At 37.9% G+C, this 72,089-nt stretch overlaps 1 pseudogene and 1 gene segment (V, D, J or C); both read right to left on the bottom strand.

The window, feature by feature from the left end:
* Positions 1–34,272: 34,272 nt before the first annotated feature.
* LOC130882773 (immunoglobulin heavy variable 3-7-like) lies at positions 34,273–39,771 on the bottom strand (annotated as a pseudogene).
* A 13,237-nt stretch (positions 39,772–53,008) lies between these two features.
* On the bottom strand, positions 53,009–59,098 carry LOC130882772 (Ig heavy chain V region 3-6-like). The segment is given in 3 exon segments: positions 53,009–53,081; positions 58,606–58,906; positions 59,028–59,098. Coding segments are annotated over 3 exon segments (417 nt in total).
* Positions 59,099–72,089: the final 12,991 nt, after the last annotated feature.

Below are 72,089 nucleotides of genomic sequence, written 5' to 3'. Positions count from 1 at the left end.
AAGGATTTGCCTACAATAAGTGTGGCTTTGTCTTGGAACTTCTGTTCATAAAGAATACTGCCATTTCCAAGATGAACTCTTCCAATTTACTTCAAGCTCTGCCCCGGTCACTGATTCACACAGTGCATATAATAGTTAAGTATTGCTAGAAGTCTTGCAGGACAAATTTTCTGAGGTCTCAAGTCTCACAAGCTCAGCCCCAAATCACTGCAGATGGACCTGGGAGTGGAAACCTATGAAGACAAAGGCTGAGTGGAGTCACTTTTAACTAAGTGTGTGGACCCTTTTCAAGTCTGGAACTAGGAAACCACTTACCTGTAGCTGTTGCCATGAGAAAGAAAATAATCCAAATCCATTCCATCGTGAAGGAATGTGTACTCAGTGATTCTGGAGAAGACACTGATAAAAAGTTGTTGTGGTATGTGGGCATCCCTGTATTGATCAACATAGACCCACATAATTTAATATCCATGAGGCATGGATATTATTTCTTACATAAATATCTAGTCCAGATGGGGAAGAAGGTGGTAGATAAGACCTGTATCAGGCAACAGAATGCTGAGTCCGAATCCTCACCCTGTCTAAGGAAGTATATATTCTGGAGACCTCTGCAGACCCTGTGGACATAACAACAAGGCCTAATCTCTTAATTTAAAAACAGAATCACAACCTGAGACATTTGGTCTTCTTGGTGACAACACTAATTTACAGGTGATGGTAGTGATGAGAATAATGTGACTGGAAACTCCCAAAACCCCTAAATTAGTAGAATTTCTAATTGTTTTTCATGTATAAGAAATTAATATTTTCTTTTCTAAAAGGTTTTAGATATTAGTATCTGGTGACACTTTTTCTTTTAGTCTATTGTTTGCTTTCTATATTGAGAAACAACGATTGTGGAATTTAGTGATAGAAACATGGTAATGTTCTAAGAGGAGCTGGGCATGGAATTTGTTCATAATATAATTTTTTAAAAAAAAACTTGTAAATATTCAAAAAATAAATAAGTCTTAATTAAATAAATGAGAAAACATCAGTGCAATATTTAACAATGAATTTTTACTGGGTTTGAAAATTTGAGACATCACGTATCAATTGTAGCATGTGTTGTTCAGCTAATAGACTTTAAGGAGTGAGTTCACAGAGTCTGTGGAATCCCCTCCATTCCTCATTTCTGTCTTGTTGATTGTTGACTCCATTGTGCCCTCTGCTGGTCTTGAGCACCCTTCAGGTTGCCATGTCATTGAACTTAACATTACCAATACACTTTTAATATTCTTGTTTTTTTTTTTTTTTTTTTGTCCTGCCATTTGGAAGAATGATTTATTAGGACGAATTTCATGACAAATCATATAAAATAACCATTTTCTGAAAGACATCCACAAGACCACCTGAGAACAATGTACAGAGATACCTTCAAGAAGCCAGGCAATTAGGATACCAACGCCAGGTCGAAGGCTGGAGGGACGAAGGAACTAAATGTGAGGAGGAACACCAATTTGTGCATTAAAAATAAAATTGTACAGTGATGACCAGGGGTGGGAGGCAGGACAGCCATTTACTATGGGAGCAGGCTATAGGCAATGTGTGGGACATGCGGGGGAGCAGCCAACAGGCTGGGCTGGCACCTCCTCCAGACAAACGGCAGGCTGTAAAACACACACTTATCATTCTAAAAAGAATGTAAAAATTCAGATTGTTAGCAATAAACTTGTCACACCTTCAGTCTTGCTGTGGCTGCTTCCTACTGTGGTTAAAATTCAGTATTCACTGACCATACTCAGGAAACCCTGGCTTGGTAAATATGCAGTGGCAGTTACAAGGATTGTATCAAATGTAGTAATCTCATTGTTGAAGAATTATTTTCCCAAATACTAGTCAAAATATCTCATTTTACATTCATTAAACGTGGATCATATATCAATATACATTTTCTTCAGTGTACATGGAAGATATGAAGAAGTAATTCCATGGACTCCTGAAATCCAGAGTGTGCCCAACATTCAGGTTCACTGTGGTCATCATAGGTCACTGGCACCAATGTGGGCTGCTGGTTTTCTTGTCATTTGGCAACAGACTGTGGATTCCTTGGATTTCACCTTACACGGTGTTGTTCGTTGAGCTGTTTTTCTTCATCTCAGAAATCCCATATTCTATAGACTCTTTGTTCTCCAAAATTTCTTAATACAAGTCTGAGATCACTATAATACAATCCAGAGAAGGTTCAGGCCTGGACCAGGAGAGTCTTTTTTCCTTTTCCAAATTCCTAAAACATGTAATTCTTAACACTGGACCAACACCAAAATTCACTTCTCCAGTAATGCTAATCTAACTCAGACGTAAAACATTCAAGCTTTTCTATATTCAGCAGCAATAAAGAGTTCCACTTCAGCAGTCATACAGGAAATGTTTACAAAAAACACTAGCAAAAAGCAGAAAAGTGTGACAAGGAACTCTGTTGCCATATCATTTAGTATGTGCACATTGGTCACTCAGACTTTTCAACAAGATGGGGATACAAGAAACACTTCCAGTGGAATCATTATATGAGAAATTGGATTGTAAATTTATCTTTAGAAGGATGATAATTTTAAATATGCATTGTGTGAAAATGTTAATTATGTCTACCTTGTTAGAGCATCAACACACTGGAATCTGGAAAGAAAAGACAAGATATATTCACACGTACATGGAAGATCTGAAGTTTACTCACCATGAGAGGAAATAAATAGAATGATTTACAGATTATTTAAATTCCCAAGTAGTTTTCAACTAAAACTAACATAACCAAGTCTTAAAATTATAGATATTGTAGAAAACATGAAAAGAGATTCTATGTTCATTAAATCTGATAACAAATAATAAATGGTTGTCTTAGGTGTTCCATTTGGAAATAATGATATGTTTGTTAGACATTAATCAAATCGGAATTGTCATAGAATAAAACAAACCAAATGTACTCTTGATTTTTTGAACAGGAAGAGAAAAACACATATTCTAAAATGTAAACAGACATGTGCTTGTTTATAATGAATCACATGATAGAAATTAAAAATTGCCTATAATATTAGTGGTACTTGTTCATTTCAAGTAACTTTAGTAGTTCTTAAAGGTCTCTACTGTTTCTGAGCTCCTGCCTATGAAGGTTTGTGTCTGAGTTCACACTAAAGTCTCCTCCCATGGTTCTGGCACAGTAAGACATGGCACATGGTTCAGATTTAAGAAAGCTTAGCTATAGGAGTTATTCCTACTGAGAATGATGCTGGAGTTGAAGTCCCAATTACAAACTGTGTCTCCAAAAGTCCATATTAGGGTACCAGCATATTCTAACAGTTGCTTCATAAAAATTGTATATGCTTCTGTACAAAATTAATGGGCTGTAAGAAATAATCTATAAATACAGGGAGAGGGAAACAAAATATTTGAAACTTCTACTCCACCTATATTGTGCAATATGCATATATCGTTCTATGGGTACATTTACCACTTAGTTGTCAATGTCTTGAGAAGATATACATTTATTATATTAATATTCTTCAGTTACTAACAGTATTTACTTCATCTTTTATTGAAGATCAGTGGAAATTTTTATAAAAACAATATTGAAATGTGTTTTTCTTTCCGCAATATCTTACGCCTGTTCTCTGCTTACTTCTATTTACATGACACTTCTCTGAGACCAGTTTTTGCACATTCCCCATATATGTGCTGACTTAGGAAATGTCTCCTGGTGACCTTCTCCCTAGATTTGCAATTAACTCTACTTTTTCACAGAGGTTTCATGATACAGTCATAACATGTTATATACTGTTGGGTGCCTCACATTGAATATTTAATAATACTTGACTTATGAGCAATACTACTCTCAGTTTCACCAGTGTGACAATGCTTTTACAGAGAAATTTCATGGAAAGGATATAGATAATGGAAATATTTCCTTGTCACTACAAGCAAGGAAGAACATAAACATAGCAACCTAATTGGAAATGGTTGGACATATAAACATCCCAATAATGTGAAAAATGGGATAAAACTGCTTATGGGAAGGCTTGGTAAGAGAAGATGGACTTGTTGCAGACTCCAGTTGGACATGTGCTCACTCACTGACTTTAATTTTTCAGATTGTGGATGTTAGAAGTCAAATTGAAAGCCATGTGTTCTGCTTTACAATCAAAATAATGTTAGATAAGCATATAAGTAAAAGCTGTATTTTTACTGAATATGGATTCTATACAGTCACAATCAGAATGGCAGTCATTAAGAAAATAAATGAGTCATTACATATCATGTCTGACAATATGGGTCTGGGTTGCCTGCTCAGGATCCTTTAAGAATTCTCTCCATTTGTCTGCAAATTTCATGTTTTCTCCTCTTTTTTCAGTTGAGTAATACCCCATTGTATAAATATATCATAATTTCTCTATCCATTCTTTGGTTGAGGGACATCTAGGTTGTTTCTCATAACTGCCTATCTTGTTATGGGCATGAATGGGAACACAAATGATCAGGTCAGGGTGAGAAAGACGACAGAGAAATATGACTGGAATTTGTGGACATTTAGGGTATGATGTGGAAAGACTGGAGTGAAAATTTCCTGTAATGTATGAGGGTGATGCTAGTGAAGAATCCCAGTAATGGAGGATATGAAGCCAGAAATTGCCATCTTCTTTATCCAGACAAGGCTACCAGTGGTTAGACTGGGAAACTATTCTCACAAAACCTCCAACAGAGATGTGTCCTGCCTGCACGATGTGCTAGGGTAATGGTGGTTCAGAGATTAAGGGAGTGACCAATGGCTGGTCTAACTTGAGGCACAAGCACAAGAGGAAGATCATGCAGGACAATGCCTGGACTGCAAGGAACTGGAAGAAGGATGAATCAAAGAATCTATGTTAGGACGAAATATGAGTGAGAAAAATGTCAGTGAAATGATTTCTAGTCATATTCCGATGTCCTCATAGATTTGTATGTAACCCAGTCATCACCACAGAGGCTTTCCCTATTAGCTGATGTGAGCAGATGTAGAGACCCATGGCAAAACATTAGGCAAAATTTAGAGACAAAGCAAAAGAAAGAACTGTATGAATCAAAGATTTCTAGGATTTCAGCAGATCATTGCCCATTGTATCAATGTAGTAGGGAGCATAAGGTTCGCAGAGACTGAGGAGACATCCATGAAGCATGCATGGGACTGCACTAGGTGCTACACATACATTCCATGGTGAACTTGGTGTTTCTGTGAGACTCCTAACAGAGAGAACAGGAATATCTCTGACTCTTTCATCTGCTCTTGGAATCTTTTTTCTCCTACTTCAATGCCTCATTCAGCTTTGATATGAGGTTTTGTGCCTAGTCTTATTGAATCATGTTATAACCTTTTCAGTTGAAATCACCAGGAGGCCTGCTCTTTTCTGAAAAAAGGAATATGGAGGAAGCTAAAAGGAGTGATCTGAAAGAAATCCAGAGAGAGAAGGCTGTGGTTGGTATGTATTTTATGAAAAAAATTAAATAAAAAGAAAAAAGAAGAAAACAAATGACAGGTTTTGGAAGTTATACAGAGAAGTGGTATCATTTTTATAATGTGTATGAGAATTTAAATTGCTCTATGCACAGACACACACAGATAAGAAACTATAGATTCTAAATCATAAATACAGGTTTTACACGCGACCTGGTTATTAAATCTTTGTATTTTACCATTAGACTTTGAAGTTAATGTATCACTGAAATATGTTTTGTAAATCATTTTTATTTTGCAAACAGTGGGTGTATTTCATATTTTAATTTTATACCTGTAAGTTGAACATGAACGTCCATGTGAATTTTACCTCAATATACTAAATCATAAATGTATGCCATATACATGTATGAAAATGTCATAAAGAAAGATATTGATTGTAGAAATAATATAGGATAATATTAATATGAAAATACAGCAAAATAACTCATAAATATGGGTGTAAATTTCCTCAGAATGTTCTAGAAAATTTTATGAATTACATCAAGTATTTTAATTCCCACAATTCAAAGAGAACCACTTGAGGTTTGCTAACATGTTTAAATATGGAATTGAACAATGTGATTGAACACAAAGGTAAAATATATATTTCAAAGAATATAGAACATATAATTCATAAAATTAAATACTTTCAGTATAAAAACAACAAACACATTAGGAATAAAGAAAGAAAATGCATTAATGTATTTTACACTGTGGGAAACAGGTAGCTGTAATAGCTGTGCAAGTGTGAGGTCCTAAATTAAGTTCTCCAGAAACTTAGTAAGACTTTAGTAGTGTCTCTGTTTTTATTAAAAATTTCCGCCTCCTCCAGGCCTCCCTTTTCACTCCCCATCCTTCCACTCCCCACTCCCCTCCCCCTCCCTCTCCAGTCCAAAGAGCAGTCAGGGTTCCTTGCCCTGTGGGTAGACCAAGGTCCTCCCCACTCCATCCAGGTCTAGGAAGGTGAGCATCCAAACTGGCTAGGCTCCCACAAATCCAGTACATGCAGTAGGATCAAAGCCCAGTGCCATTGTCCTTGGCTTCTCATCAGCCCTCATTGTCCACCATGTTCAGAGAGTCCGGTTTTATCCCATGCTTATTCAGTCCCAGTCCAGCTGTGCTTGGTGAGCTGCCAATAGATCAGCCCCACCGTCTCAGTGGGTGGGTGCCCACCTCATGGTCTTGACTTCCTTGCTCATGTTCTCCCTCCTTCTGTTCCTCATTTGGACCTTGGGAGCTCAGTCCACTGCTCCAATGTGGGTCTCTGTCTCTATCTCCATCCATCGCCAGATGAAGGTTCTATGGTGATATGCAAGATTAGTTGGCTATAGGATCGGGCCATTTCAGGCTTTCTCTCCTCAGCTGCCCAAGGACCTACTTGGAGACATCTCTCTGGACCCCTGGGAACCCCTCTAAAGGCAAGTCTCTCACCGACCCTAAAATACAGCTCCTCTAATTAAGATATATACTTCCCTGCTCCCATATCCATCCTTCCATTATACCAACCATCCCACTCCCTCAAGCTCTCCCCATCCTCCCCTTCTGACTTGTCTCTCCCCATCTCTCCTTTCCCATCCCACCACACCCCACAATTCCCAATTTTTGCCCAACAATCTTGTCTACTTCCAATATCCAGGAGGATAACTATATGTTTTTCTTTGGATTCACCTTCTTATTTAGCTTTTCTAGGATCTTGAATTATACAATCAATGTCCTATATTTATGGCTAAAAACCAATTATGAGTGAATACATCCCATGTTCATCTTTTTGGGTCTGGTATACCTCACTCAGGATAGTGTTTTCTATTTACATCCATTTGAATGCAAAATTCAAGAAGTCATTGTTTTTTACCGCTGTGCAGTATTCTAATATGTATATATTCCACACTTTCTTCATCCATTCTTCCATGGAAGTGCATCTAGGTTGTTTCCAGGTTCTGGCTATTACAAATAATGCTTCTATGAACATACAAATATGCTTTCGTCGTATGATAGAGCATCTCTTGGGTAAATATATATATATATATATGATCTTTTCATTAGATGCAGAAAAAGCATTTGACAAAATTCAACATCCATTTATGATAATGGTCTTGGAGAGATTAGGGATACAAGGGTCATACCTAAATGTAATAAAAGCTATTTACAACAAGCCGACAGCTATCATCAAATTAAATGGAGAGAAAATCAAAGCCATCCCACTAAAATCAGGAACACAGCAAGGCTGTCTACTCTCTTCATACCTCTTCAATACAGTACTTGAAGTTCCAGCAATAGCATTAAGACAACATAAGGGGATTAAGGGGATTCGAATTGAAAAGGAAGAAGTTAAACATTCGTTATTTGCAGATGATATGATAGTATATATAAGCAACCCCAAAAACTCTACCAAAGAACTCCTACAGCTGATAAACACCTTTAGTAATGTGACAGGATATAAGATCAACTCCCAAATATTAGTTGCCCTCCTATACACCAAGGATAAGAATGCAGAGAGGGAAATCAGAGAAGCATCACCTTTCATGATGGCCACAAATAGCATAAAATATGACCAAAGAAGTGAAGGATCTATGTGACAAGAACTTTAAGTCTTTAAAGGAAGAAATTGAAGAGGATACCAGAAAATGGAAGGATCTCCCTTGCTCTTGGATTGGGACGATCAACATAGTAAAAACGGCAATTCTACCAAAAGCAATCTATAGATTCAATGCAATCCCCATTAAATTCCCATCAAAATTCTTCACAGACCTTGAGAGAACAATAATCAACTTTATATGGAAAAAGAAAAAACCCAGGATAGCCAAAACAATCTTATACAATAAAGGAACGTCTTGAGGCATTACCATCCCTGACTTCAAACTATTACTGAGCTACAGTATTGAAAACAGCTTGGTATTGGCATAAAAACAGAGAAGTCGATCAATGGAATCAAGTAGAAGACCCAGATTTTAATCCACAAACCTATGATCACCTGATTTTTGATAAAGGAGCTAAAAGTATTCGATGGAAGAAAGAGAGCAATTCAACAAATGGTGCTGGCAAAACTGGTTGTCAACCTGTAGAAGAATGAAAATAGATCCATATCTATCACCATGCACAAAACTCAAGTCCAAATGGATTAGTAGTGTCTTTTATCTGAAACACTACCACTCCTATTTTGAAATGACAGGTCAAGTGAAGAGAATCTTGATATTCATCACTTACCTATCTAGTGATAGACAACTAGTGACCATGTATCAAAGAAGGTAGAAAGTCTTCTAACCTCAATGTACAGTATATACTGGTATATATATTTCGCCCCTCATCTCTTTCTCTCTCTCCCCCCTCTCTATGACACAAACACAGACACACACAAATAAATATGACTAAAATACCTTCAGAGAGAAATGATAAAAGGGTATAAAAATACTATAATCATAATGATCAAGAAATACCTAAAAGAATCTGTCTCTTTCTTGTCTCAACTGTGTCCACTTCAATCAAATAGCCTGATCCTCATTTATGTAACAGAATAGTAATCCAAACTATAAAAGTTTTCAGAGATGACATGAGTTTGTCACATAGATGAATTGTATTTTTAAATAAAAATGTCATTCACAGATAAAAAATTATTTAATAAAAGTACATGTTATCTGTTGATCATTGGAGGATAGGGAAGAAATGATTATTTTCTTTTCCACAAGAATGAATGTGGGCTTTATGAGATCAGTATTCGGGTGTAGGGGTTGGTAGACCAAGGGCTCTGGGACAGAAGAATATTTGAATTGATTGAAAATGTGTATTATAAGTTCAGTCATTTGATCTTGGTCTCAGATGATGGTTTGTTGTAGGTGGGTCTTCTTTCTATGTGTTGCTTTCATTGGTTAATTAATAAAGAAACTGTTTGTCTTGATAGGTCAGAACAGAGGTGGGTGGAGTAGACAGAACAGAATGCTGGGAAAAAGGGAACTGAGCCAGACAACATGATTCTCCAACCTGAGATGAATGTAGGCTAGAATCTTTCTTGGTAAGCCAACACTTCCTGGTGCTACACAGATTATTAGAAATAGGTTTAGCAAGATACGAGTGTTAGCCAAGAAGAGGATAGATATAATGGGCCAGGCAGTGTTTAAATGAATACTGTTTGTGGGTTGTTATTTCCGGGCCTAAGCTAGCTGTGCAGAAGCCAGGTGGAATGAAAAACAGACCTTCATGCCTCCTCACTACAATGGTTTTTTTGTAAAGATTTGGGAGGGTTGACTTTCCTGAAGAAACAGCATCATTAATGGTGGGCTTTGAGAGTTCCTACCCTCATCCAACTTCTCTCTGCCTTCTGCTTGTGATCTCTCAGACTTCTGTCCACTATTTGATACTATGGTTTCTCCATGCTCCTTTGAATTCTATCTCTGAAGTAATGAGGCAAAACAAAATTTCTTCTCTTAAATTGTCTTTGGCCACATAGTTCTATGAAAGGAAATGAAAAGTAATAAATAAAAACATACACCTTGTTCAGGCCTCTACACCAACAGAATTCAGTTATAAATTGCTAGTGATCACAAAGGGACATGACATCACCACTCAAATATATCTTCATTCTTACACACACACACACAGACATTTACTTGAAAATGTACTGAGTCAGCTTACTTAGGGCTAATATTTGTGTATGTATCACCTATCATGATAATTTTAGTTTGGAGAATATTTATCCTTCACTCAACAACAACTAATTGTTTGTAACTTGATGTGGGATTTTCCTCTGAATGCTGTGAATATAGTTTATCACCAATGGTTGGTAAGAAAACTGCTTTTGCCTATGGGAATGCAGAGTATAATCAGATGGAAAATCCAAACACAAATATAAATAGAGAGAGAGTAGGTGGAGTCAAAGAGACACTATGTAGCTGCCAAAGGAGAAAGACACCAGAATCATACTGGTAAGCCACAGCTACGTGTTCATACATAGATTAATAGAAATGGGTTAATTTAAGTGGTAAGAGCTAACTAGGAATATGTCATCAGTATTGACTAAACTGTGTTCAAATTAATAGTTTCTCTGTGACAATTTGGGTCTGAGTAGTCAGAAAACCAAAGCAGGTTCTCTGCTTACATAATATCACCTAGTGTTTGGCAATGTAATCCACATAAAGCCTAAGAAAACTTAAATAAAAGGACTTCTAGAACCCCTCCAAATGGAGTCAATTGGAGTGTCTAGGTAGTCACAGTTTTCCAAATAAGCTCTATTTGCTGGCCACAAGCAGAGGCATAACTTCTTTAAGAGATAGCTTCCTGGTTTTTTATGACAGCCTTTCAGAAAGTCCTGCTACAGAGCACTTAAATGGGGTTTGTGAGCAGAGAGCTACAAGTTGCTTAATGGCAACATAGATCTACTGCATCCCTGGAAGTAGGAAATTAGCATGACTCATAGAGCTGGCAGTAAACATACTTCTACCATCTTTAGTGAGGCAAAGTCAAAAAGCAGTGCCACAGTGTTATCCTAGTCACACTGTTTGACATTTTAAAAGTGCTCTTGTACAAAAAAAAGCATTACAGATATAATAGAAATGCTGATTTAGACAGAAATGAAACATCTAAATGGGTCACAGTGTTTGATAAATGTGCATGCTTTTAGGACTAAAGGTAATAAAATAAATATTAAAATGTTACTTAACTAGCTTAATTTCTAACTGTACTATAAATCTTGTCTTCATATGTACAAATAGGCATAGTTATCTCTCCCCTCAAAGAAACTCCTCTTTACAAAATTTGGAGACCATTGCAGAAAAACAAATCAAAATGCATAGTTGTTAGGCAAACTGCAACTGGTATATCTACAACAACTTATGCATCATAGGCCTAGAAGTTATTGTGGAAGCAAGAATGGAAAGTGGTGTGAGCCAGGGTAACTAATTTTCCTCTAATGTTATGTCTGTTATAAGTGGTAGAAAAAATATAATCAGGAAGACTAACTAACAAGGCTCCAGAAACATGACCTAATGCAGAATGAAATCAATAAACATGCTAATATGGAAGAAGGAAACTTTACTATGCCTCAGTTCTAGTCAAAGTATTATAGACAATTAAGGATCCATGAGTAGGAGAAATAGTCTTCAAGTGATAAGAGTATACTAATACATTTTCCAATACTGTACATTCCTGAATACATACTTACAAGTAACATTATATGCAGTGATGGGATTGGAATTCCATAATTAAGGATACACACATATATACATACACATACATTTATACATACACACACATATACACAGCTGGGAGAGAGGGAAGCAAACGTATTTACAAAGTAAATAAAATGGCAATGAACTTGAACGAAAACAGGAGTCTACAAAGGAATCTTACTATAAAAGAAAGAAAAAAGAAAACAAAATATCTCAAAAATATTTACATAAATTCACAATAGAAACCAAACTTTTTGTTCATTAGTTTCTTTGCTTTTTCATGTAGTAATTAAAATAATAGAAACTGAATGATATGTAGTTCAACAATAAAGCAATTGCCCAGTATGGACAAAATAGTGGATTTATTTACACACAGGATAAAAACTCCCTGTCATAATGTTTGCATCATAATTGGAAATCTTGGGGTGATATGTTGAGCTGCTGACCTGGTCTATTACAAGTGTACCCTGTCCCTTTAAGAGACAAGAACTGGCCACTCTTAACCTCTCTCGTTTCCCCAAGGGAAGTGACTATCCCACCTCCTCCAGCATACATGCTCTCTTTTTTATTCTCTGTCACAAAAAGTTATCGCTCTCTCTCCCCCACCTTTCTCTCTGTGAGTCTCTCTGCCTCTCTCTGTCTCTCTCTCTCTTCTCGTCTCTCTGTCTCTCTCATTGTGCCTCTCTTTCTTCTTTCCCGTTCTCCCCTCCCCCCTTTCCTTTCTACTCTATAACGCACTAAATAACTCTATATCCAAACTCTTTCTTAGTGATGTACCTCTGTCTCCCACCTGCTGTGTTCTCCCACCTACTGAGGCGATCCAACCCACCAAAGCCTCAGGGGACTTGCTGGGGCCTGTTTTATCTGCAACAGCCCCTTATGGGAATGGCTGCCCCTAGAGGAACCACTGTCCCTTGTAGGATCAGTCCCACACAATTATATCATTAAAAAAATATAACTAGATTCAGAAGGATCAGAGCTCAAGAATTCTTTGTAATTTTAATATGATTGAGAAAAGCACAGAATACATGAAACTGATATCCCCCAAAATATAATATAAAAGAAATAATTCTATAAATGATTGCACAGTACATATTTCAGGAAGCGATAATTTCCAGGCACAGGAAGCCAATCTTTAACATTCCTCTGCACCTGCTTCACAGGGTGTCTTCTCAATATATCCTAACAGCACTTGAGGAATTTGGAACCATGTTTAACACTTAGTCCATAGGAAGCAATGGACACTTCTCTCATCAGGATACTACATCTGAGTCATCTGTTATGCTTTCTCTCAGCTGTACTTAATCTTGAATTATAATTAACAGCCCCTTATTGTCTTCCTGTGTTATTATAGTAGTTAGAAGTAAGATGAAATTTTGACATAATGTAAAAGTATCTTAATTTAGTGTGCATGAAAATTGCCTTGCAATGCATTTCACACATCTGGATGTGAGCTGCTTCCTTCTATCTGCAAAGAAATGAGTCCCAGATACTCTGAGTCTGAGTGAGTCCGAGATCTCATGTGGTTTTTATCCAAAAATATTTTACAGGAAAACAAAATTTTATACTAAAGGTTAATGATATACACACAGAGATACATACATTTATAATATATATGAGATATTCAGCAATAAGTGTGTTAATTATAGGGAAATGGGTAGAATTTTCATAGACAATGTAGAAAATCACTTTAATTATAGGAAAATGCATAGAATTAGAGATTATAAAGTTATGAAAAGTGAGGGACATGTCATTAAAATTCTTTTCAATTGCATGCTTTTAAAAGATGATATCAATGTAAATTTGATATTACTTTGTTTATATTAGGGGAAGACAGATATGATAATATATAAGGAGAGTGGTAGAAAGTCATGATTTCAAAGAACTGTAAATGCATACATTGAAAGTAAGAAAATTAAAACTGTTAACATACATAATTAACATATACTAATAAAATATAAGCATATATATTCACCTAAACTATGTCAAATACTTCCATAAGTATTGACTCAACTCATAATAGAAATCCCATAAGCACATGACAGTGGTAAGCCCGCAAGTATTATTCAGTAAATGTATAGTTGACAGATATATTAGACTAATCCATGGGAGTATGACTACTCCATATAAACAACCTATTCAGCAGATTTAGGAGAACATTTGTCTTTTGGATAAATCACTGTCAATTCTATGGAATCATTGAAAATCATGGATTTTTCTCCCTTCAAAATGGCTTTCATTCCCAAAATACCTCAGCAGTGTAACTTCTAATTCTGCATGGGCAATCAAACAACCTTCCATGAGTCAATCCCCCACAATTATCCTTGATAAAAGACAACATAAGAACTTAAAAGGGATAGGAATTTAATACCCTTACTGACTGGTCATGGATGAGTCCTTGGTTCAGAGTGCTGCATAAATTTATTTAATGATTTGGAATGTTGGGTATTTTTCATTGGATACTAGTCCCTCCTAGGTGGTGTGTCACCCTTTCCTAGAGCACTGATTTATAAGGTTCTTCCAGATTGCTTTGTGATTGTGAAATGTATATTGATATCATTGTTTTGGCCATTGGAAATTTTTAACTATATAAAAATTAATAACCTGGTGGAGATTGCCCCTCTTTTCTTTCTCTCTGCTTCTTTATCCAAAGGAATAAAGAACATGTAGTGGTAACATGTGAGATAATTTTTGTTTTACCCTTAGGTCCAATTAACAGGATCTTTGCTTATCATAGACATCTATCTCTTAGCCTGCAGGTGTGCTGAAACTGGTACTCAAGGCCACCAGTATTATGATTCCTGAAGAAAGAAGATCAGATATGTATTTTTCAATACTACCTGAAAGAGAAGTAGCATTTGTCAGAAACTGTTTTAGCAGAATGGGTTTTTCCTGGGAGAACATATTTTGAGGTCTCCCTAAACATCGAGTCTACTAGGAGGTCTCCCTCAGAAGGTTATTGCAGAAACCAAGGTGCCAGAATCTCATTTGATGGTGAGTGGAAAGAAAAAATTCCAATCTCTTCAAAATTCAATGGGACAAAGTGAATCTAATGAGAAAAACTTCTTTTAGAAGTCATCTGGCATATGCTTAAGATGAAAGTTCTTAAAGTTAATTCTAGCCAACTTTCTGAATTCCTTAAATTTGTACAAACAGTAATCCCTTGATTTCCAGACTGAGAAACTTTGGATTCTGCATACTTGGAGTCATTTAGGAAAGATCTTAAAGAACGAACTGTGAAAAATGCAAAACAGCAAGTGCCTCCCAAGAGCAGTTCTATGTGGAATATGCATAAATCAACCTTCCATTCTTTAAGTAAACAAAAAAACAAAGCCTAATCTAGCAGGCATTGGATATAGATGCTTCTCATTTGGACAGTTTGGCCATATTTTTTAACTTTTCTCTTCTAAAGGATGGAGTTATGCAAGTCCAAATGTCCCAGGTTCAACTCAAAATAGAAATCAAAAAATGCCACCTGAACTCTGCCCCTGATGACAGAATGGCTTTCACTGGAAATGGAATTGTAAGCTTCTTCAACAGGGATGGCACTCTCTTAACTGATGAAAGTGCCCCTGCTGCTGATGGGATAACCCAGACTAATCTGGGAAAATCCAAAAAGTCCATGCCTCCCATCTCCAATGGTTATTGCTAAAAATTCTCCTATCATTTTAATAGATTTGCAGAATCGTTTCTTTACCATACATTTACAACCTAGCAATTTTCAGCCTTTTGCATTTATTTTACCTCCACCTAATTTTCAGAGACCTTATCAACAGTGGAATTCCTTGCCACAAGGTACTAAAATGAGCTTAATTTGTGTCAAAAGTTTGTAAATGCAGTCTTCTTACAGTCTGTATAAAGTCTTCCGATGTATACCTTATTTACTATATGGATAATACATTGTGTAAGAGTCTATTTGCAAGAGGTGTTACAATTTCTGATTCAATATTTCATCTTATGTGGGTGTCAGGTGGCACCCTGAGAAATCCAAACATATCCACCACTTTCTTATTTGAACCATGTTATCCAAACATATTTTGTTTCTCCCTAACATTTTCAATTTCAAATAAATCATTTATGAACTCTAAATGGCACCCAAAGACTGCTTAAAAATAGTAATTGTGGCCCTTTGTCCCTGGCTCATTGGGCTACCAGGCATCCATGTGTAGGTGCTGAGAAGTTCCATCTGAACAGATGAGTGTGTGCTATCCAGGGGCTGACTGTCCCAGAAGAGAGCACAAACCCCCCTCCCCCAGTTCCTGCTTCAGGGCTTTCTTTCCTACACACGTCCCCCCCCCACCCAAGCCTGCCTTGTCTGCAAGGTCCTTTGCTGATGAACTGTCTCCTGCTCCTACACTAAGGCTACCCACTCAGAGTGGTGAGTGCCTGCCTACCGGGCAGGCCTCAAGAACACCCAAAAGGGAGCACAGGCACCTCCAGCTTGTGCTCCAGGGTCGTATGTGTTTTTCTCGACCCCGCCCTACCCCCCACACTCGCCCCTTTGTCCACGGGTCATTGGACTTCCAGGCATCCATGTTTTGGTATTGAGGAGTCCATCTGGAAGGGAACGGTTCCTGCCCATACACTGAGGAGATATACCCAGGGAGTTAGTCACAACAAAGACTGGACCAAGACACCAGGCCACTCCTGGCTCCATTTGAAGGTAGAGATGGGCAGGCGCCAATGCAAGAATTCCTCCAACAACCTGAAAGGCAACATGACATCACCAGAATCCAGGAATCTTGAAATAAGGAGAATTGTATACCCTATTCCAGAAGAACTAAAATAATTCGATTCAAAAGTGAATTATATGAAAATAATAGAGGACCTTAAACAGGAGGTGAAACACTGCCATAATCAATAAGAGATTACAAACAAAAAGGTAGAAGAAATGAATAAATCTCTCAAAGATACCCCAAAACACCAAGAGAAACAAGAAAAAACAATCAAACAGGTAAGGGAAACGGTTCAAGACTTGAAGAATGAAATGGAAGTAATGAAGAAAACACAAACCGAGGGAAGGATGGAGATGGAAAATTTGGATAAATGAACAGGAACTACACAGACAAGTACTACCAACAGATTACAAGAGATAGAAGAAAGAATCTCAGACACTGAAGATACCATAGAGAAAATAAACACACTGATCAAATAAAACAGCAAAACCAACAAATTCTCATCACAAAACATTCAGGAAATCTGGAACACAATAAAAAGACCAAACCTAAGAATAATAGGGATAGAAGAAGGAGAAGAAGTACAGCTCAATGGTCCAGAAAATATATATAAAAATTATAGAAGAAAACTTTCCCAATATTAAGAAAGATATACCTTTGAAAGTCCTAGAAGAATACAGAACCCCGAAGAGACTGGATCAAAAAAAAAAAAAAAACCCATCTCCTCGTCATATAATAATCAAAACACAAAGCATACAGAATAAAGAAAGGATATTAAGAGCAGCAAAGGAAAAAGGCCAAGTTACTTATAAAGGTAAACCTATCAGACTTACACCTGACTTCTCTATGGAAACCATGAAAGCCAGAAGGTCCTGGATAGATGTACTACAGAAACTAAGAGAACATGGATACAAGCCCAGACTACTATACCCAGCCAAGCTTTCATTCACTATAAATGGAGAAATCAAAATTTTCCAGAATAAAAACAAATTTAAACAATACGTAGCCACAAATCGAGCCTTACAGAAAGTAATTGAAGGAAAATCACAACCCACGGAGTCCAACAATGCCCACAATAACTCTGACATCTAGTGACACTTCACCAGCACAACTTGAAGAAGGGAAACACACAAACTCTACCACAAAAAAAAAGAAAAAAGAAAGAAAGAAAGAAAGAAAGAAAGAAAGAAAGAAAGAAAGAAAGAAAGAAAGAAAGAAAAAATGACCGGAGGAATTAGCAACCACTGGTCATTAATATCAATTAATATCAATGGACTCAACTCACCTATAAAGAGACACAAGCTAAGAGATTGGATACGAAAAATGATCCAACATTTTGCTTTTTACAAGAAACACACCTCAACCACAAATACAGACATCTACTCAGAGTAAAGGGCTGGGAAAAGGTTTATCAAGCAAACAGACCTAAGAAACAAGCAGGTGTGGCCATACTAATTTCTAACAAAGTTGACTTCAAACTAAAATCAATCAGAAGAGATGGAGAGGGACATTTCTTACTCATTACAGGAACAATTCATCAGGATGAAGTCTCAATCCTGAATATCTATGCCCTAATATAAAAGCACCTTCTTATGTAAAAAAAAAAATTACTAAAACTCAAGACAGTCATCAAACCACACACACTAATAGTAGGAGATTTCAACACTCCTCTCTCACCAATGGACAGGTCAATCAGACAGAAACATAACAGAGAAATAAGAGGATTAAGGGAGGTAATGAATCAAATGGACTTAACAGACATCTATAGAACATTCCACTCAAATAAGAAAGAATATACCTTCTTCTCTGCAGCTCATGGAACCTCCTCGAAAATTGACCACATACTGGGTAACAAAACAAACTTACACAGTTACAAAAAAAATATTAGTAACCACCTGTGTCTCATCAAATCACCATGTATTAAAGTTAGAATTCAACAACAATGCTACCCCCAGAAAGCTTACGAACTCATGGAAACTGGACAGTCAACTACTGAACCACACCTGGATCAAGGAAGAAATAAAGAAATTAAAGTCTTTCTTGAATTCAATGAAAATGAAGACTCAACATGCTCAAACCTATGGGACACTATGAAAGCAGTGCTAAGAGGAAAGTTCATAGCACTAAGTGCCCACTTAAAGAAAACAGAGAAAGCACACATTGGAGACTTAACAGCCCACCTGAAAGCTCTAGAAAAAAAAAGAAGCAGACTCACCTAGGAGGAGTAGAAGACTGGAAATAATCAAACTGAGAGCTGAAATCAACAAAATAGAAACACAGAAAAAAATCCAAAGAATCAATGAAAAAAAAAGCTGGTTCTTGGAGAAAATCAACAAGATTGACAAACCCGTATCGAAACTAATCAAACGGCGGAGAGAGAATAAGCAAATTAACAAGATCAGAAACGAAAAGGAAGACATAACTACAGACACAGAGGAAATTCAGAGAATCATTAGATCTTACTACAAAAGCCTATATGCCACAAAATTGGAAAATGTAAAAGAAATGGAAACTTTTTAAGATAAGTACATTTTCCAAAGTTAAATCAGACCAGGTGAACAATCTAAATAGACCTGTTAGTCGCGAAGAATTAGAAGTTGTTATAAAAAACCTCCCCACCAAAAAAAGCCCAGTTCCAGACAGCATCAATGCAGAATTCTAACAGAACATCCAAGAAGACCTAATACTTATACTCCTTAATGTATTTTACAATATGGAAACAGAGAAGTCATTGCCAAATTCCTGTTATGAAGCTGCAGTTACTCTGATACCAAAACCACAAAAAGACCCAACCAAGAAAGAGAACTACAGGCCAATCTCACTTGTGAACATCAATGCGAAAATGCTCAATAAAATACTGGCAAACCGAATCCAAGAGCACATTAGAAAAATTATCTGTTATGATGAAGTAGGCTTCATCCCAGAGATGCACGGCTGGTACAACATATGAAAACCTATCAATGTAATCCGTCATATAAATAAACTATAAGATAAAAACCATATGATCGTTTCATTAGATGCTGAAAAAGCATTTGACAAAATTAAACATTACTTTATGATAAAGGTCTTAGAGAGATTAGGGATACAAAGGTCGTACCTAACTATAATAAAAGCTATTTATAGCAAGCTGACAGCTAACATCAAATTAAGGGGAGAAAACTCAAAGCTATTGTACTAAAAACAGGAACATGACAAGGCTGTCCACTCTCTCCATACCTCTTCAATATAGTGCTTGTAATTCTAGTGATAGCAATAAGACAACATAAGGGGATCAAAGGGATTTAAATTGGAAAGGAAGAAGTTAAACTTTCGTTATTTGCAGAAGATAAGATACTGTACATAAGCAACCCCAAAAACTCCAGCAAAGAACTTCTACAGCTGATAAACACCTTTAGTAGTGTGGCAGGATACAAGATCAATTCCAATAAATCAGTTGCCCTCCTATACACAAAGGATAAGGAAGCAGAGATGGAAATCAGAGAAGCATCACCATTCATGATAGCCACAAATAGCATAAAATATCTTGGGGTAACTCTAACCAAGGAAGTGAAGGATCAATTTGACAAGAACTTTAAGTCTTTGTAGAAAGAAATTGAGGAGGATACCAAAAAATGGAAGGATCTCCCTTGCTCTTGGATTGGGACGATCAACATAGTAAAAACGGCAATTCTACCAAAGGCAATTTATAGATTCAGTGCAATTCCCATTAAAATCCCACCAAAATTCTTCACAGATCTTGAGAGGACATTAATCAACTTTATGCTGAAAAAAAAAAAAACAACCCAGGATAGCCAAAACAATCTTATATAATAAAGGATCATCTGGAGGCATTACCATTCCTGACTTCAAACTCTATTACAGAGCTTCAGTGTTGAAAACAGCTTGGTATTGGCATAAATACAGAGAAGTCGATCAATGGAATCGAGTAGAAGACCCTGATTTTAACCCACAAACATATGAACACCTGATTTTTGATAAAGGGGCTAAAAGTATTCAATGGAAGAAAGAAAGCATCTTCAACAAATGGTGCTGGCAGAACTGGTTGTCAACCTGTAGAAGAATGAAAATAGATCCATATCTATCGCCATGCACAAAACTCAAGTCCAAATGGATTAAAGACCTGAATATCAGTCTGAACACAGTGAACCTGATAGAAGAAAAAGTGGGAAGTACTCTACAACATATGGGTACAGTAGATCACTTCCTACGTATATCCCCAGCAGCACAGACATTAAGGACAACATTGAATAAATGGGACCTCCTGAAACGGAGAAGGTTCTGTAAAGCAAAGGACACTGTCATTAAGACAAAAAGGCAACCCACTGACTGGGAGAAGATCTTCATCAACCCTGCAACAGACAAAGGTCTGATCTCCAAAATATATAAAGAACTCAAGAAACTAGACTTTACAATGCTAATTAACCCAATTAAAAAAAATGGGACACTGAACTGAAAGAGAATTCTCGAATTTTGCATGTAAATGGATGGAAATAGAAAACACTATCCTGAGGTATCCCAGACCCAAAAAGAGGAATATGGGATGTACTCACTCATAATTGGTTTCTAGCCATAAATAAAGGACATTGAGCATATAATTTGTGATCCTAGAGAAGCTAAATAAGAAAGTGAACCCAAAGAAAAATGTATAGTCATCCGCCTGGATAGGGGAAGTAGACAAGATTGCCGGGCAAAAACTGGGAACTTGCGGGTGAGGTGGCATGGGGCTAAGGGGAAATGGGGTGAGAAACGTGAGAAGGGGAGGATGGGAGGAGCTTGGTGGATTGGGATGGTTGGGATATAGGAAGGGTGGATACAGGAGCAGCGAAATATATATCCTAACTAAGGGAGCCATCTTAGCGTTGGCAAGAGACTTGGCTCTAGAGGGGCTCGCAGGTGTCCAGGGAGATGTCCCAGCTGGTATCTTGGGCAACTGAGGAGAGGGAACCTGAAATGACCCTGTCCTATACTGATGAATATCTTGTATATCACCTTAGAACCTTCATCTGGCGATGGATCGTGATAGAGACAGAGACCCAATTTGGAGCAACAAACTGAGCTCTTAAGGTCCAAATGAGGAGCAGAAGGAGGGAGAACATGAGCAAGGAAGTCAGTACCACTAGGGGTGCACCCATCCACTGTGACAGTGGAACTGATCTATTGGGAGCCCACCAAGGCCAGCTGGACTGGGTCTGAATAAGCTTGGGTTGAAACTGGACTCTCTGTACATGGTGGACAATGAAGGCTGATGAGAAGCCAAGGACAATGGCACTTGGTTTAGATCCTAATAAATGAACTGGCTTTGTGGGAGCTTAGCCTGTTTTGATGCTCACCTTCCTGGTCCTAGATATTAGTGGGAGGACCTTGGTCTTCCATCAGGGCAGGGAATTTAGACTGCTCTTCAGTATGGAGAGGGAGGGGGAATGGAGTGGGGGGAGGAGAAGAGGAGTGGGGATAGGGGGAGGGGTGTGGGGGGAGGGGGCAATATGTGGGAGGATGGGGAGGGTAATGGGAAACGGGGAGGAGGCGGAAATTTTAATTAAAAAAATAATAAAAATTTGTATCGGAGGAGTGAGAAGAAAAAACTGGTTTATAGAAATGAACCGGTCACTAGGCGTTTTCTTTCCTATAGAAAAGCCTTACACTGCAGTCAACTAAAAGTAAAGAAAACTATATACAAATGAATAAACTAAGTGCAACCATCAAAAAAAAAAAACACTAAATATTGTTGTGTGTGTGTCTGTATGTGTGTGTAATAATGAATGCTTTTATGTATGCTATGTTTCATATTACAATAAAATTCTCAATAAGGAAAAAATATTCTATGTATATATGAAATTCTCAAACAATAAAAACCTCTTTAATTAAAAAAATCTTTAAAAAAATTGTAATTGTGTTTGAACTTTCATAGAGATATCCACAACTGTATTCGAGCCATGGTGACCACAATCCCTGGACACTTTGGAAGCTAACATTGAATCAAAAAGTATCTTGGCTCTTATAGAAGGAAAACTTAATTCTCAAAGTCTCCTTCATATAGATTACAGTAAAAAATAGTCTTTCTATACTTCCTTCTGAATATACACCCTCTGCCTACTTTTGGTGAAAAGGGTCACTAGAAAGATTGAATTTTCCTGTGACACATTAAAAAATGTGGCTTCCTATACCTCTTTGGTTCTTTTCTTTTTGGACAAGGGAAGAAGCAAGTAAAAAAAAAAGTTAACAGAAAATTGAAATTGGTATAAGATTGGAACAGAATTAGAACTAAAAAATGATAAACAGATAAGACAGAATTAGAACAGAGTACAAGAAAGAAAACAGAATAAAGAGACATATGGAGGAAAAATGTCCTAGAACTGAATTGTTTTCCCTCAGATCTCCTTAGTTATGTCCCTTCACTTGCTATTGAAGCATGATTTCTATAGCAAGCTAGTATGGCTACTGGGATTAAAGCTGTGTGTCATTTTTGCCTGGTCAGTGAAGCTGGCTATTATGACTGTTGTATTTTTCAAATCTTCAGGGAATCATTATTAAAATAAATTAAATGCAATAAATACAATACATATATAAAATATGTATAGGCAATAACTACATGAAAAATGTCTATTTCATTTTCATTTGAGAAATTCATAGAAAACACTCCATATCTATCCTATTTTTATAAGGTGGAAGTCTTGTACCTAATTTCTATCATAATTTTCTGCATCAGGTAAATAATGAAAACTATAAATATCAATTGTTCAACTCCCTCTGAGACTCAATAAGGAAATAATATTACCTGAATAAGCAGGAAGAGGAAGCAAGGAACTTCCAAAAAATGTGAATAATGAAACAAACAGTTGTCTGCCTGGACAGTCACCCAAAGTTCTTCTGCAATGTAGGAACATCCATCTTCAGCCTATAGGACTAACCTATCCAACAAATTTTTCTTTGAAGGAGGATATTCTGCAGGGATGTCCCTTCTTTTCTTGAACATATTTGGCAGCCACTTTCTTTTGTGTTCTGCTTATGAAATTAGGACAACATACTCTCAGCAGTAGAAGCACGGTCATTTTCTTTCTCTATGGTTTAAATTTTCCACCATGAAATTAACTCCATGTGGAGTTTCTTGAGTGCCCATTATCTTCTCTGAAGATAAAAAAAGAGCCTATGTTATTAAAACATCTTAAATGCCATAATCTGTAGATGCCTGAAGTGTTTGAAGTTGACCTGTCGATCTAAAATATATCTTTGTTTTACCATGAAAACATAATTAATGTGACCCCATGTTTGATTATAATAGGTTACTAGTTACTAACCTACATTTCATAATTGTCCTAAATAGTTAGTAATAATAATTTTCAAAGACTACAGATTTCCATTACATTGTTAAATAGCTGTATGATTTTAGAAAATTAAAGTCATGTTTGTATTATATACAAAATTTGCATATAATATATAAAAGTCCAATCCAAGGTAAGACATTTAAAACTAGTATTTGTTTTTTTAAAAGTAGATTCAATACTATACCTTTTTAAATTATCATATCTACATCCTCCCCTTTTATTTTCAAAGTAGATACAATAATCTATCTTTTTATTGTATCATATTTATATTCCATGCTTTTTTCTTTTAAAAACAAGAATCTTGTATTTAATTTAGTTTAATTAACTTTTTTTCTGATCATTACCCATAACAACTAGCAAGCAACACTCTTATTAAAAAACAAACAAGGCCAGCTGGTCTGGGACTGAATAAGCATGGATTGATTCCGGACTCTCTGAGCATGGCGGACAATGAAGGCTGATGAGAAGCCAAGGACAATGGCACTAGGTTTCGAGCCTAATACATGAACTGGCTTTGTGGGAGCTTAGCCTGTTTAGATGCTCACCTTCCTGGACGTAGATAGAAGACCTTCGTCTTCCCACAGGGCAGAGAATTTGGACTGCTCTTCAGTATCGAGAGGGAGGGGGAATGGTGTGGGGGGAGGAGAAGAGGAGTGGGGATAGGGGGAGGGGAGTGGGGGGAGGGGGCAATATTTGGGAGGAGGGGAGGGAAATGGGAAACGGGGAGCAAGTGGAAATTTTAATTAAAAAAGAATAAAAAAAATATTGATTGAAAAAAAAATAAAAACCAGATATAGTCCCTTTTGGGGGACTGTGGATCTAGTTTTCTAGACTACTTCTTGCTTATTGGGAGCATTGTTAATCTTATGGGTATCTGAAGAAAATTTAGGATTATGATCAAGTCCTGACTTGAGTATTTTGTGAAGCTGGATCATCTCAGTCAGCAGTCTTGAAGATATTTGGAAGTAGAACACAAAGAAAACTGCAACAGAGGTGCTCTGAAACTTTGGAACATCCGAGTCATTTGTTCCCACTGAAAATTTTTCAAGGTGTCTTCCCTGATCAAACTATATATATATATATATATATATATATATATATATATATATATAAATTTTTAAATTCAGAATGAATTCACATCATTTAATCTCCCGTGGAAACAAAAAAAAAAAAACCTCTTTTTCAAAGTAACATATTATCTCCTTTAAATTTTGAAGTCAAGCATTTTCAAAATATATAGTTTGGATTAATCCAACAGTATTTATAATTACGCACTTTCACTGCTGGTGCCATTTACTCAGCCATCAAACAATCCAAAGACAACACAAGAAGATATAGCATGCAGATTTATTAAGTATTTTCCATGTGGCTTTTTTTTTTATTCTATTATCTTTTTAAAATTTTGTTTATTTGAGGTAAGGTTTCTCTGTGTCACTTGCTTCTACTGGAACTCACTTGTAGACCAGGCTGGCTTCAAACTCACTGAGATCTTTTTGACTCTGCCTTCCAAATGAGTTGGTTAAAGGTGTGTGCTGACAACCCACATATATTTCTTTTTAAAGGAGTTTCTCTAACCTTTTTTCTCTTCCAAATCCACACACATGTTTAAAAAGTTGTAAACCATTTAGAGGGTGTTTTTTTCAATCTGTATTTGTCCCTACTGTATATCTCTATCTTTTTCTGACCACATGGATCTCAAAACTGTTAAACTTCATGACTAGAATTAATTTCCTGGCTTTGGAAGCTGAATCTGCCCAACTCCTGAACTTCATAAGAATCTGTGGTGGAATTCTTGGCAGGATCCAGTTTTTTTTTTGTTTTTTTTTTTTTTTTTTTTGTTTTTTTTTGCCACAATTCTTTGGAGTATCTAAGCTCATGCTATCGCCAGAAACAATGCCATGCAGTTTTTGCTGCTAAGAATGAATCAGGATCTTCTCTTAAAGGGGTTGTGCTTCTGTTTGCTGAGTCCACCAGACAAAATGTCTCTACCAAGGAGCCATTCTTCATTCTGTTTTACATGTCTAGAAGGTGGGGTTCAAAACCATGACCTAAGATTAAGAGTCTCATGTTGTACTGACTGAGATCCCAGACACTAACTAGCAGCCCTCTTCCAACAAATCGGTGCCCTTATGGCCAACCAAATTCCACTTAAAAACTTGAAAGAGCTTGAATAGGAATTTGAGACATAAAAACACAGAGTTTAGCACAGCTTTTTGCTGCTTGCTGGTGGCATGCCGCAGCTCCTTTAAGAGAAGCTTTGTTGTTTTAATGGTAGTCAAAAACAAACAAAAGGAGCCACACAGTTTTGAAAAGCTAGTTTTCTGGGCCATGCTGCCAGCATGAACTTTTTTCTCAGAAGTTCTGGCTACTGAGCATTTAAATGGGGTTGGAGAGCAGAGTGCTACAACTTGCTTAATGGCAGCATTGACTGTCTGTACACCTGAGAATGGGGTTGTGGGCATGGCTATCAGAGGCAGCAAACAACTCTGCCATGCTGGACTGGGTGAGGCAAGCAGAGAGTATCATATATACCCTTGTAATGCTCCAGCTTAAGATTTTAAGAGGCACTTAGCATTTTAAGAAGTGCTCTTGGACACTAAAGAATTACAGATACACAATAGGACAGATTTAGACATAATATACCTCTAAATGGGTCACATTGTTGGATAAATGTAAATAGGTTTAGGATAGAGAAGAAAAAGAATTCAGAGAGATATAAAAAGAAAGAGACAGATTAAAAGAAGTAAACAAAACAAGCTACTTAAATATAGAAAATTCTCAGAGAGTCTGGATTATCTATATATTACCGTGTTTTCTTTGAAATTTATGATTATGAAGGAGCTAAGTAGCCAACATATATACTTTAAAAGTATCATGACCTCAGAATTTGAGTCTAAGAATATGTTGATCTGTAAAGAGGTTCTTTTGTTTCCACAGAGGATGAGAACCTATGGAATCAGTCCAGACTAATGTAGTTTGATGAATCAAGACCTCCTGAAAGGTTGCCTTGAACTCCCCTCAAAAATTACTTCACCCAATAAACGGCAGAAATAAGTTCGGAGAGAACTACACCCATATGGATGGAAATAGAAAACACTATCCTGAGTGAGGTAACCCAGACCCAAAAGAACATAGGATGCTGCGATCAGCGCAGCCAGGATAGGCGAGACTGGCGGCGGGGGTGGGGGGTGGGGGGATGAGACATGGAGTGAGGTGAGGGGGAGGGGAAGGGGGGAAGGGGGTTATGTGTGGGAGGAGGGGGAGGGGAATGGGAAACGGGGAGGAGGCGGAAATTTTAATTAAAAAAAGAATAAAATAAAGAAAAAAGATAAAAAATTAAAGAATACAAACTGGACACCATACAAACAATAAATTTGGGGAAAGGACAAAAAAAGACAGTAATCAGAATAATTTTAACTAGTATTTAATTGTGGGCATTAAAAAAATGGGCAGAAAGTAGTTTAAGATCATGCCCAGACCTCAGGAAATGTTCAATAAAGATAGCTTTTATTAATATAAAAAAAAGAACAAAATATATTATCATCTTGACAGGCATGGAGAGAAATAAACAAATGTAACTTTACAAAAACACACTATTTCAGGATCAGAGAGAGGAAAGCCTCTCTGCCTTTAGGTAGTCAGAAGCAAAGTGAGAAATATCCAGGATCTTTTATTTTTCTGCTCTGAGATTGAGTTCCTGGGTTTTGTCAGGTGTGAGCGCCCCCCGCTGGTCTAGAAGACCCATTCATGAAAGGTTTGTGTCTGAATTCCTATCACTGTGTGTCTGTCTCCTGCACAGTAATATGTGGCTGTGTCTTTGGTGGTCACAGAGTTCAACTGCAGGAAGAACTGGTTCTTGGATGTTTCTCTAGTGATTGAAATGGGGATCTTCATGGATGGATTGTATGTAGTTTCTCCACTGTGGGTTATATACCCCATCCACTCCAGGTTCTTCCCTTGGGACTGTCTAATCCAAATCCAGTAGTAACCACTGGTGATGGAGAAACCAGTGACAGAGCAGGTGATGAAGAGAGACTGTGAGGGCTTCATCAGGCCAGGTCCTGACTCCTGAAGCTGAACCTGGGACAAGATTTCTTCAAGCAAGAGAGTCAATTCTGTCAATCACACATTGTCACAACCCCTCATGGACACATGTGTGGAATGATAACACTTACCAGGAAGGGTTATCATCAGGTAGAGAAGACCCAACAGTCTCATCTTGTATGCTATACCTTCTTTTCTTCAGAGGTCAGCTTCCCAGGAGAGCAATGTGAGCTCCCACAACATAGGAGGGGATTTAACTAGAAGATGCATTTGCATAGGGAGTCAGCCTCATCTTTATTAATGAGGAGGGTGGATGCTGACTCCCTTTTATTATTTCAACTTGGTGATCACAGACTTTGGCCTCCTGCAGTGTAAGTCTGGAATAAGAGAGTATGATGACTACAGGGGTACAGGAAACATATCTTCCACTTCTTAGTCCATCCTCCCCACCTACATTCTTCTGCTCCTGTATTTTCAAGGTCTCAGGGTTGAGTGCCAATCTTGTTTTCACACTTGGGTTCCTTAGCTCTTACTTTCCGATAAGTAAGGCAACACTGCTTCTAGTTTTCTCCCATTTCCCCATGAATGCGATGTGTTTCCATCTTTCCTAGAAAGTTGGCACACTGTCATGTTGTTGTTGCACAGGATTAATACCTGCCTCTTGCTCCATCATTACACATATGTGTATAGAAACACATGTGTGCAAGCACACATGTGCACACACATATGCACACACATGCACACACACATGCACACATACATATATGTGCATTGACATTTATTCATAAATATATATTCAAACTTCTCAGTTTGCTCATTGTCACATATACATAATTTCAGAGCTGATCAGTTGGTATTGGATGTTTGGACATTTTCACACAGCATATGTAAGTTCATGATCCCATATACAAATATGCACAAAACTCAATCACAAGAAAAAAAATCAACAAAGTAGTTGGCATTTTTCTAAACAAGATGTGTGTATGTTCAAAGACATGTAAATAATTTCCTTTTTGAACCCTTATGGAAACACAAATAAATATACACAAAGATGTTCATAAATCCCTTAGGATAACTTTTCATAAACAGGAGGTGACAAGTTATGATGCACAGATAAGTACATTTTTCAAATCTGTGTGCAGATGAGAATGATCAAACTGGAGTGCACTGTTCAACAACAACAAAAATACAGAATCACCACAAGTTCTCCCAATTAACCAGTATACTAAATATAAAAGACAGAAACAAGTACAATGAGATATCCATACCAATATGTGTGACTATCACAGGGTGATTCCCAGGAACCAAGATAAGAAATGTGCCTCATTATAAAATTAAGAATTGTTTCCGGGAAGATATAGCTTATGAAAATGGTCAAAACACATGGTATAGATGTATGAAAAATAAAAATAAAAAATAATCAGAAAATACAGCAGACCATACACATTACTGATTTTTTTTTGTAGTTGCAAATATTTTGTCCATCTGTATCAAAAAGGAAGTAAGTAAAGAATTGATCTATGCTGAGCAGGTGAATGGTTTACACTCCCAGAATTACTCATAAAGGAACATACATTTTTATGTGAACTTTCACTGGGATAATGGTTATAACACAAATCATTATTCGATAAAAATACATTTCTTCTACTGAGAAAGAAACATAATTTGTTAGTATTCAGGTATCTGTACTGCAGAACCATAAGGTCCTGACAGGATACATCCTCGGTTGCAATCACTAAGAGTCTTCCATGTACTTTGTCTACATTCCCTTTAAAAGCCCTCTCTTCTCTTTCTTTCTCATTCTTTCTGTTTCTCTGTCTCTATATCTCTCTTCTCTCTCTCTCCCCCTCTCTCTCTGCATTTCTTTTCTCTTTTGCTGCTCCTGTCTCCAGAGTCCCATCTCCCCTCTTCTTTCCGTCTTTTACCCACTATCTCCTGATAAGAATCCCTCAACCTGAGCTCTGTCACATGTTGTCTTTGTCTTTCATGATGCTTTTTTCTTTAAATGGCAACATAGGTTCCTCGGTGGGAAATGTTCTCCTGGGGCTTCCTCCTGACTGCCAGCAATTTGAGGCATGCCAGGACCCTGATACCAGTCCATCTTCAACAGCCTAGCTTTTTCAGCTAATGGATCACTAGGCCTCTTCATCTAACACCAGTACAAATGGCAAATCCCTTTTCTCTGATCATTTCCCATGAGTAAGGCCAGGTTTGTAATCTCTAAGACTCAAGAGTCTTTAGTCTCGTCCTTTGGCCTTTGTGCCTTCTTATCTTTCAAACTTCCACACTTCATTATGACTGTCATCTTTTTGTTTTTTGTTTGTTTGTTTGTTTCTGGGTTTTTTTTTTTTTTTTTTTTCTGCTAAAGTGCCATTGAATGGCTGGAGTCATTATCATTTGATCCTCCTTTTCCAGTGATCTGATAGTTGGAAGTCTGTACCCTATAACCCAACAAGCTTTCCTTTCAGACCCTTTCCTTTCCCTCCCAGGCTACTCCAAGTTCTTCTTTTTACACTAACATACCCTGATTCATCATTTCCCTCTCTATTCATCTCCATTAACATATAGAAAACTTCTAATCAAACCAATTAGCTGTTGTTGCAGGACTACCAGCTGTTGTCTATAGACCTGGAGGCACAAGACTACCAAACTCCTCTAGGTAGTGAAAACTGTCAGCACCACAGAGATGCTCACCCTACAATGACAGCTCTCAGTAATCAACTACTTGTGATTCCTGGTAGGTTGGAGAACCATCTGGGTGATGCTGTGACAATGGGAAAAGATCAGGTACTTTAAGCCCCAGGGAGCCAACTTGGATCCATGTCAAACAGCATTTTCCAGGCCCAAGGAGTGACTGACATTCTACAGAGTCTGTATAGTGAAGTGAAACAGCCACATTCTCCAAGTACTGGCCAAAACCTCAGCTTTTCCTGTTCCTCCAAAGATGAACAATACCCCCAAGTCAGCAGGAGGTAATCTTGAGAACATAATGTCTGTTATTATTAAAATACTGGTGGGTCCCTGGCGGGCTCAGGGAGCAGCCCCTAGCCCAGGTCTAAGAGGTGATAGTGGGCAGCCAAGCGGGCAGGTGTGAGCCCGATGGGTCCAGAGCCACTAGCAGGTCCCTGGTGCGGAACCCCGGGGCATCTGCGGACACATGGCAGGCGGGCAAGAATGCGGCGAGTCCCAAGCAAGCGGGTGGCCCCACCATGGGGCGAATGAGCCGCCAAGCAGGTCAGGGAAGAGCCCAGGGGCTGCTCAGACTGATGGCTGCCGGTCCCACGTCCCCAAGCAGTGGCTGAGCAGCAAGGCTGTAGATTCCCAGCAGCAGGGGGCGGAATTCCCAACAGCAGACGAGCATGCATAAACAGACCCATAGACACAGAAAATAGGCATAAAGCTAAAATATTTATTAAAGGAGAGAGGGAGAGAGGAAGAGAGAAGGAGAGAGGGAGAGAAAGGGAGAGAGAGAGAAAGAGAGAGAGAGAGAGAGAGAGAGAGAGAGAGAGAGAGAGAGAGAGAGAAGGTGCAGGAGGAGGAAGAGGAGGAGGGGAGAAGGAAAAAGAAGAAGAAGAAGAAGAGGAAGAAGAAGAAGGAGAAGAAGGAGAAGAAGAAGGAGAAGAAGAAGGAGAAGAAGGAGAGAAAAGGAGAAGAGAGGCAAAGACCCGTGTGCACCCCAAGAGAACAGAAACAGAAGAGAGCAAGATGGCAGAAGGTTGGAAATAGTGGGAGTGGGAGTGGCTACGGCAGGGACTGAAAAAATAACAAGGTCCTTATCCCCATCTCACTTACCTAACTCACCACCTTCTCATAATAAATAAAAAAGAGAAATATTAGTTTTTATGTATCTATACTGGCCTGCCATAGACATCCTAACATTATATGTCCTCAGCTGTAGCTACTAAGAGCAATGTCTGTGTATGTTCGCTTCATTCACTTTAATTGGGGAGTCCTTGCACACCTCCATCTCTTCCTTTCTCTCTCTTTCTGCTTCTCTGCTTGTCGTTCTGTCTCTCCCACTTTCTCTTCTGGCCTTTCTCTTCTCTTATGCTACTCTTGTCACCAGAGGTCAGTCTTTCCTTCCGCCTCCCCACTTTTTCCATCCACTTTCCCCTATAAAAACCAATCCAACTGAGTTCTGTGGCCTGGAGTTGTTTTTCTTTCATGCTGCTTGTGTTGTTACAATATAATGCATGATGAGAAAACAATGAGTTATTCTTCCTTCACGGGAAGAGGTGGGATCCTTATGAAATAATAACAGGGATTGAAACTGTCAGACCAAGGATTCTGGGACAAAGAGTGACCTGGCATGGGTTTCTACAGCATCAGTTAGGTTCACATTGAACATAATCATGTGTTCACACAGAAATGGACAACGGAATAAATATGGTCCCCTAGAGCTCACAGCACAACAGAGTGCAACATTCATAGATCTCTCCAACATTGGGCATCATCAGGTGGTGTTAGTACATTAAGAGCAAAGCAAACTCTGTCCCACATCCATATAATAGTGTGACATTCTTACCACAAGATTAATCATCCCCAGTTTATCTCTCTCTCTCTCCCCCTCCCCCCCCCCCCTCTCTCTCTCTCTCTAAAACACACGCAGAAAAAGAGAGAAAGAGAGAGAGATTCCTGTATAAAGGACAGCAGAATAATCTGGGTAAGGTGACTGTGTACATTCTAAGACCTCAATAAAAGTACAGTTGAGCAATAAGTGAGCCCTATGTGAATGACTGGGCCCTAGGTTTAGATCACAAGCTCATAGGGTGCATTACCTCAAAGACAAACTGAAAATTGGATGGGCAAACTCACTGAGTGTTAGGAATTTTGCCTCTTGCAAACTCTCTGCCTATGCAAAATCCCAATGAAGAAAAATAACAACAAGGCAAGTTTAAAAAATATCCAGTTATAATGGGATTCCTGCGCTCTTGGGTGGCCTTGAGTGGGAAATGGGAGGCTGAAAATGTGACCACCAGGGTGAAAGGAAAGAGATCATGTGTTCCTCTTTTGGAAGTTCACTTAAATACCCTGTGGGAATGGTCCTGACCCAACCCCAAGGAGAGGTCAAGACTTGGCATACTGGAATTTGGAATTCAGACCAATAAAACTCTCAGGCCTGGGGACTAGGATGGATTCAAGGGGCTGTGGTCTACACTCGCAACTTAACATTCCAGACTTTTTGGATATAGGGATGGCAGGGAATTTAAGTGATAATTTTGACCAACAAATGTATGCTCTCTAAAAAAGGGGGAGCATTGACTCAAGTCTGGCTACTTCCTTTAGGTATTGAGCTATGGGGGAAGGTTGGTGGGTCCATACTCAGTGAGAGGTGTGACTGAAAAGGCATCCCATGTACTGTCATCCCAGAGAAATCAGGCATCTGTACCTTGGGGGAGGTAAAAGGCAGGTGTCATATGAGGTCCGGTCCATCAAGGTTTGAGAGACCTAGAAGTTAACTGTTTGAGGAGTACTCTGTTCTCTGAGGAGAGAGGGACAGGTTTATAGGCTTTAGGGTCCATTGATGTGATTGCAGGAAGACGATAGTCAGCATGTGGACAGAGAAGGGACCTTAAAAGGGAAATGTAAGGTAGGTACCCAATGAGTGGAGGAGTTTGGACTGGGAGGTGATAGTTAAGGGGAAAGGGCCTCCTATAAAGCAGCTCAAAATGGCTCAGGCCCATAGGGGAATATGGGGTGGCCTTGAGGAGAGTAAGACCAATGGGGAGAAGGGAAGGTCAAGGAAACCTGAGTTCAATGGAGAGCTTGGTTAGCTATTGTTTGATGGGTCCATTGACTTTCTTCACCTTCCCCGAGGATTGTGGATAGTCGGGGTTGTGAAATTTGCAGGAAAATTTGAGTCTCTGAGACAAGTTCCATGACCCTGGAAGTGAAGGATGACCCATTGTCTGTCTGGATGGTTCATGGGACACCAAAGTGAGGCATGATGTGGTCTAGGAGTGCCTATGCCACCACATCCGTTGTTTCCCTGGAGGCTGGAAATGCTTCTATACATCCTATAAAAATGTTCACAAGTGTTAAGAGACAATTTTTTTTTATGAGTAGGCATATGAGTGAAATCAACCTGCCCAAGTCTTCTCCTGGTTACTGTCTGTGAACCTGGAGTAGAAACTGACATATGTGGACAGCCTTTTGTGGGTTGACCTGGGAATACATCTTACAAGAAGACTGAATCTGTAAAATATGATCTCGGAGATGGGTGGGGTCAAAAGTGCTCCAAGAAGCAGAACAAAACTTTAGGGAAACAGCTAAGGATATCCCGACCCATAATAGGTGCTGAGCAAGCAGGAATCACTAAGGAAAAATGAGAGAAAAATTGCCCTGCAAGAATGCAAGGCAGTTGCAAAATTTTAAGTGGGGAGGAACAGGTCCCATCTAACCCCATAACTGAAATTGGTGAGGGCAATGTAAGGCCTGAGTGAGATGTTAAAACAGAATATGTGTCCAAAATAAGAGTAATGGATTACCTGTTACCTACAGCTTTACCCTAGGCTTGAATAGGGTTATAGGATGTACCAATAAGGCTAAGAAGTTCGAATGCTGGCACCATTTCACTTGCTGATGTTGTTGAGGCTAGACCTCTGTGGCAAGGCATAGAGGACAAGCCCGCGTTGGGGAGGGATTGTGATTTCTAGTGTCCAGGTTGCTGACAGATAGGGCATAACCTTGAAGAAGGCACAGTGCAATATCATGCCATGTGACCATTTAGGCAACACTTGAAACAACTTCGCCTGTGAGGTTGATTTAGGCTGGGCTCTATCAAGGTAGAGCCTTGTGGTTGGTTTCCCTTGTCCCCCTTCCTGCAACCTTAGGGCAGCTGCTAAAGTGTGGTCCTGTAGGTTAGCTGCCTGTTGTAGCCATGTAAAGGCCATTTTTACCAATTTCTGTATAGGGGTTTGGGGACCCTCCTCAAACTTTCTTAACTTTAAGCAGAAGATTTAGCAGAAAAGGAACCTAATTAATTTTTTATCTGAGAGACATCTGGAAGAGCAGAGGGAACATGAACTTTTATAAGGCTGTTGGCTCCTACTACCTCCCAGAGAGGAAAGAGAAAGGTGGAGCTATGGTAGGATCTGGTATGGGAGGAGACTGGGGAAGATTGGGAGGAGTCTATCCCAGTGAGCAGAGGGTTCAAGGGTGGAGAGATGAAGTAGGAGGAGGAAGGGAAGGTGGGTAAGGCAGAAGTTGACCTTCAACCTCCAGATTGGGAAGGGAGGGGGTAGATGTGGAAAGAAGAGGAATGCGGAGAATGTTGCTCCACAGGAGGGGGTTGGATAGTGTGGGTTTGAGGGACTGGGGGAGGGGCTAGTACCCCTGGCTGTATGGTCCAGCTGGAATTGTTGGGGTCCCAATTCGCAGATAACAAGGAATTTGGAGGCATTGTGGTCTTAGCGAGCAAGATTGGTACTGAGAGACAATGGCTACTAAGGGAAGGGCAGGAGTGCAGATCCCAAAAACCACAGATATATGTAAGCTCTGTCCATTTGTCCTTATGGTGTCAAAAATTTTCCAGGTTCAGGAGGATGGTAACCTCAGGGCTTCCTTTTGTTAGTACATGGAGAAATTAGCTGTTTGGGATAGATGGTATCATACAGTCTCAATTTATAAAAATTTTGTAAGAGGCATCACAGGGGTAACAGTGGCTCTGGCTTTGAATTGTAAGTACCCTTTTAAAGTCTATGCCCAGTCAAGTGGCCTAAGTCTATTACAGCAGATCCACTAAAATAGCTCTTAGGCCTAATGGGGCCATGGCAATTGAATGCTAGGCATCCCGCAGCAAACAAATTTCAACTAAGTTAGGCCTGGTCTTGCTGGTCTAGCCACTGCTGAGATCAAACTCTTGGCATGAGCTTGTGGCTTAAACAAGTGTCTGATAATTGACAAAAATAAGCATTAATAAGTCCCTTAAAATCCTATAGCATAGACAAGAAAAAAGGGACCAAGACATAGCTGATGTAGCCCAGGGGCTGGTTTTAGCATGGCATGGAAAGATCAGATTGTATACTAGGGGACTGCCCTATCTTGGTGGGACCTCCAGATATTAAGAAATTTTCCTAATGAAAGCACTCTGCTGATGCAAAAATTCCAATCAAGCCAAATCATAACAGCCAAATTATAAAATATCCAAGTTTAGTGGGATTCCTGTGCTCTTGGGTTGCCCCACATGAGAACCGGGAGCTTGAAAATATGAACACTGGGGGAAGGGGAAGAGAACATGTGTTCCTCTTTTGGGAACTTACTTAAATACCTTGTGGGAGTGGTCCTGACACCCTAGGGAGGGGTCAGGACCTGGCATGCTGGGATTTGGAGTCCAGACCAATACAACTCACAGTCCTGGGGGCTGGATGGATGTGAGGGGCTGGGGTCTAAGCTCCAAACTTAACACTGAGTAAGAAAAAATGTGTAGAAAACTAAGGATTCTGATATGAGCCTGATGGGAATAGTCCTCAGGGTGAAGGAGAATTTAGACCTGCTAGGATCATAGGACACTGTACTTGACTACACCTCTATCTTGTTGAACTCTGAATCTAAACTGTAATCACACAATTCCATTTAGTATATGTCCTGAGTCTCATAATAGGAAAGACTATGCAGGTTTCATGAGTTTTTTTGGATATCTCATGCTAGTTTTCAGACAGTCATTTCTGCTCTTACTAGAAACTTTCTTCATTTTGTTGTCATGAGTTCTATCACATTATTAAAGATTTCCATTTAGAGTTTTTTCCTGTGTTAACAGAAGTTCCTACCACCTGAAATGTGGATATAATCCATAGGAAATCAGCATATATATAGGCATCCAAGAGAAGCAAGTAAATTACATAATTCCCATTGTCAGGTTGACCTCTTTGTATGCTGAGAGCTACCTACTGGTCCTGAGCATCCTTCAGGGAAGTTTGTGTCTGAACACTATGCTGTCTCTTTCACTCTTACTATGCACTCTTTACTGTTCCTAGACTCACACTCAGACCCACAGGGTTCCTGGTTTAGGTCTCCTCCCTTGAAGGTCTCAGATTAACGTCTGAACTCTGAGCAGTCTCTGGCTCTGGATTCCTCACTCAGTGGTTTCTCCCCCGTACCTGTTCTGATGGAGTTCACTTTCTCAGGTCTGCTCTGGTCCATGTTGCTTCCTCAGTCTTGATCCACCAATGTCCCTGGGCTGGATCTGCTCCCCATCCCATGGAGCTTGCTTTCTCAATGTCAGGAGCCGTGTCCCCCCAAAATTTACAGGAAGCACCGCCGTGAGGAGTTTTTACAGAGGGCTTCACTTTCCAATTGTATTGAGAATAGTCTTATTGACCAAGCCTATCTCACACCCAAATTAACTGTTAATAGAGAGCCTCTGTTAAGGGAACCTGCCTCACATTCCAAACTATCTAGAGTACTAGGTGTGTCACCTTGTGACTTCCCGACCAAGGAATCGTGACCCGACCCATCGTAACCTCTCAGACTCCGTGATGGGCGTGGACCACGTGGCAAGACCCCATGCCCCAGCCCCCAAGCTCCCCATTCAGGGGCTATATAAGCTGTAACCATGACTCTAATAAACGGAGGCTTTGACAAATAAGCTTAGCCTCCTTCCTGCTTATCAGCCTATGTCTTTCAGGTGGTGCCTCTCCGTGACCCTGGAATAACTGGCCAGCCAGGCGGGTTACAAACCCTAGACAGAGTAACCCGTCGAGGCGGCTACATCTCAAGCCAACTCTGGCCAAGGTAGCTGATTCAGTCCCAATCCTATGGAATTTGTTGCCTTAAGCCCAATCCAGTCCAAGGTGAAATTCATTGTCCCAGGCCTACTTTGGCTTAGGTTACTGGCTTTGGTCTCTTGCTGTAAATCCTGGTCTGGATCTGCTACCGCAGAAGTTTCTGGCTTGGACTTTGTCCTACAAAGGCCTTTGTCTCCTGTCTACTCCCTTGGAGCTCCCAGGCTTGGAATGCACCCAGACCTGAAGAGGACATGGTTCAAGCTTTCTCCCTCACTGGTCCTAGACTTACTTTCAGACCTGCAGAGGTTTCTGGTTCCTGCCTATTCCCTTTGATGTCCCAAACCAGAGGTCCTGGCTCAGGCCTACTTCCTCTGAATTCCCAAATTCACACCTGGACCTGCAGAGAGATCTCTGGTTCCTGCCTACTCCCTCATAGGTTCCAGATTCACAACAATATACACAGAGGTCCTGGCTCAGGACTAGTTCCTCAGAGGTCCTAGATTCACGTCCACACCTATTTTGAATTTTAGAATTATTACATTCAGGCTTCTTTATAGATTCATTAGTATTGAAGAGAGGGTTTTGACAAAGGCATCCCATTTAGGAATGAGCATGTCAAAGACTTTCCCTCTCAGAAGATCAGTAGATCAATTGAGAGTTTTGTTTCTCCTATTTGTAAGCATAGCAAGAATAATGAAGCAAAACTTTTGGACAGCTAGCTGAATTCTACTGATAACTTAAGATCCACTCCTTTCCCTGAAATATGATCTCATTATAAAATGACACTAGTTTTCCAAAGCAATTTCTTGTGGGGCTTTCTTTAGTATACATTGTGTAACATCGCATATAAAATAAAACCACATTTTATGGACAGAATTTGGTCTCTCCAACCTTTGTGATGTTAGCTAATTAAGTCTTATTTCCTGCCTTCCCTGAACAGAGCTTCCTTCTTCTTTTCAAATTATGTCTCTTGTACATTGCTAAAGGCTAATACTACATTCCTTTCAGGGTTGGAAGCTATGACAGTTTGAACTAGAATGTATAACCACTGGCAAATAAGTTTGATTACCTGGTCCTAAGGTGAGGAACTCTCCCTGGCGTATCAGTAAGTGTGACTCTTTTGAGTAGATGACACTTCTCATATATGTTAGCCTGTTATTGGGTGCACATATTAAATACTTTCCTGGTGTTGTAATTTCATATTTGGGTCCTGTAGAAGAAAATAATCCATGTTTAACATGTGTGTTTGCACATGGACACAGACTATACTGAAGTTTTCAGTTTGTACAAAGTTCATGACAAACAGAGAGGAAAGTCATAGAGTAAGAAATTTAATTTGGCCAAAAAAGATGAAGTAAGATCTGGATCTGAAGCTTATAGTCCTCAGGGAGAGAAGGCCAGGTTTGTGCATTGGTAAGGATTATGGTCCAGAGTCTGAAACCCACCTTCCTCTTGATTTTCCATTAATTGTAAGTTCTACTCTAATCATGAAATCTGAACAAGGGCCTGTTTGAATCTGAGAAAAACCATACTAGAATACCCATTATCATGTGATTTCAGTGATGACGATGGAGATATTTTTGCCATCATAGCTCTTTTTTATACTTTGTTCATGAGAGAATCTGCACTATATTTGTAAATAACACCAGAAACTCATGAAATGTTTAAGAACATTATTAGCCTACAGAACAAATATTTACAGAGACTTTCTGGGAACTAGAAGATTAAAGCCAGCCTAGACTCCTGAGAAGAGAGTTCAACTATGCTTTTATAATCTGTTGGGAGGGATGGGTTCCCTATGTGTTGTTTGCCCCTTTGTGGTCATGAGCAGCCTCACAGTGAAGTTTATGTCTGGGTTCAGATTGAAGTTCCTTCACTGTGTATAGCACAATAATAAGTGGCAGTATCCTCAGATCGCACACTGTTCATTTGCAGGTAGAGAGTGTTCTTGGCATTGTCTCTGGTGATGGTGAATCGATCCTTAATGGATGGTGCATAGTTTGTCTTACTGCCATCAGGTTTAATTTCTCCAACCCACTCCAAGGCCTTTTCAGGAGTCTGTCTGAACCAGCTCATCCAGTAGTCACTAAAAGTGAAACCAGAGGCTGCACAGGAGAGTCTCAGTGACCCCCCCCCCCAGGCTGCACCAGTCCACCTCCAGTCTCCACAAGCTTCACCTCACACTGGACACCTGAAAACACAAAAAATCCTGATCAAGAATTCATCACACATTCTTACTGTCTGTCATATTCATCTCAACTCACACATTCATTCATCATCTATTATTTTCCATAAATTACCCTTTAGTAGAACAACAAGAAAAATCCAGCTCAGCTCCAAATCCATTTTGAGCACTGACTGAAGTCTTGGGAGTTGCTAGGCCAGTTCTTGGCTGCTTTTTATGAGCTAGAAGAGGTTCATTTGTATATCTTCATGCTATATAGGAAGGTCTGTGGTGGGAACTTAGAGACTTCAGGTCCTGTGCTATGTGTAAATGTGTTGGAAGGGTCAGTTTATAATATTCATGTTAGGGAAATTTTAGGGTTGGAATAACTGGCATTAAGTTACATCATTTGGCCAAATGTCAACTTCCTTATTACTACTTGCAATCAGAAGACGTATTTTGTTGTTCATTTAAACTCAGTTTCCCATGTCCTGGATCATAAGCATCAGTGACATTGCTTTCTAATGCTAATTTCAGTAAGAGTTAACTGTATTGCGTGTGCCTGATCATTTGAGGTCACAAAACTCCCTGAGTCTTCTCCAGCTATAAATATAGCTGCTTCATCAGATTGAGTACTCCCATTCTGTTTTGAGATGATGAGATATGCATGAATTCCAGTTTTCAGCTAAGCCCCTGAAGAGATCTTTTTCTAATAGGTGTATACCTAAGAGTCTATAGATTTCTTGTGTTATTATCTAATGTAATACTTCTTTCCCTTCACATTTACCCATTTGTTCACTAGAAACATGGAGAGACTGATGATCTGTGCTTTACTATACATCTCAGCCTTTGACTTCTACATCTACTCCATGTGTGACATCAAAGGACTCACATAAGTATGCCCGTACTTCAAACACTCCTCCCTTTGACTTTGCTTTCTACACAGTTTAATACTCTGCCTTGGAAATTAATTAGCCTTCATTTTATTTGGAATCTGTAAGTTAGGTTTTTCTTTCATAGTGGCTATAGAATTTACATGTAGGATGCATGTCTTTTTAGCTTCTCAATCAACAGATTCAATTTTATTGTATGATACCAGATTGACTTGTGTCCAGCCTTCACTGTTTGAGTAGTTCCTGAAATGCTGACAGAATAGACAATAGTATATTTTGTTTCACATTTGAATGTACACCAGTTTCTAGTATTGTAGATGAGAAAACTGAACTTTGTAATCTCATCAGAAAACATTTTAGTGAATTTTGCAACATAAGCAAAGCAGACTAGACTGCAAGTCAAATTTCTCCACAGAACAGAAACTGATGAGTAGAAATGTTATTGGTAAGCCTTCACATAGAAAGATCAAGCACTTAGTTACCCTGCAGAAACTGTGAGCCTGGAAGAAGCAAAGTCTATCAAAGTCAAACTCAATTGGAAAGGTGAAGAATATCCCATCCATACAAGGCGGAACTGAGCACTATGTCACCTCTGATGACAACCAGAAAACTCAACCTTGTTCAACATGTAATTCACACACAAATAAAGGAAATATGTGGGGTTGCAAAGATAACGTTGGAGTTCAAAATTACTACAATTTAAACCTGAAATGTAAATGAGAAAAACAGTAGCACAGAAATATTTAAGCAAACAATACCGAATAAGGAATAAAATGTATGATAATTACCTAATTTATAACTCAAGAACTTAAAAGGAAAACAGGAAATCATAAAAGAATACACACACAGGTAAGTGAAAAAATATTGAAAATGTAACTACTGTAAATAGAGTAACTATAACCACATCATATACTTTATACCCCATAAAACTGAATATAATAAATGAGAAAGACTGTTACATACTTTTTCAATTACACACTATGTTGTAAAGAGTGAGAATAGTTAAGTAGAATCAGAGGTCTAAAAATTAACTTTGTAAACATCATCAGTCTGTTGTGTATGTTTAGTATCATTTAAATTGATAAATAAATAATTGGCATAACTGAATGTCAACCTCTAGAAGAATGAAAATAGAAATCCATATCTATCACCATGTGCAAAACTCAAGTCTAAATGGATTAAAGACCTAAATATAAATCTTTGTCACACTGAACCTGATAGAAGAGAAAGTGGGAAGTAGTCTGCAACACAAGGGCACAGGAAACCACTTCCTATGTATAACCCCAGTAGCACAGGCAATAAGAGCAACAATGAATAAATGGAACTTCCTGAAACAGAAGCTTCTGCAAGGCAAAGGAGACTGTCATTAAGACCAAAGGAATCCTACTGAATGGGAGAAGATTTTCACTAACCCAATATCAGACAAATTTCTGAACTCCAAAATATATAAACAACTCAAGAAACTAGACATTCAAACTATAATTAACCCAATTAAAAAATGGGGTACTGAACTGAACAGAGAATTCTCAACAGAAGAACATCAAATGTCCAAAAGATACTTAAGGTCATGTTCAACTTCCTAAGCCATTAGGGACATGCAAATCAAAAAACAACTTTGACATATCATCTTACACCTGTCAAAATGGCAAAAATCAAAAACACCAATGATACCCTATGCTGGAGAGGAAGTGGAGTAAGGGGAACACTCATCAATTTCTGGTGGGAATGCAAACTTGTGCAACCACTTTAGAAATCATTGTGTTTTTTTCTCAGGAAATTGGGAATAAACCTACCTCAGGATTCAGCAATACCACTCTTGGGAATATACCCAAGATGCCCAAAAACATTTGTTCTACTATGTTCATAGCAGCACTATTTGTAATAGCCAGAACCTGGAAACAACCTAGATGCCCCTCAATGGAAAACGGATAAAGAAAGTGTGGATTATATACACATTACAGTACTACTCAGTGGTAAAAAAAAAATGATATTTTGATTTTACATGCAAATGGATGGAAATATAAAACACTATCCTGAGTGAGATAACCCAAACACAAAAAGATGAATATGGTATGTACTCACTCATTGGTGGACTCTAGCCGTAAACAAATGTCATTAAGCCTATAGTTCAGAAACCTAGAGAAGACAAATAAAAAGGTGAACCCAAAGAAAATATATTGATTCTCCTAGAAATTGGAAGCAAACAAGATCGCCGGGCAAAAGTTGGGAGCGTGGGGGTGGAGGTAGGGGTGAATGTGGGGTTGGGGAACGGGAGAAGGGGAGAGAGAAGGGCTAAGGGAAAGACTTGTGAGAACTTGGGGGAATGGGAGGGTGGAAATGGAGGAAGGCTGGATATAGGAGCAGGGAAGAATATATCTACTTTTAGTGAGCCATTTTAGGGTTGGAAAGAGACTTGGCTCTAGAAGGGATCTCAGGTGTCCACGGGGATGTCCCCAGCTAGGTCCTTGGGAAGCAGAGGAGAGGGTGCCTGAACTGGACTTGCCCCACTATCACACTGATGATTACCTTGAATGTCACCATAAAATCTTCCGCCAGCGACGGATGGAGAGAGAGACAGAAACCCTCATCAGAGCAATATACTGAGCTCTGAAGGTCCAGTTGAAGAGCAGAAGGAGGGAGAAGATGAGCAAAGAAGTCAGGTCCTCCCACTGAGGCTGTTTGCCTGTTCTAAGGGGAGCTCACCAAACCCAGCTGGACTGGGACTGAACAAGCATGTGATCAAACCGGACTTTTTGAATGTGGCTGCCAATGGTGGCAGACTGAGAAGCCATTGATAATGGCACCAGGACATGTTTCTACTGCATGTACTGACTTTTTGGGATCCTAGTCTATTTGGATATACACCTTCCTAGGCCTGAATAGAGGGGGGAGGGCCTTGGACTTCCCACAGGGCAAGGTACCCTGCCCTCTCTTAAGGAGGGAGGGGGAGAGAGTAGGTTGAGTGGGGTAGCGGGAGGAGAATGGGAGGAGTGGAATAAGTATAAATTTTTGAATGGAAAAATAAATCAAGTGTTCACTCTTCAAGGACATCATGCTGATTAAAATTAAAATCACTTTGAAAAATTAGCTTACCCCAATAAAAGTGACTGCTATCAAAAAGTCTGACAAATTTTGGGGATCCTGAGAGAAAGCAGTCCTCATTCACAGTTGGTATTGGCAAAAATTAGTTCAATCATTGATGGAGGAATTACTTTCATTTAATAAAGAAACTGCCTTGGCCCATTTATAGGCCAGCCCTTAGGTGGGTGGAGAAAACAGACAGAATGCTGGGAGAAAGAAGCTGAGTCAGGAGTCGCCATGATTGTCCCACTCCAGACAGACGCAGGTTAAGATCTTTCCTGGTAAGCCAGCTCGTGGTACTACACAGAATATTAGAAATGGGTTAGATCAATATGTAAGAGCTAGCCAATAAGAGGCTGGAACTAATGGGCCAGGCAGTGATTAAAAGAATACAGTTTCCGTGTAATTATTTCGGGGCATAAGCTAGCCATGCGGGTGGCCGGGTGCCGGGGACGCAGCCCTGCCGCTCATATTACAACAGAGTGGCGCCTCACACTTCAACAAATCATTTTAGAAATCTGATTGGAGATTTCTCATAAAACTAAAACTAGAACTAACATATGATTCTCATGTTTCTTGGAAAAATATCTAAAATACCTCATACCTTATATATTAGTACTTACACCCCCATGTTTGTTGCTGCTTTGCTTACTTCAGTGAAATATTAAAATTAACTGTTATTCATAAACATGCCAGAAAATAATGTGTATGTATTACATATAATAAGAAAATCTTGTCCATCTCCAATGAATAGTGAAATTACAAAGTTCTATCAGAAATGGATGGGTACAGAGTATAAAATAGTGGCGAGTGGAAGGTGAGTAGGGAGGGGGAACTGGGAATTGTTTTTTAAAAATAAAAAAAGAAACAAGCAAAAGATATAAAAGAGTAACTGAGGTCACATAAACACTGATGATAACCCAATTATATCTCATACAAAGAATCTCGACACAGCCACACACACACACACACACACACACATACACATACACACACAGAAGTGTATACAAAACAAATGTATCTCTGGTGCAATCTATCTACCATAAAAGAGAACAAGAAAAGCCACATAGTCAGGGAATAAGGAAGGACATAATTCAGCCAATGAACATGAATTGGCAAAGAAAATAAAGCTAAACATTTATCTGGTTCTAACTCTATAAACATTTTATTGATTTTTGGTTTTAGGATTGTGACAAAGAGTATTTGATAGAGAATTTATTATATTCAACATAAAGCTCTGGAGTTTTGATTCCAAATGACCATGTGGATGGTATAAGCATGGGTGACTACTGACAAGTGAAACAATTGGTCTACCAATAGCATTTAGATGTAGTCATTACCAGATATTGATCTCTCTTATGATTGATGATTTAAATTCTTTGTGATGTTAATTGAATTATGGACTGAGTGGACATAGATTTTCACAATCAGTGACATAGCTTAGAATCTTTGTATTAGGTGTGTCTCTTCATATCACACATAGAACAAGAGACAGGATATTTCTACTCTGATATCCTCTTACTTCAAACTATCTCACTGTAGTCTCATTCAGAAGTAAATATATATTTCCTCATGGGAGTGTACAAATATATTCACTGTACCCTTTATAGGTATATTAATTTCAATTCAAATCATTGTTTATCATTTAATCCTAACACTTCATCAGGATACAGCTTTGTGTGGAATTTACATGAGTAACCACTTAACTGAGCAGAAACCTGACAATGATAAAATTTACAATGCTGATCTCTCTTCTTTCTAACATTATTCTAGAATTAAAGAAAGCCACGCATCTCTTGTTCACACCTGATATTCCCAAACTTGTCTCCTGTTTTCCCTGCCTATCTCTATGGACTTATTTGTCCTTCAGCCTCATGAAAATGGAAATTCACTTTTCACTTTTAATCTCCTTCAGATTCTTCCAAATTGTGGAATTTAACTCAGCACATGCATGCTAATTGCTGAAAGCACGGCATGGCATTTTATATAGCATATACGTTCAGTATTCGACAGTTGATGGTTTCTAGAGTGCAATATCATAGATTATAAGGATACGACAATTTGTGTAAAATTTCTTGTAGCAATTCCAAATTTTTGTATTTTATGGTTTACCAAAATGAGGAAATTTGATGGACCAGATCTTAACTCTTTGTTTTGGGTATTGAACCTCTTTCTATAAATCCACTTAATATTCCCTTACATTCTTTGTATATGTGTGTCTTTGTGTGTGTATAGGCATGTGAGTGTGTGTGTGTGTACAGTGTTTTCAACTGTTGTGGGTATGTACAATTGTGTACACAAGTGATTGTTCTTGTGTGTAAACACACATATAGAGGCTAGAGGTAGATCTTTGCTGTTTTTCATCTCCAATAATAACCCTTCTTTAGATTAGAGTTTATTTATTTTTTTGTGTGTCCTCTTTTCTCATGTCTTTATTTTAATATGGAATATTTTATACACAATTTTATGTCAGTGGAACTGGGAAAAATAAGTCAATTGAACTTACTACATATGCTCCCTAAACTTTTTCAGGTTAAATGACTTGCTAAGAGTCATAAAAATAGTTACTGACAGAAATTGAACTAACTTCTTTTTTTAAATAGTCATATTGCTATTCATTGTTTTTTTAATTAATTTATTTTTTATTGAAAATTTCCACCTTCTTCCCTTTTCCCACTTCTCTCCCCTCCCCTCACTCCTCCTTCCCCTCTCTCTCCAATCCAAGGAACACTCAAGGTTCCCCACCCTATAAGAAGTTCAAGGTCCTCCCTTTTCCCCCCAGGTCCAGGAAGGTGAGCATCCAAAAAGACTAGGCTCCCACAAAGCCCGTGGTCCATGCAGTAGAATCAAAGCAGTGCCATTGTCCTTGGCTTCTCTATCAGCCTCCACTGTCGGCCTCCACTGTCAGCCACATTCAGAGAGTCCAGTTTGATCACATGCTTCATCAGTTCCAGTGCAACTGGCCTTGGTGATCTCCCATTAGATCAGTCCCGCCATCTCAGTGGGTGGACGCACCCCTCACAGTCCTGACTTCCTTGCTCATGTTCTCCCTCCTTCTGCTCTTCATATGGACCTTGGGAGCTCAGTCCAGTGCTCCAATGTGGGTTTCTGTCTCTATTTCCATCTATCGCCTGATGAAGGTTCTATGGTGTTATGCAAGATATTCATCAGTTTGGCTATAGGATAAGAACAGTTCAGGCACCCTCTACTCTGCTGCCCAAAGAACAAGCTGGGGACATCTTCGTGGACACGTGGGAACCCCTCCAGAGTCAAGTCCCTTGCCAAAATTAAAATCCCTTAATTAAGATATCTACTTCCCTGCTCCCTCCTCCACCCCAGCCATCCCATTCCCTCAAGCTCTCCCCATCCTCCCCATTCTCCCTTCTCTCTCCTCATCTCCCTTTATCCCTACCCCACCCCCGTGCTTCCAATCCCTGTCCACTTCCAATAGCCAGGAGGATAACTATATGTTAGTCTTTGGGTTCACCTTCTTATTTAGCATCTCTAGAATCACGAATTATAGGCTCAATGTCCTTTATTAATGACTAGAATCCACTTATGAGTGAGTACATAACATATTCATCTTTTTGGGTCTGGGTTACCTCACTCAGGATAGTGTTTTTTTTTTTTTTATTTCCATCCATTTGCATGCAAAATTCAAGATGTCATTGTTTTTTGTCATTGAGTAGACCTCTAAAGTGTATATGTGCCACAGCTTCTTTATCCATTCTTCTATTGAGGGGCACCTAGGCTGTTTCCAGGTTCTGACTATTACAAATAGTGCTACTATGAACATAGTTGAACAAATACTTTTGTAGTATGATAGGGCATCTCTTGGGTAAATTCCCAAGAGTGGAATTGCTGGGTCCTGAGGTAGGTTGACTTTCAGTTTCCTGAGTTTATAAATCAATATGATTTTCATCAATTGGGCATTACTGGCATGTCAAAATGCTCCTATGATGCACGTATTTTTCCCCAGTGTTGGAAATATAGATATCCACTGCTATTCCATGCTTCTTATTTGGATAATAGTGATCCAAATTTAGAGTGTCTTGCTCATAGAACTCTGTTACCAACTGAGCTGTTTTCCCAACCTTCAATTTTCTTTCTGCTTTGGTATTTTGTACTGAGGTCACAACCTAAAATATACTAAGTTAGAACTGTGTTACTGAACTATATCAGCTGCCCGCTCTTATCACTCCTGTTCGTCATGAAATCTTTTGTGCAGTGCCTTTTCTATGGCCATGTGGAAATCTTATTAGAAATAGAGCAAGAATAGTTCAAAATAGTAAGTTTTATTCAATAAAATATACACAAAATGATAGTAAGAGAAGACAAGATACTTCCATATGATAATTTAATTTCTTTGGATAGACCCCAAAGAAATAGTATTTATAGGTCATAAAGCAGTTCTATATTAATTTTATTAGAAATTCCCTTAATTATTTGCCAGTTTCTCTGAAGGATCATGAACAAAGTCTATGATATCAGATAGTATGCCAATATGAAACCAAAGAATTGCATTCAAGTCCTGGTTTTTGGATCACCACTTTATTGTACTCCTGTGCAGGCATTTGATTGACTTGTAAAGAACTGTATTACAAATATGGCCTTCACATCATGTAAAAGTATCTGAGCATTGTGCACATGTAGTCTCCTTAGTTAACCCCTTAACAAATATGGATATTATCATCTTTTAAACACATGGAGGTGGAATTACATAGGTGTAATGTAGAGGACAGTTTAATGAACTTCAGTGCACCTCACCATCAGTGAATTCATTTATCATGATTACATGATGATAAAAGTCATGACACTTATTACCTTAATGACTGTTCCTGTGAAACTATCTCATATTCTAAACAAAACAAAACAAAACACTATCTTTCTGCAATTCTTTCAAGCATAAAAGCAATGTTCCAAAAATTTAGTGTGATATTGATTCATCAAGAAAAAGATAAGGGAGATTCTTCAGAGGATGGCATACTTGGCTAAAGAACCTTATCCTATCAGTACTGAAAATCAACACTATGCAATGTGTATGACACAAGAGATGTCCTAATAATTACAACCCAGATCTCATAGCAGTATTGGTCTTCCCTTTGAATGATTTTCTCAAATCCAAATTTAGAGTAGGTTTTACTGTGGAAAATATACAAACAATGGTAGCTATTAAACAAGTTCCATTTTAAACAAACTCTAGGTATACTCTTATCAATAATGTGTACCAGCCTTTCTTGAAGTATAACAGCAAGTCAGGATAAATGGGAGGAAATAATTCATGTAAGGAATACTATGGCTAACAGAACTCTTGTGTACCAGAGAGAACATGTTAGTGATACCATGGATATATTAAAACATCCTGGGACAGGACAGATTGCTATAAGGTAGAATGATATAATAATTCAATCCCTGAATGATATAGGGTGTCAAGTGAACTTCTTGGTCACAGATGATGCATTGTAGATAGAGCCAGTCATCCAACATCATTGGAAAATTGTGCCAAAGAGGATGAAAAAATAGCCCTATTCAACATCAATATTTTATGTATTAAACTTTATTGTAATATCCATTTAAGAATGAACACATATTCTGTTTGTCTTTCAGGGTCTTGGTTATCTCACTTAGTATGGTTTTTATAGTTCTATCCACTTGCCTATAGTTTTCAGAACTTCATTTGTTTTTTTACTGCTGAGCAGTACTTCATTTGTGTAAATATAAATTTTCTTTACACATTCTTTGGTTGAGGTGCATCTAGTTGTTTCCATATTCTATCTATTACATAATGCTGCTATGAACATAGTTGAGTAAATGTTCTTATGGTGTGATCAGTTTGGTTGTATCCCAGAGATGCAGGGATGGTTCAACTTACATACATAATAAAGTCAACTTATAACAAAATGCCATGCCACATTATTATAAACTGAGAAATTCTAGAAGTAATTCCAATTTTTACTTAAATTCAATTACTTCCATTAAAATTTAGATCTCTGAAAATAGCTCTGTAAAAAATATTTTCTACTGCTGGGGAGGATAAAGATTCTGTTTCCAGAACATACTTGACAGCCACATCCGGAAGGAACTAATGTTCCTAGTTACCAGAGGCCCACTTCTGTCAAATGCATACACCAGACCCATATGTGATATATAAATACAAATACAGAAACGCACACACACACACATATATACATATATATATATTTATATATAAATATGTAATAAAATCTACTTTTAAAATGTCAGAAATCAGACAGACCTATCTATTACATGAAATATCTGTCAAGATGTTTGTAATCTTATATACAGGAAAATATTTGATAAAGAATCTAAAAGGATACTCTAGAAAAAATCCAAATTGATACTATTTTCAGAATAAAAGACATTATGCCTAGAAATACATTTTTGCCAGAAAATTCTAGAAATAATTAACACATTAAGCAAAATAACATGAAATAAAATGAACTTAAAAATTAGTTGTCTTTCTGTATACTAATAATAAGCCTATTGAAGAAGGATAATAGAAGAGTCTCATTGACAATATTCTTCCAAAACTTAAAAAATCCTATGACTAATGCTAAAAAAAGGGTTATGATAAAAACTCTAAGCTCTGAAAAGTGTAGGATAACTTAGAAGATGGAATGATCTTCCTTTTTAGTAGATTGGTAGAATTAACTAATACTATAAAGATGATCATTCTATCAAAGAAATTCAGAGATTAAATGCAATCCCATTCTAAATCATCATTACATTTTCTATGTAATAGAAAACCAGAAATTGTCTAAAGGTTAATTGGGAATCACAATTGAACTGAGATAGCATAAGCAATCTTGAGTTTACAGAATGTTGGAGGGATTACTGTATCATTTTTCACATCATAATTTGCTATGGTAATAAAAGTAAACTGGGACTGGCACAAAAATTGTTGTAGATAAAAAAGCAAGCAAACTGGAAAATACAAACATGAATGTCTGTTAAGTATAAACACCTGATACTTGACAAAGGTTCCAAAATTGCAAATTATAAAAAGTTATCATCTTCAAAAAATGTTACTTTAAAAATAATACAGATATTTTGGAGATCAGCCCTCTGTTAGATGCAGGGTTGGTGAGGATCTTGTCTTATTCTGTAGGCTGCTTATAGTTTAGTCTTATTCTGTAGTTTAATCTTGTTGACCATGTCCTTTACCTAACAGAAGCTTTTCATTTTCAGGAGGTCCCATTTATTAATTGTTGATCTCAATCTCTGTGCTACTGGTGTTATATTCAAGAAGTGGTCTCCTGTGCCAATGTGTTCAAGGCTACTTGCCACTTTCATTTTTTTATTATTATTAATTAATTTATTTAATTATTAAAGATTTCTGCCTCTTCCCCACCACCACCTCCCATTCCCCCCTCCCCCAATCAAGTCTTCCTCCCTCCTCAGCCCAAAGAGCAAGCAGGTTTCTCTGCCCCTGCATCTAACAGAGGGCTGATCTCCAAAATACATAAAGAACTCAAGAAACTAGATTTAAAAACCAAAATAATACAATTTAAAATTGAGGTACAGATCCAAACAGAGAATTCTCAACAGAAGAATCTTAAATGGCTGAAAGACATTTAAGGATTGATCAACATCCTTAGTAATCAAGGAAATTCAAATCAAAACGACTCTGAGATACCATCTTACACCTATCAAAGTGGCTAAGATCAAAAACACTGATGACGCCTTATTGACGAGGGACTGGAGTAAGAATGCTCCTCCACTGCTGGTGGGAGCGCAGACTTGTACAGCTGCTTTGAAAATTGGTATGGTGGTTTCTTAGAAAATTGAGAATCGCCGGGCGGTGGTGGCGCATGCCTTTAATCCCAGCACTTGGGAGGCAGAGGCAGGCGGATCTCTGTGAGTTCGAGACCAGCCTGGTCTACAAAAGCTAGTTCCAGGACAGGCTCCAAAACCACAGAGAAACCCTGTCTCGAAAAAGCAAAAAAAAAAAAAAAAAAAAAAAAAAGAAAGAAAGAAAGAAGGGAAATTGGGAATCAATCTACCTCATGACCCAGCTATATCAATTTTAGGCATAATACCCAAAGGATGCGCAATCATATCACAAGGACACTTGCTCAACTATGTTCATAGCAGCATTATTCATTATTGCCAAAACTAGAAACAATCTAGATGCCCCTCAACTGAAGAATAGATAAAGAAAATGTGGTGCATTCACCCAATGGAATACTAATTACTCAGCTGTAAAAAAAAATAAATATAAATAAATAAATAAAATAAAAAAACAATGACCTCAAAAAAATAATACAGATAGAGAATAAAAGAAAATAGACTCATAGAAAATGGATAAGAGAAATAAATATTAAACCTGAAATACTGAACTGTTGGAAGGAACAGAGACAATACACAGCAAATTGTAATAGTAGGAAAGAATCTTATGGACACCACTACATGCCAAGGAGTTTGGGACAAAAACTTGACAAGCAGGACATCATAAAACTAAATTGCTCTTTCTGAAAAATTACATAATCAATTGAATAAAGGGAAAGCCCACAAGGTAGGAGAAAAAATTGGCAGCTGTATATTATCATATAGAAAATAAACAAATTAAAACACTAGGAATCAAAAAGATTGATATTTTAAAGAAGATTATGCTCTTACCAGATATTTGAAGAAAAAGAAAAAATTATGCAGAAAAAATGTCTCAAGAAAAAGTAAATTGTCTTATTGGTATATCACATTTCAAGAGGATAAAATTTCATAAATTTTTCCAAATAATTTTTTCTACTTTTTCTATAGGCATATAATTTAAATGGTTTTTATGTAGTTATAATCCAGTTAAAAATTAAAGATAGCTTAGGAGTTGCAATGTGGCTCTTTCCTTCCCTAAACAAAAACATGTTTTTTAAAGGAAATTCCAAAGTCTCTGTCTCATGTCAGAAAAGCATATGGGAAAGAAGAAAAACAGATATTTAAGCACTGTTTTGCTCTCAGTAAACTCATAATACTTTGCTTTTTATTGACTCTTTACAGCTTTTTTTTAAGGTATGCTTTTTGTAATTGAAACCTATAAAGCTTTGTATCATGATATTTTCATATGGAGTAATAACTAAATTTAGACAAAGACTTCATTAAGCTTCTTGTATATGATTTGGGATTGAGTCTCTACTAGTTTTCAGCCTTGAACCATAAGCAGGTCTAACAGGTCTTTTAATATACAAAAGAAGGAAAGGGTCCCAAAACGGTGATTTCTTCCAGGACTATGGTAACACCACCAAGATGAAAAATACCACCTAAATATTGTTTTTGAATTACAAACTTGCACTGAACAATTTTGTGGTGGCTAGGTGTGATGATTCAGTCTAACAGACTGAATCGTAGCTAAAACATAAGACAAGCACTGCACTTTCCATTACACAGAAACTAGACAAAATATGATACAGCTACCTCTATCAGGGCTTGATAATCAACCTAAGTTTTTCTTTTCAGGATCCCCTAAAGATACCATTGAACCTAGACACCAGGAGGCAAATTTAAGAATATGATACCCACTATGTTCATAGCAGCATTATTTGAAATAACAAGAACATGAAATTATCTCTATTCCATTTGATGTTGGCTGTTGGCTTGCTGTATATTGCCTTTATTATGCTTAATTATGTTCCTTGTATCGCTGCTTTCTCCAAAACTTTTATCAAGAAGAGATGTTGTATTTTTTGAAAGCTTTACCAGCTTCTAATGAGAAGATCATGTGATTTTGTTTTTAAGTTTGTTTATATGGTAGATTATACCGACAGATTTTTGTATTTTGAACCATCCCTAATCTCTGGGTTGAAGACTATGCTGTCATAGTGGATGATTTTTTGATATGTTTTCGAATTCTGTTTACTAGTATTTTATTGAGTATTTTTGCATCTATGTTTATGAGTGATATTAGTCTCTTTCTTAGTAATAGCTTTGTGTGGTTTGGGTATCAAGAAAATTTTAGCCTCATAAAAAGAGTTTAGGCATGTTTCCTCTGTTTTTGTTATGTGGAGCAATTTCAGGAGTACTGGCATTAGTTCTTCTTTGAAAATCATGTAGAATTCTGCTCTGAAACGATCTTGTCCTAAACTATTTTGTTTGGGAAACATTTGATGACTATTTATATTTCTTTAGCACTTATAAATCTATTTAATTCGTTTATATGGACTTAATTTAATTTTGGTAAGTGATATTTATCAAAAAAAGGTCCATTTAAATTTTTCAGTTTTGTTTAATACAGGTATTCAATATATGACCTGATGATTCTCTGGATTTCCTCTATGTCTGTTGTTATATCCCACTTTTCATCTCTGATTTTGTTAATATGGATATTCTCTCTCTGCTTTTTGGTTCATTTGGATAATGGTTTGTCTATTTTAGTGATTTTTTTGAAGAAACAACTCTTTGTCTCATTGATTCTTTGCATTGCTCTCTTTATTGCTATTTTATTGATTTCAACTCTAAATTTGATTACTTCCTGTTATTCAATCATCATGGAAGTGTTTGCTTCTTTTGTTCTAGAGTTTTCAGATGTTCTGTTAGCTCACTAATGTAGGATGTTTTCACCTTCTTTATGAATTTTGGTGCTATGAAATTTCTTCTTAACACTATTTTAACCGTGTCCCATAAATTTCGGTATGTTGTGCGGTCAGCTTCATTGAATTTTATAATGTCTTTAACTTATTTCTTTATTTTTTTGACCCCTTGGTGATTCAGGTGACCATTGTGAAATTTCTCTGTGTTTGTAGGATTTTTAAAATTAGTGATGTTGTTGAACTCTAATTTTAAGCCCTGGTGATCCAATAAGATACAGGGGTTTCCCACTTTCTCTTTTATGGGGTACAGTGTGGTTGGTTTTATGATGAGATTTTTGATCCATTGGGACTTGAGTTTTGTGCATAATTATAGATATGGATCTATTTTAATTCTTCTATATGTTGATATTCAGTTATGGCAGCACTATTATGGAATATGCTTTCTTTTTTCCCTTTGACATTTTTTGCTTCTTTATCAAAAATCAGGTGTTCATAGGGATATGGATTAAATTCTGGGACTTTGATTTTTTTCCATTGGTCCTCCTGTCTGTTTTAATGACAAAAACAGGCTGTTTATAATACTGTAGCTCTGTAGTAGAGTTTTAAGTCAGGGATTGTGATGCCTTCAGAAGGTCCTTTGTTTTACAGGATTAATTTGCTACTCTGGGTTTTTTTGCTATTGCATATGAAGTTGAGTACTGTTCCTTCAAGGACTGTGAAGAATTTTGCAGGAATTTCTTTGGGCATTGCATTGAACCTTTAAATTGCTTTTTGGTAAGATTGCCACTTTTACTGTGTTAATTCCAACTAACCAAAAGCATTAGAGATCTTTACATTTTATGGTGTCTTCTTCAGTTTTTTTCTTTAAAGATTTATAGGTCTCGTCATACAGGTCTTGCACTTGTATGCTTATAATTGATCCAAAATATGTTATGCTATTTTTGGCTACTGTGAATGGTGATGTTCCTCTGATTTTATTCTCAGCTCATTGGCACAGGAGACCACTTCCTAAATATAACCCCAGCGGCAAAAAACTGAGAGAAACAATTAATAAATGGGTCCTCCTGAAACTGAAAACCTTCTGTAAAGCAAAGGACATGGTCAACAAGACAGAACAAGAGCCTGCAGAATGGGAAAACATCTTCAATAACCCAATATCAGACATAGGGCTGATCTTCAAAATGTACAAAGAAATCAAAAAATTTGTCATCAAAAGAAGAAATAGTTCTTGGCCTTGGACTTCCCACAGGGCAGGGAACCCTGATTACTCTTTGGGCTGACAAGGGAGCGGGACTTGATCAGGGGAGGGGGAGGGAAATGGGAGGCGGTGGCAGGGAAGAGGCAGAAATCGTTAATAAATAAATAAATAAATAAAAAATAAATAAAAAAAGAAGAAATAGTACAATAATAAATGGAGTACAGACCTAAATAGAGAACTCTCAACAGAGTAATCTAAAATGGCTGAAAGATGCTTAAAGAAATGTTCAATATCCTTAGTCATCAGAGAAATGCAAATCAAAATAACTCTGAGATTTCATCTTACACCTATAAGATTGGCCAAGATCAAAAACACTGATGACAACTTATGCTGGAGAAGCTGTGGGGTAAAGGAACACTTCTTCATTGCTGTTGGGATTGTAAGCTGGTACAGCCCCTTTGGATTTTTCTCAGAAAATTAGGAAACAACCTTCCTCAAGACCCAGTAATACCAGTTTTGGGTATATAGCCAAAGAATGCTCAATCGCACCACAAGGACATGTGCTCAATTATGTTCATAACAGCATTGTTTCTCATAGCCAGAACCTGGAAACAACCTAAATACCCCTCGATAGAAGAATGGATAGGAAAAGTGCGGTACATTTACACAATGGAGTACTCCACTGCAGAAAAAAATAATGACATCTTGAATTTTTCATGAAAATGGATGGAGGTAGAAAACACTGTTTTGAATGAGGTAACCCAGACACAGAAAGACAATTATCATGTGTATTCACTCGTAAGTGGTTTATAAACATAAAGCAAAGAAAACCAGTGTACAAATCACAATCCCAGAGAACTTAGACAAAAATGAACACACTAAGAGTGACATACATAGATCTAATCTACATGGGATGTAGAAAAAGTGAAGATCTCCTGACTAAATTGAAATAATGGGGACTTTTGGGGAAGGGCTATAGGGGAGCGTAGAGATAGGGAGGGGAGCAGGAGAAAATGTAGAGCTCAATTTAAAACAAAGAAGTTCAGAAAAATTCTGCACTTGGAAATCCTGCATTCACCATATATAACAATTTTTTTAAAAAGTGTCATATAGAATGGGGATGAGAGTATTTTCACTATATAAATAGTAGATGTAGGTCAAGAATGAATTATAGAATACCCTTTGAGTGGCAAACTCTACGAAAAATATCACCACCCATCAGTTTAGTCTGTGACTTCAGTACAGTATCAAGAAATCCCTATCCTATGCAGCTTATAATCAAATGCAAGGATTCCTCTAGGAATTACTTATTATCAATTGTAGGGTAATGAGACTTCTAAACAGTTGCCCAATAGCTTGCCAGTCCTCATATTGTCAATGGCCAGAGTACCCAAGCTGATAAAAAGCTTGGAATAAAGTTTCTGATAATAATACTTCAACAGGCAATGTTCTGATGATAGAAACTTTAAGGCCTTTCATGACTCTCTTGATTGCATACAACAAGTGTTATTCACGAAGAAGGAAAGTAAAGAAGGTGATTCTTTCTTGTTTCTTTTAATTATAAGAAGCTCCATGCTGAAAGTTCTAACACTTCTCATACTATTACCGATTTGACAAAACCATAGCAAAATATTGGCACAGAGGAGCATAAGACTCAGCTTATGTTCAGTATCCTTGTGTTACCCTATGTGTTTCAAAATTATGTGTTTGTATTGGAGGAAAATGTCCATTTCTACTATTTTTTTCAAACAAAACTTGCTACTTAAAATCGAAGTAAAAAAATCCCTCTAAATAACCTCCAAAATATAAAACTAATTTTCACTCTTCTTGTTGATGTCCATCTGAAATTGGTGAAAGACATAATCCAGCTTCTGAAATGTGGGGAATGAGTATAACCAAGGGCTGCTGAGGACAGAATCCCTGCTCTTACATTCAATCTCTGTTTGGAATCCCACTACTTTTTTCACAAGGCCATCGTTAAAAATGAGGATAGTTTGTAGGTATTGGTTGGCCTGGCTGGATATCCATCCAGTTCTTCATTTCTAGAAATCTTATATTTGAGTCATTAATTCTTTCTGAATGATCTTTAGGCTGTGTTTTTCCATGATGGTGACAGATATTTTCAATGGAGAGGCACATGTTCAGAACAGGTTCTGAGGGATTGCAACAACTATGCATGCTGTCCCACCTTGTTGGTAAAAGTATGATAGTTTGGAGGCTATTAATTTCAGACAATATTTATCACTCTTGGATTGTTCAAATTTTTCAGAGAGAGTTTGACAAAAATATCCCAGAATTTAATATGTTTTGTTAACTGAATGGAGTGGTTGTTCACTTAAGTGGCAGTAGAATAAGATTCCATTTACACTGTTGGTTTTGTTTTAGTTATATAAGTGAGGCATTGTGTCTCAGGGTCTATGTTTGGGTTAGAATTACATTCCTCTGATAATATTGGAATGAAATCACTAATCAATGAATAGTCTCTCAAGGTGAAGGTCCAAGTATATCTAAGCACAAACTTTTTAATTCTCTTCTATATCAGAGGTGAATCCTTCTCTTCTATACTTAAATATATTAATAATCAGTGTGAATATAAATATTTATTTGATATGATGTTTAAAATTCTACTACCAACTGATATACTTTCTTGCAAAAATATTTTGTCTTTGCAAGACAGTAAATATTGACGACAGAGTTATTATATCTATTCCCTCCTACACACTTGACACCAGTGCATACCCTGCTGTGCATTACACAGTTGGAAATACAGCAGTAGTGAAATATGGAGCCCCAAAACACAATATGTATCCTTCTGTAGGCATCCCAGCAACTGGTTTGTGTGAACAGACTAGGATGTGCTTCAACATACAGAGAGGAGTGTGTAAACAATCAAAAGTGGAATCACAGCTGTTACAGGAAAATTGCTGACATGTGAAATCTGCTGAGTTCCAAAGAGCTACTATCATTAAAACATGTTCCTACAACCAGAAAGATGGCTCTGTTTATAAAGACTTTATTCACATTCAAAATGACATGAAATACTGTCTTCAGTGACACAGTAAGAAACAAATAAATGCGGCTTAACAAAAACAACATATGTCATGATCAGAGAGAGGAATGAACCTCCATCTTCTCTATCCTTAGGCAGTTAGAAGAAAAGCCAGAGAAAACCAAGTGTTTTTCTTTCTCTGCTTGAAGGTCTAAAGTTCTTGAGATCAGTTAGAGCCGAGCTCCCCCTGCTGGTCCAGAGGTCCTCTACAGGGAGGTTTGTGTCTGGGCTAATGCTGAAGTTCCATCACTGCGCTTCTTGCACAGTAATATGTGGCTGTGTCCTCAGTGGTCAGAGAGTTCAGCTGCAAGAAGAACTGGTTCTTGGATGTGTCTCTAGTGATGGAGATGCGGCTCTTAAATGATGGGTTGTAATTAGTACCACCATTATAATTTATGTACCCTATCCACTCCACTTTCTTCTCTGGGGACTGCCTGATCCAGCTCCAGTAATCACTGGCAATGGAGTAACCAGTGACAGAGCAAGTGAGGGACAGTGATTGTGATGGCTTCACCAGGCCAGGTCCTGACTCCTGAAGCTGAATCTGGGACAGAATTCCTTCAGACAAAAAAAAAAAAAAAAAAAAAAAAAAAAAAAAAAAAAAAAAAAAAAAAGGACTCTATCAATCACAGGTTTTCAGAACCTCACATGGACATATGTATGAAGGGGGAACACTCACCAGGAAGGGCTGTCACCAGGTAAAGAAGATCAAACAGTTTCATCTTCTAGAACACACCTCCCTTTTTTCAGAGGTTGGCCTCCTGTGAGAGAGATGTGATCTCCCACAGTGAAGAAGGGGATTTAACATAGAGCTAGAAGATACATTTGCATGAGGGAAGTCAGGCTAGACTTTATAAACTGGAGATGATACTACCCTACTGGGTTTTTACAATATGGTCAACAATGTCTCTGACTTCCTACAGATAGAGTCTGGAATAAGAGAGCTTGGGTACTACACTCATCATAGTAAACACATCTTGGCATGAACCTGCATTCATATCCTAGCCCAACCTCCCTATTAAAATCTTCTTTTCCTGTATTTTTAGGTCACAACTCAGTGCCAACCTTCTGTTCACACTACATTTCCTGAGTTCTTCATTTTTGATTAGTATGCCTACACTGCTACTAATGTCATTCTCTTTTCTCACCCATGAGATGGCATTCTGATGTGTAACAATTTTTGCACACTTTAAATACGCATTATTCTCACTTGTTATTAAAAATCTGACTGGTCTACACGTGGGTAGGAAAGAATGTGCAGGAGAGTAAGACTAAGAGAATTCTGAGCAAATGAAGGGCTCAGTTAGAAGAGGTCACCAGAAGATGCAGAGGGTACAGGATGGAGGAGAGGTAAAGACAAGAGCTATGTGGCAACACACAGAATCATAGAAATGTTTTAATATTAGTAAAAGTGAGTAACAATGCAGTGATGTTTGCAAAAAATTTGATTTTTTAATTAATTCTCAGTATATGTTATTTGTTTGCAGGCAGACTGGAGAAAGAAAAGTCTGTCTACAAGTTTCCAACTTTCCTATAAAATTTGACCATTGACATATGGTTGTTGTATTGAGACCACACCTAATTCTTAATCCATCCAGTTTGTGGAATGTAAGCACATTCTGAGAGAAGCAGCTGAGAACTCTTCACACCATGGAATTGATGAAGACATCTTGAATAGTACTGAATGTCCCAAGGTCTCTCACTCTCAGAATATTATCAGGCTTTAGGTCTATGTATTTATTCCACTCTGTTACAGTAGGAAGTTTCTCAGCTCATGGCTGAGCAAGGCACTGATCTTTACATGTAGCAGAGTATTATAGGGAGTCATTTAAATATAATTTTATTTTTTAAAAGAATGATATTTATCTTTACTGTAGTTTCCTATAGTATCTATTCTCATATATTGGTCCCTCAAGTAGTATGGGTTTTCTTTTTTTTGGATTTCATTTTATTTATTTATTTATTAAAAATTTCCACCTGCTTCCATTCTTTCCCACTTCCCTCCTCCTCCCTATCCAGTCCTAGAGAAGCTAAATAAGAAGGTGAACCAAAAGAAAAACATATATTTGTCCTCCTGAATATTGGTAGTAGACAACATTGCCAGGCAAAAGTTGGGAGCATGGGGGTGGGATGGGGGTGAGGGGAGATGGGAATAGAGAATGGAGAAGGGAATGATTGGGGAGACCTTGGGTGAATGGGATGGTTGAGATGGAGGAAGGGTGGATATGGGAACAGGAAAGTAGATATCTTATTTAAAGGAGTAATTTTAGGGTTGGCAAGAGACTTGACTCTAGAAGGGTTCCCAGGTTCCAAAGAGATGTCCCCAGCTTGTTCCTTGTACAGCAGAGGAGTGGGTTTTATTTCTTTTAAAAGCAAATCAGATATTGTTGGTTACTCAAACAAGTATTTTTCTATCATTGACCTAGTATATAATGTTGGCTGGAAATCATTATAAATCAAAGGAGCTCTAACTTATCATTGTGTTTACATTTCTCCTTTAGAATCTTCTACTGTATTAAGTTTCTAATTTATCACTTAAATGGCTGTTACTTTTATCTCTTTTTCCTCTTATTCCCTTCTTCTCTTTCCTTTTCTTCCCCCTTTGATTCTCCCTTCCAACCATCCTCCAATGCATCCACTACTACTATCTATACTATTTACGTTTCTACAGGAAATATACCCTTCTCAACCTAGAAATTGGCAATTTAGAGCTTTAGTAGAGCAATCAGATTTTGTCAGGCAAAGTATCACAGCTTTATGGAGTTAAACAAATGAAACATAATAGAATGCAGCACATCTTTATAAAATTGAACAAATAACCCAAAGCATAAATGAATATAACACATCTTAAACTAATAGTCCACAAGACAGGATCATCAAGTACATCTGCAATTTGAAACAGTAAAACAACTCTTTTGATTGAAATATAAGTGACTATCCTATATACTTGTTGAATCTTCCATTACAGATCTAATAAGTTTAACGAAATGGAGCATGAACCTGAGTGCATGTACAGATAGAACAAGAAATGGGTTTCAAAGACATCTTTATTGTCCGTTCATCCATTGCTGGGTCTCTAGAATGATTCCAGCTCTTAGCTGCTATCAGAGGGTGACATTTCACAGAAATGATTTGGTTTGTTTTCAGTAAGAATCCTTAGGTGTCTTCCCAGCAGTGATACAGTTAGTTCACATGACAAATGTATTTTCAGGTTTTGGGGGAAAATCCAGATGATATTTTATAGAGACTACAACAATTCACACTCTCTCCAACTATGTATATAATTTTCCTTTCTACAATTAATCAAGAACATTTGGTGTCATTTGTTTTCCTATTAAATATCATTCTTACTAAGATAAAATCTCATAGTATTTTTCAATTTGCATTTCTCTAATAGATCAATATGCTGAAAACTATGAAAAGTATTCAGTAGTCATTTGTTTAAAATATTTAATACCCAAATGTATAAACACAGTTCATGTGTTTTCATCAGATGATAAACTTATGAAGCTTCTCCTAGCACTATTGTCTATAGAATGAACTGATTCTTTTTCTGTAAAAGACTCAAGAAAGAACTTTGTTTGTTGTGGCAACAAATCAGGGAAGAACCACCTTTATATATTTGTAATGAGTGTCAACATATACCATGCTTGGAATGCTCCAACTATATTTAGAGTGCATGATCAATTAACAAAACTGCTCAGGATTACTTGTTTGAGCATTGTGCACTGTGGTGTGATCCCAATGATGGTCAGAACAGCAAGGAAGAACAGTTAGGAAGATGATAGTGACTGAGGTTAGGATTAGAACCTGCTTATCCTAGTTTTCTCCTTTAATATGTAAGATCAGTAAAATTCTGACAGGCTGTGGAACTTGGAAAATCTTTATATTTGGGTCAGCTCCTCTGATTTCTGTCAATGAGATGCCTCTGCCATTGCCTTAACACCATATGTATAGACTCTGGGTGATGTAAAAAGTCTGCTATGATTAATTTTTTACCTCTACTGACTGCACTTCCATCACATACCATGGTGTTTATGAGCTGTTCCTTTCAACAAGACAAATGATCATATGATAAAATAGGCAAATAGAATGGGGTTTTCTGAGTGTGGTAGACATCAACACTCACAGAAAATTTCCTATCTTCACACTGCTCTATCTCCCAAAGCATGAAAATTGCTATTCTTGTCCATATAGAGCTATGTGTAGCCATGGGAAGATGGGTCTATTTTCTGATGTGTCATTAAACTTCCATGATCAGTTTTATCAAAAGAATTTCTGCATGGTACTTTTGCTGGTAGATATCTGAGGCTTTAGAGAAAATGTAGAAAATCAAAGGCACTAGCAAATCATCTAGAAAAGTAAAAGTCTTATTTATCTGTGTTTGAAGAACTCCTTTGTGTATCGAGATTTCCCTAATTTCAGCAGCAAATAATGGCATTTTTATTATTGGTGCTGACACACTTATAGACATTCACCTAAATTTGTAGCTACTATTGAGATCCATATAATCATGGTGACAGTAATATTCTCAAGCAATGAATATTTGAGACTTCAAATCATTTTTATTAAGTTTAAAAATTCAAAGAAAATATGGATATTTCTTATCTGAAAGCAAAATTTAAGTATGTCCTCATGAAAGAAAATTATGTCCTGAGCTACCAAGAAACTGTATCACACATGAATGTTGAAAAAAATGTGGCAAGACTTAGTCCTTCCAGTCTGTACCCCTTGGATACCATAAAATATCACTTAATGTACAGGGGACATGAATCAGTTGGTACAGTATTGCTTTGCATGCCTGAAGACCTGTATTCTTTCCCACCATGGCAAGACAAGTGAGATATTGGAACAGGAGAAACATAGGTTTGAGTAGTGATTTGTCTGAATGAAACTGTGTAAAAAAACAATAGAGAATAAGGAAGAAATTTTTATAATATGAAAATTTACCTAGTACAAATTTATGGTTTTATGTAGAAATATAAGTTTTTGGTCTTATATTATTAAGCTATAAAATTGCAAACCCTATTCTTGTCTTTGCATAAATTATTAAATAATTTCTTATAAGATCAGAAATACTATATGATTTGACATAGGTTGTATAACGCTTAGTATATAATAAATGTTTGCATTGAATTGAAGTAACAATCAGGCTGAGGCCATAGATCACTGATACAGTATTTCTGCGCTAAAGCCCTAAGATTAATTGTCAAAAAATAGAAGTGCCACTATATAACAATAAAGAGTATTCGAGATTATTCTTTGATCAATGATAAAAACACATTATATAGACCCATGTTAAGCATTTAGGTCGTCCAGGACTGACCTTTCCCACCTACTATATATAACTGCTGCTCCCCATCACAAAGGTACGCCCTGCTCTTTTATGGCATTCCTAAAAATACAAGTGGGCCTATGCCTTCATGCCATATCCTTCTGCTCTTGGGTTTCTCAACGACTTGCCATTTTTCTCACTAACAGCAAGTTATGCTCTCTGTCATAGTAAAGATTCACCTGGACCTTTAAGAGACTTGCCTGAACTGTAGCACCAGATAATTCAGATGCTTCCTATCCCAAAATATACTCTCTTCCTGTTGTCTTCTTCTCCACATCACCATGTTGTTTTGTTCTTCCAACATATTAAGTAGTTATCACCATGGTCTTGCTTCTCTGAACTGCTTGGTAAAATGAAGCACAATTAATAAAATGAAAAAATTAATAAATAAAGAATGGTTAATAAAATTTCAGAAAGAGAAATTGGAGATCAACCTGAAGGTCAGAAAAGCAAAACAAGTCACTGACTCTTACCTTGACCTTAGTTCAAAATGGTGATCCTGCCGTCAGTTCTCTCATTTTGAGAATATGTGTCAAAAGTTGTTTCCTCCCATTCTATAAGCCTCTCTAGAGATGGGATTAAAAGCATGCACCACCATGATTAAAATATGTACTGCCTGGTTTCTACGACAACTAGTGTGGCTACTGGGATTAAAGGTACATGTCATTGTTGTTACTGGAATTTATAGTGTGTATTATGATTACCTTGCTGGTAAGAATCAGGTTTCTTTAGAGACAAGTTCCCCGATAGGTTGAAAAATGGAAAATGATGGTATGCCCCGGCAATGCTGAAGCATGCATGGGTAGCTCATATATGGTGATTCCGTTGAATTTGTCCATATTGGGTTTCATTGCCTAATTGATAAGTACAGCTGACTCTTCCTCAAGAGAGGAATAGATCTCATCACAGATGCTGGTGAGCCACCATGTGGTTGGTGGGAATTGAATTCAGGAAATTTTGAAGAACAGGAAATACCCTTAACCTCTCAATTAGACTGCTTTACATATATGTATATATAAGCAACTATAACTGAGGTCAATATGATAGACATAGGCCAACACATTCAAAAAAATTAAGACAGAGATAGAGGGAGGAGAGACTGGTAAATATTAACTAAAATTTGAAAATTCATGAATTTTAAATGGAATAAGAGTTGGATATGGGAAATGGTCTAGAAGGATTAGCAAATTTTTATGAATGCTGAATCCAGATATGAAATTGAAGAAATGGTTTTCAATGGTGCAGCTTAGTGATTGATTCTTAAAAATGCCTCGAATTTGATATCCAGTATTGAAAAACAGTGATATGTACGTTCCCTATGCTAAGATTTTTTCTGTAAATAATTTCTAAAATTTCAACTTGTCTATTAATATTTATTCCTAGTCTCGTATCGGCTGTTTAAGATGTAGCACTCCTGTGTATCAGGTCAGTGTTTTTAAACTATTTAATAGTAATAAAAGAAACATAACTATGAGTTCCAAAATGTTAAGAGTATTCTAGACCCTCACTATAGGGTCCCGATCTGATTAACTTTCATCCAACTAGTACTAATAATCCCATTTCAGGAAAAGGGTAATGAGCATGCAGGGCTCCTCATAACTTGAACTTGTCTTTTACATTCCCAGTTTGGATTCCTACACCTCTGGCTCAATGTCTTTTGAGCAACGGTACAAAATGTTGTCAAAGTATGAGAATCCACATGTGTACACTCCACAGAATGACATGTAGGTACATCTTTAATTATAAAACAATAAGAAATTTGATTAATGCCTCTGAAAGGAATTCAGGATTAGAATTAATTATTAATAAATATATAAAATTATATATATGAGGAAAGGTAAAATTATTTCCCATAAAACTATGGGGAAAATATTCCAACAAGTATGTGGTATACAGGTACATCAAATTGAATTTTGAAAGGGGTTTTAGTTAGCCCTGATATTATTTGTATTTTACTGAAGAAATTCATACTATAGTATATTCTCATTACAGTTCTAAACTCTTAGCTTTAAAGGATATATTGAAAATATAATATGATGTCAAAGATTGCTATGCCAGAGTTTGCTATTTTTTTTTATTTCTCTAAAGGAGAAGCATGTCTAAGATATTAACTGATAAAGATCTTGTCAAGGTATGGTGGACTATAACCGACATCCAGAATCAGCATATCTTCATTCTCTGATGTTCTTTTGAAATGTTGAAAAACACCATACAGAAATGTGAAGACATGGCTGACAAATAGACAATCAGAATGATTGTTTCTGATATTTTATCCAGGCAAATCTTCAATGTCATCTCAACTTCCTGGACTTCCTGGGTTTTGACAGACTCACCATGTAGTTGCAACACTGTTTTGCACAGTAAGAGATCACAGAGTCCACAGATGTCAGGCTGCTGAGCTCCATGTACGATTTTCTGGAGGATTTGCCTACAATAAGGGTGGCTTTGCCTTGGAACTTCTGTCCATAAAGAATACTGCTGTTTCCAAAATGAACTCTTCCAATTTACTTCAAGCTCCGCCCCGGTCACTGATCCACACAGTGCATATAGTATCTAAAGTATTGCCAGAAGTCTTGCAGGACACATTCCCAGATGTCCCAGGCCTCACAAGCTCAGCCCCAGATCACTGCAGATGGACCTGGGAGTGGAAACCTGTGGAGAGAAAGGCAGAGTGGAGTCACTGTTAACTGAGTGTGTGGACCCTCTTCAAGTCTGGAACTAAGAAACCACTTACCTGTAGCTGTTGCCATGAGAAAGAAGATGATACAACTCTATTTCATGGTGAAGGCATTTGTACTCAGTGACTCTGGAGAGGACACTGATCAAAAGTTGTTGTTGGATGTGGATATCCCTCTATTTACCATCATAGACCCAAATGTTTTGTATATCTATGAGGCGTGGATATTATTTCTTACAAAAGTACCTATTCCAGATGGAGAAGAAGGAGGTATAAGAGACCTGTATCAGGCAACAGAAGTCTGAGATTCAAATCCTCAACCTGTCTGAGGAAGTATATATTCGAAGACCTTTGCAGACCCTATGGATAAAACACCAAGGCCTAATCTCTTAATTTAAAAATAGAATCAAAACCTGAGACATTTGGTCTTCTTGTTGACAAAACTGATTTACAGGTGATGGTAGTGACGAGAATAATGTGATTGGAAATTTGCAAATCCCATAAATTTGGAGTATTTCTAATAGTTTTTTTATGTATAAGAAATTAATATTTGGAACTCTGAAGTTCCTCATCCCTCATCCTATACTCCCTGGGCTCCCTGCAGGGGCTCTACACCCCACATACTGCCTCTCTCTTCTTGTCCCACCCAGCGTGCATCCAGAACCCTTCTTCCTTCTGCCCCCTTTCCTCTTTGGGCACATAACACCATCCAGCTCAGTCTGTCTGGCGCTGGGGGCAAATCCACAGAGCAAGTAGGCAGGCGAGACATCCTTTGTTTCACTGGCCTGCCTGCACCAAGCAAGGTAGGCGTTTTGTTTAGGAACTACCCAACCTGCAGGGAGATCTGATCTCGGCACCAGGAGAGACAGCACTGGGGTGAGTTTGTGACTGGCAGTGGAAGCAGCCCTGGACAGGGAACGCTGAAGTTCCTTATCCACCACCCTATACTCCCTGGGCTCCCTGCAGGGGCTCTACACCCCACATACTGCCTCTCTCTTCTTGTCCCACCCAGCGTGCATCCAGAACCCTTCTTCCTTCTGCCCCCTTTCCTCTTTGGGCACATAACACCATCCAGCTCAGTCTGTCTGGCGCTGGGGGCAAATCCACAGAGCAAGTAGGCAGGCAAGACTTCCTTTGTTTCACTGGCCTGCCTGCACCAAGCAAGGTAGGTGTTTTGTTTAGGAACTACCCAACCTGCACGGAGATCTGATCTCGGCAACAGGAGAGACAGCACTGGGGTGAGTTTGTGACTGGCAGTGGAAGCAGCCCTGGACAGGGAACGCTGAAGTTCCTCATCCACCACCCTATACTCCCTGGGCTCCCTGCAGGGGCTCTACACCCTGCATACTGCCTCTCTCTTCTTGTCCCACCCAGCTTGCATCCAGAACCCTTCTTCCTTCTGCCCCCTTTCCTCTTTGGGCACATAACACCATCCAGCTCAGTCTGTCTGGCGCTGGGGGCAAATCCTCAGAGCAACTAGGCAGGCGAGACTTCCTTTGTTTCACTGGCCTGCCTGCACCAAGCAAGGTAGGCGCTTAGTTTAGGAACTACCCAACCTGCACGGAGATCTGATCTCAGCACCAGGAGAGACAGCACTGGGGGAGATCTGATCTTGGCACCAGGAGAGCCATCAGTGGGAGAGCTAATCTCGGTACCAGGAGAGCCGTCTTTGGGCACGGAGATCTGATATTGGTACCAGGGGAGACATCACTGGAGCACCAGGAGAGCTATCACTGGAGAGTGCCATCACTGGGAAGATACATCAGTAGGCAAGAAGACCTGATCCGGTAAAAGAAGATCCATAGGGGAGCATTCGGAGAAAGAGATGGGCAGGCGCCAATGCAAGAATTCACCCAACAATCTGAAAAAATTTTTGAAACCACCAGACCCCAGCGACCTCACAACAGGAGGACATGAACACTTTAATCATGAAGAAGTAGATAAAACTGACTTTATGAAAGTGATTGATGCCATTAAACAGCATGTAAAAAATGCCCTTATAGAAATGGATGAGAAGTATAACAGAAAGTTTAAAGAATTGAGTAAATCAGTGAATGATACCCTAGGAAACCAAGGAAAAACAATCAAACAGATAATGGAAAAAGTTCAAGACTTAAAAACTGAAATGGAGGCAAAGAAAAAAACACAAACAGAAGGCCAGCTGGACAGGGAAAATCTAGGTAAACGAATAGAGACTACAGAAGCAAGCATAACCAACAGAATACAAGAGATAGAAGAAAGAATCTCAGATTCTGAAGATACCATAGAGAAAATTAACACGCTGATAAAAGAATACAGCAAGGCCAACAAACTCTCATCACAAAACATTCAGGAAATATGGGACACAATAAAAAGACCAAACCTAAGAATAATAGTAATAGAAGAAGGAGAAGAAGCGCATCTCAACGGACCAGAAAATATATTTAATAAAATTATAGAAGAAAACTTTCCCAACCTAAAGAAAGATATACCTATGAAGGTTCAAGAAGCATACAGAACACCGAATAGGCTGGATCAAAAAAAAAAAAAAAAACATCCTCTCGCCATATAATAATCAAAACACAAAGCATACAGAATAAAGAAAGAATACTAAGAGCAGCAAAGGAAAAAGGCCAAGTTACTTATAAAGGTAAACCAATCAGACTTACACCTGACTTCTCTAAGGAAACCATGAAAGCCAGAAGGTCCTGGATAGATGTACTGCAGAAACTAAGAGACCATGGATGCAAGCCCAGACTACTATACCCGGCCAAGCTTTCGTTCACTATAAATGGAGAAAACAAAATTTTCCAGGATAAAAACAAATTTAAACAATACATAGCCACAAATCCAGCCTTACAGAAAGTAATAGAAGGAAAATCACTAATCAAGGAGTCCAACAATGACCACAATAACTCAGACATCTAGAGACCCTTTACCAGCGCAACTCAAAGAGGGAAACACACAAAATCTACTACTAAAAAAGTGACCGGAGTTAACAACCACTGGTCATTAATATCACTTAATGTCAATGGACTCAACTCACCTATAAAAAGGCACAGACTAAGAGATTGGATACGAAAACAGGATCCAACATTCTGCTGTTTACAAGAAACACACCTCAACCACAAAGACAGGCACCTACTCAGAGTAAAGGGTTGGGATAAGGCTTATCAAGTAAATGGACCTAAGAAACAAGCAGGTGTGGCCATACTAATTTCTAACAAAGTGGACTTCAAACTTAAATCAATCAGAAGAGATGGAGAGGGACATTTTCTACTCATAACAGGAACAATTCATCAGGATGAAGTCTCAATTCTGAATATCTATGCCCCTAATATAAAAGCACCCACGTACGTAAAAGAAACATCGTTAAAACTCAAGGCAGCCATCAAACCGCACACATTAATAGTAGGAGATTTTAATACTCCTCTCTCACCAATGGACAGGTCAATTAGACAGAAACCTAACAGAGAAATAAGAGAGTTAATGGAGGTAATGAATCAAATGGACTTAACAGATATCTATAGAATATTCCACCCAAATAGGAAAGAATATACCTTCTTCTCTGCAGCTCATGGAACCTTCTCAAAAATCGACCACATACTCAGTAACAAAGCAAACACCCACAGTTACAAAAAAATATTAATAACCACCTGTATCTTATCAGATCACCATGGATTAAAGCTAGAATTCAGCAACAATGCTACCCCCAGAAAGCCTACTAACTCATGGAAACTGAATAGTCAACTACTGAACCATACCTGGATTAAGGAAGAAATAAAGAAAGAAATTAAAGTCTTCCTTGAAGACAATGAAAAAAAAGAAACAACATACTCAAACCTATGGGACACTATGAAAGCAGACCTGAGAGGAAAGTTCATAGCACTAACTGCCCACTTAAAGAAAACAGAGAAAGCACACATTGGAGACTTAACCACCCCACCTGAAAGCTCTAGAAAAAAAAGAAGCAGACTCACCTAGAAGGGGTAGAAGACTGGAAATAATCAAACTGAGGGCTGAAATCAACAAAATAGAAACACAGAAAACAATTGAAAGAAACAATGAATCAAAAAGCTGGTTCCTGGAGAAAATCAACAAGATTGATAAACCCCTATCCATACTAATCAAACGGCAGAGAGAGAATTTGCAAATTAATAAGATCAGAAATGAAAAGGGGCACATAACCACAGACACAGAGGAAAATCAGAGAATCATTAGATCTTACTACAAAAGACGGTATGCCACAAAACTGGAAAATGTAAAAGAAATGGACACTTTTTTAGATGAATACCATATACCAAAGTTCAACCAGGACCAGGTGAACAACCTAAATAGACCTGTTAGTCGTGAAGAATTAGAAGCTGTTATCAAAAACCTCCCTTCCAAATAAAGTCCAGGACCACATGGTTTCAATGCGGAATTCTACCAGAACTTCCAAGAAGACCTAATACCTATACTCCTTAATGTATTTCACAATATAGAAACAGAAGAGTCATTGCCAAATTCCTTTTATGAAGCTACAGTAACTCTGATACCAAAACCACACAAAGACAAAACCAAGAAAGAGAATTACAGGCCAATCTCACTCATGAACATCGACACAAAAATCCTCAACAAAATTCTGGCAAACCGAATCCAAGAACACATTAGAAAAATTATCCATTATGATCAAGTAGGCTTCATACCAGAGATGCAGGGCTGGTTTAACATACACAAATCTATCAATGTAATCCATCATATAAATAAACTGAAAGAAAAAAACCATATGATCGTTTCATTAGATGCTGAAAAAGCATTTGACAAAATTCAACATCCCTTTATGATAAAAGTCTTGGAGAGATTAGGGATACAAGGGTCATACCTAATTTTAGTTAAAGCTTTATACAGCAAGCCGACAGCTAATATCAAATTTAATGGAGAGAAACTTAAAGCCATCCCACTAAAATCAGGAACACGCCAAGGCTGTCCACTCTCTCCATACCTCTTCAATATAGTTCTCGAAGTTTTAGCAATAGCAATAAGACAACATAAGGGGATAAAGGGGATTCAAATTGGAAAGGAAGAAGTTAAACTTGCATTATTTGCAGATGATATGATAGTGTACATGAGCGACCCCAAAAACTCCACCAAAGAACTTCTACAGCTGACAAATGCCTTTAGTAATGTGGCAGGATACAAGATCAACTCCAAAAAATCAGTCGCCCTCTTATACACCAAGGATATGGAAGCTGAGAGGGAAATAAGAGAATCATCACCTTTCACGATAGCCACAAAAAGCATAAAATATCGTGGGGTAACTCTAACCAAGGAAGTGAAAGATCTATTTGACAAGAACTTTAAGGCATTGAAGAAAGAAATTGAAGAGGATACCAGAAAATGGAAGGATCTCCCTTGCTCTTGGATTGGGAGGATCAACATAGTAAAAATGGCAATTCTACCAAGGGCAATTTATAGATTCAATGCAATCCCCATTAAAATCCCATCAAAATTCTTCACAGATCTTGAAAGGACAATAATCAACTTTATATGGAGAAACAAAAAACCCAGGATAGCCAAAACAATCTTATACAATAAAGGAACTTCTGGAGGCATTACCATCCCTGACTTCAAACTCTATTACAGAGCTACGGTAATGAAAACAGCGTGGTACAGGCATAAAAACAGAGAAGTCGACCAATGGAATCGTATAGAAGACCCGGATTTTAACCCACAAACCTATGAACAACTGATTTTCGATAAAGGAGCTA

This window comes from Chionomys nivalis, chromosome 10 (genome assembly GCF_950005125.1).
Source record: "Chionomys nivalis chromosome 10, mChiNiv1.1, whole genome shotgun sequence".
Lineage (NCBI taxonomy): Eukaryota > Metazoa > Chordata > Mammalia > Rodentia > Cricetidae > Chionomys > Chionomys nivalis.
The sequence above is the reverse complement of the archived record's forward strand: the minus strand, read 5'-3'. Positions and strand labels throughout refer to the sequence as shown.